Here is a 72,089-nt window from a genome sequence, read left to right on the forward strand (position 1 = left end):
ACTACCGCAGAAGACTGCCAAGTTTCCTGCACTGTACAAACAGACTCCATAGTAGCAGAAGAAGAAACGGCCATTGACCTGGCCATAGCCTGCCTTACCAACAGCGGAACAGACGGCACAATCGTGTCCGATTCAAGCGGCCATTAGGAACTACGCAGAAGGCAGAATACAAATGGAAATGCACCGTATCCTTAAAAAGGCAATCACAAGAAACAACGACAGCCCTGCCATCAAACTCCTCTGGATGCCTGCGCACTCTGAACTCGAAGGGAGCGAGCTCGCCCATGTGCAGGTCTTCAAACCGACGCGCCAGACGAAGCATGGGTCCCCGAACCAATACAGGAATACAGGGCGATAATGGAACACTACAGAAACACCAGATGCACCATTTTTTACCAACACCACTCACTAACGCGACACCTGGCAACCATCCTTAGATCCAGACCAACACTCTACCCAACCCAGTACTCGCAGCAAGATATATCCAGACGTATACAGCCACTTGTGTCATGCCTGCACAGCCTGCGCCACAATCACACACATAATGTGGGAATACCCTCAGACCCATCCCAGCAACTCTATTAAAAACTCACAACAGTGGGAGACTGCAGTCGTCAGTCCCAGCTTAACCGCTTGACTAACCCTGGTGGAGCTCGCCGCCAGGACTGGAGACACGAAAAAATGGCTACAGCCCATGGCACAGAAACACGCCTGAAGTAGCAGCCCTCAACCCAGCACAAAAGGAGAGGCTGCCATCAGCGAAAACAATTTGCTGATCGCCGATGCTGAAAATTTTTCAGGCAAAATAGTCTTTTCTCTCGCTCTCTAACAACGACAGTTTGTGTTTTCATGCCAACAAAGTCTACCACAGCTGTCATATTCTTTACACACCAAAGCAACACCTGGGCTGCAAGGCAGAGGGCTCAGGATTAATTTTGACCTCCTGGGAACATTTAACGCGTGCCAAAATCTCAACACACGGGCATTTCCATCCTCAAACAAGAACAACTGCTTCTAACAGAACCAGCTTTCATTGCTACACCAGCAGAAAACCCACAACATCTACTGTTTTAATTGCTAAGCCCTTGTACAAGAATAGCACACCAATGGAATCTACCACCAAGATCTTCCCGGCTGAATTGTTAACCACTTCTGAAAAAGCAATATTAGATGTAAATTCTTCTGGTTCAAAACATATTTCTGTATCGCACCAGAAGAGCTTACATCTACCGTTTTAAATGCTGTGCGATCTGGCAAAAGAATCACAAGGGCTTTTGTTGTCACGACAGAATCTACCAACAGGAGCGTACGTTTTAATCGCTAACAATTCCATGAAAAAAATCATGCCATATCCACGGAATGAATGATGATAAGTGGGGCGAAGCTCGAGAGGGGGAGATCATCGGTAACCGTAACTCTCCCGTGAAAGTTCGCCCATTACATCATTAAGAAAGACGTACATTGTACAAATCAACTTTTATTTTCGGAGTCAATGCTCCCAGGCCCAGACCTGGTGAAAGACCCCGCGCCATCGAGGACTACCCCGCACCTCCACCACAATTTATCACGTAGGATGGGACACAACGGTAAAGAAAGAACTTTTATTTAGGGCGAACTTGTGCCCGAACAAGACGAGAGGAAACGAGCAACGGTCCTTGCGTCTCGTTCGATCTCCGAGAACGACTGCCTGCGTTCGTGGCGTGATCTCTTGCGTGATCTCCCCCTCGCAGTGCACGTGCGCTCGCGCCTCCGTTGGCGAACACAGACAAACTCGCGCTCCCGGTGCCGAGTTTGCGCTGCCGGTTGCAGCCGGTTCTTGCGCGTGCAACGCGGCCCACTTTGCGACATCTCCGAAAGCATGCGGCGGTCACGTACCACGAGACACAAGGGATGGACAGACCCATGGCTTTAGGAGCTTCGCCCCTAAAATTATTTCATTGTCGCACCAGGAGGACCTCCAACATCAACCGTTTTAATCTCTAAGCACTTGTACAAGAATCGCAAGATTTTCTGCTGGTGCACCAACAGATTCTAACAACAGGGGCGCACATTTTAATCGCTAACCACTCCAACAAGAACAATGAGCGGTTGTCACTTCACGACCCAGGTTGCAGCTTGCGGTTGACCCCGACTGGGGCTTGCGGAAACAGCTTCCTGCATCACACCAGAAGAGCTTACAAAACACCTACCATTCTAAATGCTGGGTGATTCTTGCAAAAGAATCACAAGAGCTTTTGTTGTCACGACAACAGAATCTGCCAACAGGAGTGCACGTCTTAATTGCTAACAATTCCACGAAGAAAGACGACAGCTGCTTCTAATAAAAGCAGCTTTCATTGTCACACCAGGAGGACCTACAACATCAACCGTTTTAATCTCTAAGCACTTTTACAAGAATCGCTAGATTTTTTGCTGTTGCGCCAACAGATTCTACCAACAGGGAAACACATTTTAATCGCTAACCACTCCAACAAGAACGACGACCGGTTGTCACTTCAAGACCCCGACTGCGGCTTGCGGATGACGTGTGCGCAGTCATATTTCCCGCGCACCACCTTGAGCTTGAGCCCCGGCACGTCCTTTGTCCGTGACTTGTACACCAGCACCACACTATGCTCCTGCAGATTGTGCCCTACCCCCGGCACGTAGGCAGCCGCCTCCTTGCCGTTGGAGAGCCGCACCAGCACACACTTGCGATTGGCCGAGTTGGGCTTCTTGGGCTTCTTGATCAGCGTCTTGATGACGACGCCCTTCATGAAGGGACGGCTGTCGAGCGGGTGGCGTCGCTTGTGCCGGGGCGGCGGCATACCGCCGGCGTGGACCTTTTCGAGGATCGGGTCGTAGATGAGGCCGTCGCGCGGCGGCGCGCCTTTGTGCTTGACGAAGAACCTGTGGCGTACGGCCTGGACCGTAGGGGGAGCGCCAGCAGTTCGGTGGAGGACGTTCGCAAGCAGCGTCGCTGTGCCGACCGACGGAAGAGAACTTGTCGGCAGTCTAGAGTGCGGTGAATGTGGACTGGATGCCTGCCATGCTGTGGAGGCACAATAGGAAATGCCTGCGTGAAAAAGAAAATGGGTTACAGTGCGGTCTGTAGCCCAGCTTTGTATGGCATGAGCAGTAGTTGCAGTATGTTGGCAAAAATTTGTGCCATTGATTAGCAAACAGAACAGAGGATGAGAAAATTAAAGCCATTCCACAAAACGTGAAAGCTGTCGGAAGTGCAGAGCAGTGATTCGTCATAATTGGCTGTAGCGCCGTTATATGATTACTGCTACCACCCAAAGCAATTAAAATTTCCCGCCTCCTTGCGCGCCCCCTGGCTGAAACAGTGCCAGCTCGTGCCGGCATTGCACTGGCACTTTTTTTTGCTTACTATCGTAAAAACCAGCCCAACGAGCATTCAGAATTAAATGAACACGGGTGCTGCCGGTTAATTACGTAAATTTTACCTCAAATGTACCTGCAGTTTTCTTTGCGCTTAACAACGGGGAGATTATGACAAGCACCAGCGGTTCACGAGTTTCGAATGGTTATGACTATTTAAACCACTTGGTTTTCGAAGCCTCTGCGGGACACCCTACAACGGGTATGCCAGGCTCTACTTGGGTCCATTATCTTGTTGTGCCACCTGATTCTGGCAGTCGCTTGACATCGACCGTTACAGCGAGCTACAACGACAAGGCGAGCCCCTAAAGTTCTCTGCACTTAAAAGTATGCACAGAGGTGACATCAAGCCAAGCCCCTAGCCAGCAGTATCATTGGATGCAGTGGCGCTGCATTTACTACACCATGAGCTCTTGACAAGCCCCATTACGACTTGTATGCGTTGTAAAAAAAAAAGGCATGCTGCAAATGCAGGGCCAAGTAGGCCGCCAAAGGAAATAGAATGGGACTGACGGCGAGAGAAGACAAACACTGGCGAACAATGAAAGGAGAAACAAGCAGCCAATGCCGCTGCTGAACCAAGCAAACGTGGCCGTTGAGATTATTAGAATGCAAAGCCAAGTTGCTCTGGTGTGCGAGTGGCATGTAAGGAACGTTGCATCATGGGATTCTAAAGCCGGAACAAGGTGTGCACATCGGCCAAGCCTCAAGTTTGCATTTTATATTAAAATTAGTATTCTTGGCCCACTTAACAAAGGTTTTGATCTGTTGGCAACTTCTTATGCTCCTTTCCTTTGCACCTCGCTACGTTTGGCAGGGTTGGCGTCAAATTGAAACCAGCCCAGCAACGAAGAAAAACAGCAACCTGACGGGCTGCGCTTTCTTTTGTGAAGCCTCGACGCGTAGAAAGGAGGGGTAAAACGCAACGGCACCGTACATGAGGTCCACCCGGCTTCGACGCTCCCTGATGGCGTACGAGCCAGCGCAACACCTCTTCTGGTGCTTCGGGGAAGGCAAGCTCCACTAACGAATTGCCATTGCAAAGTGACATTATAGCGCCTAAAGATTTACGACAGTACGCCGAGGAGGCAGTTTGCAAGTTCACCCTCATAAATCCCTCGACTGTACACTAACAAGCTATACAGGCGCACTGAACTGTGCTGCCTGGGAACATTGGCATAAAAAGGCGCCGTTGAAGTGAGGCGAAATTGCGGGATGAGTGCAGTTAAAGAATGCTACGTTGTCTGAAATTGGCTAGGCTCCCGTTCGCGCTAGTTCAGATGCCGTCCGAGCTCATCCGAACAAGTATAAAAAACATTGGTCGGCTTGTTCGGTTTATTCGTCAGAACAAAATATATGGCGTTAAGTGAAGCAGTAAGTGCAGCTTGCGGGGAAGAACTGACTCCGGGCGCTCATGATTCTCTTGTACCGATTAGCCACAACATTGAATGTCTGTGGTGCTTTCCTTGCAGATGTGGAGATTTTCAATTGTTCACACGAAGTGGCACAATCTTGGAAAGTCGTGTAATCTGTCGTATAAGAGAATTTGTAAGGACAGCGCACTGAATGAGCCTTGAACATAGGATGACGGTGGCCGAGTTGGCGAGGATGAGCTCCGAGAGTGCACTTACTTCTCGACGGTTTAGTCGCGTTGAGAGTCATCCGCGCAAACGCATTTCCGAGGCCTCTTAGGCAGTTCATTATAACAAAACTACAGGTTAAACAATGCAAGCGAAACTGAAAACAGCGGTCACGCCGTCCGACATGTGCCCGACGACGAGCCACAAACCAGCGCAGCACCGTGAAAATAGCGATGGGTTGAATACATATTTATTTTGTAGGTGTGAACGTTGATGATGATGATGATAGCAGAGGTCCCCTTGCCGTCAACTCAACGCGGGGAGTGCTGGCTCTCCTTCCTCTTTTTTTTTTTTTTTTTTGGCCGGGGGGGGGGGGGGAGGAGCTGGATTTTCTGAATATACATGCGAATGTTAGTCGGCTGGAAATGCCAATTCACTGTAGTGCCGGCGCTGCTGCAGAACTCCGGGCCCGCACTGCATTTACCAACCTTCGTTCAAGAAATGGTGAGTAAATAAACAAAAAACAAAACTACGTGTCTACAACTGACACAACCTACACGTGCCCACCCATAGAGTTTCATACAAAACTCTATGTGCCCACCCATTCGAACTCGAAAAGATGAGACTGCTGTCGCAGTTACCTTATGTTAGCAAACATACATCTCATTTTCTGACAACGCTCTCCCCACAGCAGTATGGCTTCCATACTGGTCAAAGCTGTGGCGAGCTTTGCTCAGATCATCAGCTCATTAGACTCTATAGACAACTTATACCAGCAAGCTTCAATTCAACCTCAAGCTGGCCTTCAACAAATTCTCCTACACAAGCATAGGAGTGCACAGGTATCCGGTAATCCCCTGGAATAGACAAGATGCTTCTTGGTTAACTGCACACAGCTATTTGCTGGATAAGTTTCAACCTCCGTGCCTACCACGTTGGTTATCCCTCAGGGTACTTACTTGAGCCTCATCTTATTTTTCAGACATTACACGCTGTCTTTGGCCCACAACTCTTACCAAGACTTGACTTCGACAAGAATGGAATGGTGTTAGAGAAAAACAAACTTCTGCAGAACGTTTGGTGCTAGAGAAAGACAAACTTCTGCACAACGTTGCAACGTTGCAAAGTGTGGTGCGATGCACATCACCTTTTTGCCTGTACCGTCTTACTTCACCAGGTCTCTCTGATCACGGCCATATTGTCAGACGATTACTCAAGAGTATCTAGGCCACACTGTGCGGCACATTAGCAGGCACAAGCACAAGCACAAAGATCTTTAGTAACCGCAAATGTCACTAGCAAGCATTTTTTTTCAGCAGTTGACTTGAGGTGCCTGCACTATCTGCAATTGCATACCAATAACTCCTGCACACAAGTGACATCAAACTGCTCCCTCGTTCCCTTGCTCTCTTCCCTTCTTTAAACCTATGCCACGTGAAAAAACAGACAAAAAAAAAACACGCACACATCAAATTCATCTATCGAGACATGGCTCAACACTTAACACACCCCGCACCACTACCACAGGACGTGACATGGCAACGAACGGAATGTATTCACAAAGCATATTTAGTATAAACGGGATAGTAATGGCAGCTAAGGCAGCTGCGATGTCTCAGGAACAGCACACACACAAACATCAACGGCATCATAATCTCCTCCAGCCAATGGGTCGGCATATCACAGAGGCGCGTACCTGTAAAGAGGTGTCGGCCACTGGTTCGATTCATAGTCACAGTAGCAAGGAGCCAAGCGGACGACCACGTGACAATATAAACCAAAGTGTCAGCAGCACACTCTGCAACTCCTTCCCCACGCTCCCAGTTGTCCTTAGTGTGCACATGCACGTTTCTCTAACACATTATCACAGAATTTTCACAGCACCAAGTTTGATAATCGTCCGCCCATTCTTGTGAAATCGCAACATTCTCATATGCTGGCATTACAGATGAACCAAGGTTCACCGAAGACGAGACATGTATGCCTATAGTGTACTTAGTTGGCACAGAATACATGGGACGTTTTAGTAGCCATATCGGCGCAAATTGTGCCCAAGTTGTTGAGAAAAGTGGTGTGTAAAAACAGTTTATTAGAACAGTGTACATGGAGCAAATAAGTGCTCTGCTTTGCAGCGAACAGTGGAATGCCACGTCCCAAGTGACGTACACTCCGTCAGGGGCGTCGGAACAGGGGGTGCAGGGGGGAGCGATGGCTCCCCCTAGAGCACAACCCCTAATCAAGGGGCACCTGAGGACTTCTGATGAGCCCCAGACAGCTCCAGCAAAGTTATGTTTACTTGAAGATGGCAAACTGGCTAAGGATCAGATGATGTTCAGTCGAAATCCCGGTGGCACTGCTCATTAATTAGACGCTACTTCTTGCCCTTACAAGAGCCTTCGAATCTGAAAAAATAGTGATTTCGATGTTGCCTGTTTTCAGCAGATACAGTAGAACACCGTTGATACGCTCTTCGTTCATGCGATTTCCCGTTTAGTACACTCTCAATTGTGAACACTAAAAATTCCTCGTAGTACGCTTCTCCCTTGCGCTTTTTTTTAAACGTATGAATTAGGTTTTACTGTACGTAGTAGAAAGGCCTTCGTATGAAGCGTCTGCCAAGCTAATATCCCCGCTCAAATATTCGGTGCCTGTGGTATAAATCAAGGAATCTATATTATATTGGCTTTGCTTTTGTATCTCACTCATACTAGCATGATAATAGCCAGCTCCACTGGACAGTATGACCAATACCTCTTACGCTAACCAGTTTGAATTACTTAGGAAACCATGTTTCCCCAAGCGGCTAGCCCCAATAGCATAATTACTTGCTCTTTAATAGGCTGTAAGCAGATATCAGCAGCGCGGCTATATATTACAAAATATAAATGCATCCGTATCATACCACTGTAATTTTTCTAATATAATGGCACACCAGACAATCATAAATACTCGTCAGACAATCATAAATACTCGTAACAAAATTAAACCAAATTATCCGTTGCACATGCACATACGCTAATAAAAAGACACATGGTTCAACCTACATGTAAACGTTAACGCATACCAAGATTTTTTTCTTCAACTAATTTGTGTATTTAATTTACTCGCTTTGTCAATATTCATCGTGTAAGCCTTCATTTGGTAGCATTTAATGTGCAGGTCTGGTAGTACGTTCGTGGTTAAGCGGCATGTATGCTCTGTAAGTATGCGTTTCTTTCGCAAAATTTTTAATTTTTTAAATTTATTTAAATGTACAGGTGCTGCCAAAATTAATTGGAACATGGTCTACTAAATTTTCACAAATTTCTTCCTCCGTAAACTGCTTGGCTGCATTGGTGTGTGTTTAAAGGAGTCCTCCCCAATAAAAACAAGCTTCCTGTAAACTGGTAATGGCTGTCATAAAGCCAGTAAGACAAATATTTCACGATATTCACAAATCCTTCTTCTGATTACTTATGCTGGCACCTATACACTGTTATTTTGCATTGATAAATAAAAAGTTACAGAATCGCGGGTTTTCCCGTTGCATTGTGTAGAAAGCACAGTTGCTGTAAAGTCACTAACAGGCCTTTTTACTGTGCTCTCCAGTATCTGTGATGCCCAGTGAATATTTGATTAGGTTTGATTTTGTTTTTTGTGTTTGCGGGTCAGCTGTGATTATTTGTGCATACTAGACATTGTAGCAGCACTTTACAGACCCTGCAGAAGTACTCAAAAAAAAAAAAAAAATCAGATTTATTAAAAAAAACAACCACATTGATGATGATGATAGGGACAAAATAGTTCCGACGCCACTGCACTCTGTGAATATCAAGACTTGACTTGAGTGTTAACAGCAATGAAGCACTACAGTGCTGGAAAGGCTCTTCCCAATAATACAAGGCTATTCTGAAAGGCAGGACATCATCAGTTCTTGGTTGAGTCGGTGAATGTTTGGTCACTGTATGCAATGCAGGTTCTTCAAAGTATTTTCCACAAATGAAAATCCGCACTTTACCCATCATTTTCACCACGACGTGGTCAGCCTCAAGAAAGTTGCACTGGCACTAGCGCCAGCTTCCTCTACAGTAAACGTAAAAATATTTATGGGATGGCATTCCAAACTTTGTTAACTGTATCACCAATTGGAAGTTTACGCACCTGTGCGCACTGTCTCGCAATGTGCCATGGGAGGGAGTGGCCCCACAGAGGAACGGGAAGACTTTTGGCCCATCCCCCATAGCTCTACCGTTTTTTCCAAGCACACAACAATAGCAAGCCTAACCAGTTTTGCTTCCCCCTTCCAGAACACTTTCCCGAGTGCGCCCTGTAAATGCTTAAAGAGATTGTACAAAAAACTGATGTGGTTCAAGCCAGCCGAGTTTTGTGCAGTAACTTCCACAGGTCACAAAATGGAAGACACGACTCAAATTGTTGAAAACATCATGCACTCCCCCACGACAACTGACAAAATGAGTGTGAAAATGCTTGCTAAACAAAAATGAGTTCTGCATGACTAGGAACAAATGCAGCATTTCCTGCGATACAGCTTCCTGTCTCCTCTTCACCCTTCATCCTCTTCGTCATCATCTTCTTCTTCTTCTTCCTGTTCCATGTAGTTTGGAGGCGACACGTCAATCCCCACTGGAAAAAGCAGAAAGAAGAAGACGTTAGCTCTGAGAAGTAATCAGCCCGCTGCGAGCTGTGGATTAAAGTAGCTGAGAGGGACAGGCTTTACACCAGAGAAACTTCTAAAACTTTATCGATCGATTGTAGGGTTTAACTCTCCGACGCTACACAGGCAATGAGACGCGCCATAGTGGAGAGCTCGGGATTAATTTTCACTACCTGAGGATCTTTAATGTGCGCCAAAATCTCGAACACACGGGCGTTTTTGCTTCTTTTCGCCTCCATCAAGAAAGCAGCCGCCGCGACCGGGAATTGAACCCGAATCCTTGTTCTCAGCAGCACAACGCCATAGCCACAGCCACCGCGGTGGGTAAGCTTCTAAAACTTCTAAGCTTGCTTGACCAAGCTGCCGGTGTTGACAGCCTTTTCGTAGAGGTGCGCCAATATTGAAAACTTCAAATACTAACTCTGGAGTACGCTAGCTCAAGGAGAACGCTGGCTGTGCAAAATTTATAAGCCAAAAATATGTTTCCTGTCAATATAACGATATGAGTGAATGATCAACAGTTATAAGTTGTTGGCTTGCACTAACGTCATAAGAGCCACTAGCATGCCGGCAAATGTATACCCTCTGTATTCAAAGTGTATTGAGGAATCCGTATTTTTTCATGCCCATGAACGTACACCAAATTTATTGTTCTGTTGCTCTGTGATCGTGTCTTAACCTATTATTTTTAATTTTTGAACCATTTTTTAAAATCAAGAACAATCTCATGAACACCCGAATGAGTTAGGTCCTGGCTGAATAGGTTTTTTTTTTCCTCTCCCGCTGTTTTAGGAGCCCTACACCTGCTAAAGCAACTATGTTGATGGGTATTCAAAAATATTTTGTTCGATCCCCATTCCCTAATTTTATGTTCACACAGCCCTTCTTTTTTGCATGTGTGCATGCTTGCATGCTTTGATGCATGCAATTTTCCTTTTTCTTCATTTTTAAGTTTGTGACAGCACCATAAACAGAACCTCTGCGGAAAACTACATGGCAAGAAAGTAGACTTGTCAAATTTGACGACACAATGCAGCTGCAAATAAAACTTTGCAGAAACTTAAAGAGATTCAAGGAATTTTAAAAAATTCCAAAACATTGCCGAGTTTTCTGTCCTGATTAGATCTCAAGATAACCAAAAATACCTTTGTATCGCTTGATAACAATAAAATAAAAACACTACTGAGCAGATATTAATATATAGGTAGAACCTAGAAGGACTGCAATGCTGAAAAAAATGTGATTTATCACACCTACTCTGCAGACTTCACAGCCAATCGAAGTTCAGTATTTGTAACAAGACAAATGACACTAAAATAACAAAAATAAAATAAAACTTTAAAGTTCAAATAAGAAAAATACTGCTGCTAACACCAGCTGCACTCTGCCCAAAGCCGAATGCAGTTGTACAATAACGGAGCTGGAGTGCCTCGCCGCTGTGTTTGCGGTTCAGAAGTCCCGCTGCTATCTCTATGGACACCCCTTCACTTTGGCCACTGACCACCCCTTCCTGTGTTGTCTTGTCGGCCTACGCGACCCTTCTGGTCGCCTTGCTCGATTGGCCTTACACTTACAAGAATATGACTATACTGTCTCGTACAAGAATGGGCCATACTGATGCGGACCGCCTGCCCTGGTTGCCTATTCCGGTGACTTCAAACGACGATGACAACACTGACGACTGCTGTGTCTGCGACAGGCCAGTCGTAAAGCGGGAATGGGGGCTGGTCAGCAGTCAGCCGGTAACATGCACGTTCTCGCTTCCTCCTCTTCTTGCCAGTCAACGACACAATTCACTGTTCCCTCGTACGTACACTATACAGGTGATTGGTCAATCACATTGCTTGTAGCTTGTACTGCAACAATACACTTGTAGGGTTGCATGCCTCATACATTTAGGTTTACTTTTTGAGGAAAATTGTAAGCTTTGCAGTTCTAGGTCCAGAGCTAATTGCACAGAGCACATGCAAGCTGGCCAAAAACACTGTTTTGAGAAAATAAGAAAAGTTCAGCAATCTGTAGGGAAAAATAGGTCATTTTGAGAACTTTATAGTACAACACTGAATTAAAAATGGTAAGTATTCATGACATAACTGTAATATTTTGAAAGTGAACTGTTTTATTTTGCAACCATCTTCCTTAAAGCTCACATTATAAACACCGAATTTACTTTTTGGCAATTTTTGTTCAGTTTGAAGGCCAGTGTCCTCCTCAAACAAGAGGACGTCATGCCTTCCTCTCGCTGCACAACTGAGATTAAGCCAGGGTGCGAACGAACAGAACAAGGCAATGCAAATCAATTTTTCTTACGGTGCAAGGCGTCTGGGACTCGCAAGTCGATGTCTTCCATGCTCACAAACTCATCCTCCTGGCTGAAGCCTGCAGGGCCAGACTCCTAAGGGAAAGAAAAGGCAAGCACAGACGTTTGAAAGCTCTTTACAAGTTTCTGGGATAAACGGGATAAGTTAAGAAAAACATTTGCTGGCGAAAGTGCCATAATGACTCATTTCTAAGCACTCCCTTTTTTTCACCATCGCAATGCGCAAAGTGATAGGGTGCTTAGATTTAAAATTACACCACCACCCCCTGCCACTTTTTTTCACAACCGTATTTCGACGAGACGGTCATGCAGAATAATGTTTCATTTGGCGAACATTCAAAAGAAACATAAGTACAGACAGTGAAAACCCACCGCTTACGTATGACACTTAGTCATCCTCACTACCATTCGAGTCCGCTGTGCTGCTTGGACCACCGCTTTCAGTATTCCCCAGCAGGTCATGTTTTGTTCCGTTAAGTGGTTTTGAAGTGAAAACGCCAACTCAGACCCGTTCAACTCAACTCCACCTTGTGATGGTTGCTTAAAAAAGCGGGTGCTTAGATTCGCAAGAAACTTTTTCTTTTTTCCAAAATCCCCCCCCAAAGTAGGGGAGAGCGCTTAGAATAGCAAAAATAGGGTATTACAAATTCACGTTTTTAAGCACCTGAAACATGGGAAGTGCTGGACTTGGGGACTACCAGTCAAGCACTGCTGTTTTCCTTGCCGTTTTCAGTAAGCGTGTCAAGACTCCTCATTTGTGAGCGGGCATGTGCCCCAGCTACTAAATAAAACAAACCATACAAATGGAAAAGTTTGCACCATTGGTGGCAAGCCACGAGTTTTGGCCAATGGTGAGCCTTGATTTGGCACGTGGACATGCCTAGGTGTACGGATTAATTGGATAAAAAATGCAAAGCGTTTCTGGGTTTTACTAACGAAGGAAGTAGATGTGTTTTACGCAGTATCTTTATGTTGAATAATTGGTTTTAATTTTATCTTAAGCTGAGTGTCCAAGTTACTAACGATTAGACAGGGCTCAGGCTGTGTTTGAACTGAATACATGTCGTTTAATTCTTTTTCCACCGCATCTATTGGCATAGTTAGTCAGCTAACGATAGGCTGAAGGGCCAATTTCAAACCTCCCTTGGCACTTTCAGGCATGTTTGTGCCAACCGTTTTGTAGCATCAGCTTAATGATGGTACTTTGATCTTCTGCATAGATCTTGTGAGCAGTTGTAGAAAGAGGTAATTTGCAAACGTAACGATTCAGCTGCATTTGGTTCTGGTTTCTGAGATAACAACGACATGCGCGACTTTGTGGGTGATAGCCAAGCAGACTTAACAGCCTCGAGAGTGACGGTGACACGACCCAGCCCGGAACATCAGCAGCAGCTGACCAGTCAGTTTAGCTTTCATCGTTTGCCTGATTTTGCATGCCTCTGCGGCCGGTTCGGCTGTTTCAGCGATGTCACACCCACTAGCCATCTATGGTATAAATAGCTTAGTTTGGGCACGATGAACTGTTTGCTAAGGGGCGTGTAAAGAGTTTGCATATTCAACAATTGGTTTGAAAATTTTTGACGCATATATGGTATAAAATTATCTTTGCAACTTTCTGTCAAAGTTTGACTATGAATTTGTAGCTGGAAATTGGGATTATGTATCAAATCTGTTAATTCATGCTGAGAATCGCACATTTCCGTGGGATCATTCTGACACCTAACGGTACATTTTTCACTCGATACTACTTGCACAAACATTTTTCTCTGAAGCCCACAAAACAGGGGGTGGGGGGAATAGTTATTCGAGCAAATAACAATGGCAGAATAAATACTTCGGGCAAAGCAGGTGCAGGTAACAGGAGATTTCAATGGTAACTGAAAACTTTTAAGTGTTGGCTTTCTGGCCAAGAATTACAGTTGACTGTATATTCACTAGTCTGCACTTGGATATCCCCCTGCCCTCTTTCAAAGGACCCTGCAACACTTTTTTCAACTTTTTTCTAAATCTTAGATGCTCTCAGAACACAGTCAACGAACATATCCAGTACTTAGAATAGTGGGTCATGAAGTACCTCAGCCAGAAATTTTCGCTCCATGCCTATCAGATAGCTTGGAAACATGCTCAAAATGTTCTTCTCTCTTTCCCAGTCTTGGTGTGTTTCGAGCGCTCGAGTTACGCCATTACAGCGATGTAGGAGTTATTGGTCCACTTCCTTTGAGTTGAAGCAATAAAAGCATTTGACAGCCACTTAAACTGTGGGCTTTCGCACTGAGAATACTTGCACCAGACTACGAACTAAATTACGTACGTCCATTCTCGGAGGCGGGATACGATGCCTCAGTGGAGGACCTTCCAGCATCCACCAAGTATCCATGAATGGGCAATTTTAATTGCGTGCTTTCTCCCACCACCTCTAAGCCACCACCTCTCCCACCACCTTTTAAGCCCCAAATGGTCTTTCTGCCTGGTCCAGTCACATTGCAACCAGCCGCTAATTACTTTGCTGCAAAGTTTCTCCCACAATGACATTTTTTTACTTTGAATTTCTGTAGATTGCAGATTACAGTGCCTGAAGCTAAAAGGCACTGAAAATATGGTAAAGTTTATAAAAATTTTCCCATTACTATAAAAGAGAAAAAATGAAAACCATTTTTACATTAGCCTTATATGTGATTTTATGCGTCTGATTTGTAAAATGACATTTTACGCTAATGCAGTTGAGGTCGATCTTCAGGGACATGTCTCAAACGAGAAGCAAGGTCCTAGTTTATTATCACACGTGCTAGCTTCATTGAATACTTGCCTCCGAATCCGGAACATAACCATGTACCTTAAACCAGCAATTAAAAACTAATTAACAAACTGTAGCTAATTATGCCATTTAACTGATTTTTTGGTGTTCCATGATGGATGATGAGACGCAAGATCATGCAAGAAGAGGGATGTATCTAATTTCTGCCTGTGTTTAGCAAATGACTAGTGCAGTCCAAAAACAAACAATTTGTACACAAAACACTGCAAATGAAAATGCATCCATCCACCTCAACACAAAAATGACTTTTTGTTTTTTTTTCCCTATCATTTGGGACATCGCCACACTAAGCCGCAATTGTAGAATGATGCAAGAATAAGTGCCCTTGCATCATGCTGAGGTTGACTTACCGATTTGTCACCACTCGCTTCGGCAATACCATCCTGCGACTGGGAGAAACGAAAAAAGAGTTCACAATTAAAGACGTAAAAACACATACACTTAAGGAGACACAAAATATCTCTGCAATTTGTCATTTTCAACTGCTCTAGGGCAGCTCCGCATTGTATACTTTAAGGGGGGACTACCTGTTAATGGGACTTACTACTCATAACCCAAGCGCTTAAAAACCATCGTGCAGCAATATGAAAAGCTTTACAAATACATATCAATGCTCAGAACGGACTAGTTTGCTTATTAGGTGCGGAGTACCTTAGGACCGCACAATGACCGTCAGCGTCCGTGCGCTTAGCATTTACAATCGCAAGAAATTACACAGGCACCAGCAGGATTCGAGCCTGTGTCTGGTAGACCAGACAGTTAGTGTCAGCTGTCTTACCCATTGGGCTACGACCGTGAGTCAGTACCCGAGAGTCAAACGGCTTACTCCCTCACCTGTAACGGTCAGAGTACCTTAGGACCCTCCAATGTCCGTCCGCGTCCATCCGTGCGCACACCACCATCAAGCGAAATTCGATTTGAGCCGTGAGTTGCAGTTTCATTTAGGGAATGGTCAAGGTGCAACTCACGGCTCAAATCGGAAGTCACTCGGGGCGCAACTTGGATGTCATTTCGAGTCCCCGTACTCCGCACCCTTGCCATCATCCACGGAGTGGAGATGCTGCCATTTTTTTTTAGAGATATGCCACTTCTATACTGAGCAGTAAAAAGATGTATGTGTTTTTCCAAATGTCTCCATTGCTATTAGGTTATACCTAACCAGTCCTGTAACATACTGTGAGAGTGAGTGCTCCTTTACAAAACTGTCCTAAATTACAAGCTGCTTGCACTCCACTGTCGGTGAGAGGAGGTTGAATTCTTTAGCCACTGTGTCGATCGAAAGAGACCTGCTGAGAGACGTTTCTTATGATACCGAAATATGGGATTTTGAGAGTTTTAAAAGCCAGAAGATGCCGTTCTAAATGCTACATTTGTTCACGTTTTAGCTGAGTGCTAGTTTCTCTTCTCTGCTTGTTTCAGACCAATGTACAGCTGAAGGAAGTTGTTCGTTATTGAGATGCCTAGCTTTCTATGCCACGTGAGCATGGTGACAATGACAAAGTAAAATGGCGATGATGTTGATAAACACGAATGTGTTGGGTCATTTACAGTGTCTGGTCAACACCTGCACTTCTCAGGTACGGGATTCAAGCTTTTGTCACGTGTCAGAGTCATGCGCAGGGTTCATACAGGATTCAGACACAAGACTACAAGGATATTCAACAACTTTCAAGGCCCTGTTAAGGCATTTTCAAGGATGCAGGGGAGAACGTGTACCAACTGTTCTACTACTGTTCCGTTCACACGCAAAACATTTGCTTCTTTACGTTTCAAAAATATGACTTGGAGCAATTGGAGCAACTCCACCCTTTGGAAGTGGTCAAGTTTAGTGCCACCCACAATAAAGAGCTTTACAAAAAACATGCCATTTCGCACTTTTCAATGTTCTTAATACAGTCTCGGATAGTGAAGATTATAAATTAGTGCCTCCTGCCATTCTCTTCCCCTAAATGTCTGCGTTCATCCCCCCTTCACTGACTCTGCCTGCCATCACACGTCAAAATAAAATATTCCAACAAGGCTTAGAAGCTAGATGCATCGTGTTCCCACATTCACATTCTAAATCTTGCTTATCTGTGCTCATTTTTTACATTATTCTGGAGGGGTCAGCACCGTTCATTTTCGAAACGTAGTGGGGCGTAGCTATGGTGGGGCACAACTGATATTCAAAATAAATAGCAGGATGAACCAATGCAAAAAAAAAACAGTATTTAACATGGCAAGGCGACGTACGTTAATTTCCTCCTCATCCGATACGGGGATTTCGTTCCATACGCGCCCTTGCATAAAGCAGCCAGCCTGCACTCCCAAGTTGGCTTGAAACTGTAGAAGAATGTTTTCGATGGGGAGTGTGCAGGGCCACAATGATAAGCCATGAAAAGCAGGTCACATATCCGGGCCTCTTCTTTATTGCCCAAAGAATTCAAGGGTTTTCGTGGAGGAGTAAAAAATTCAAGGCCCTTGGAAACTAAATTCTCAATTTCAAGGGTTTTCAAGGACTTGTACGGACCCTGCAGGTGTTTGGCGACATCCAGCAATCGCTTCTTCACGCGTGAAGAGTCCGGGTGGCACCTTGAATTTGCAGTGTGGGTCAATAGAATATCATCATCATCAGCCTATCTACACCCACTGCAGGGCAAAGGCTTCTCCCATAGATCTCCAATTATCCCGTTCCTGTGCTAACTGCGACCAATGCTAATGGCCACAACCTCCCATGAATACGCCAACTAACCCTCGGCCCTCAGTCTCCAGCGGCTGTGAAGCAATAGAATATAGAGGTGCATAATGATCTGATGCGCGAGCTCAGATTGAACGCTGCATGCTCCATGCTATGCTGGATGCAAGGAGTGAAGCACCTTTCCTGGAGAATGGTCTCTACCTTGGGTGCACGTGGATTATGCGCAATAAATGCCGCATTGCCAGACACATTAAAGATCTCTCTCTCAACTTTTTTGTTCTTATTTTGTCATGAGTGATGAAGTTTGAGCCCAACGTGACTGACTTTTCTTATTGTATTGAATGTAAGCACTGACTTAAAAAAGTGAGATCACTGTATATGATTCGTCCATTTGTTTCAATGTTCAAAGGTGGCAACTGAACATACAGGCATGAACAAATGAAATGTGAACATGAAATCATGAACTAGAACATGCAAAAATAAAGAATATTTTTCGTGGAGGTCCAATAATGGCGCACTGCTGGTATATTTGGAAAGCCACATTTCCTGACTTTAGGCTACGTGCCAGTTTGATTTGCAGAGAAACAAATTGTACTATTTGTGTTTTGGTTCACATTTTCATGATCACACTTATTTTGTGTATGGCTGTACATACATTTTGCTCAATTTGATGTGTTTATAACTTGACGCTTAAATGCTTAAAGGAGCACTGACACCAATTTTCGGCGTTAATATTATTGCACAGTTCGCTTCCCTTACTCAACAGAATACCCTGGCTGAAATATGAGTGGCCTGCGACGCGAAGAACATGGTTCAATTGGATCTCATTTTATCGCGCCAACGGAGCAGCGCGCGGAGCGGCACTCAGCAAATGGACATCAGCGTGACATCACCCCGTGAAGCCAAAAGAAGTGACGCGACAGCACTCATCAAAAACTCGTGATGTCACTTCACGCGCGTGGGCGCAACACCCTCTCAAGCGGGCGCCGGTGACGTCCGCACAAAGCGGTGAGGTCAGGCCGGGATTCTGTCATATGCGCCGTTCGGGATGAAAGCGCGGGAATTTGAAACAAACGATTTTCAGGCCGTTCAATGTAATTAACTATCGCGCGCTGAAGTTTTGAAGTGCTGTTTCAGGTTCGCCAGACCATCAAGCATCGATAAAAGCAATAAAAGTGTAACATAATATTTTCGTGTCAGTGCTCCTTTAATAAAATATTCCTTCTTTTGAATAAAGCTGCCTTCTGTTCTTAGGCCTGTGCTACATGCAGATGTGGCACTGCAATCAATTGCGAAGTTGTGATGCACCGACGAATAAAACAAACCAATGTCTACGTCAAATAACATTGCAAATAAATCCAAGAAATCAGTTCCCCAAGAGCATAAAAGCTATATTTTGTCACTCATCTGAAAGCGCAACTCGTGGGCTTCGAAAAATTAAGCGCCTTAAAGGGACCCTGCAACACTCTTTGAGCAGTGCAAGAAAACCTGCGCAACGTTTAGATTACACTGCCAGGAATACCTGAGCCAAATATTACTCGTGCACGTGAAGTGGTGAGCACGCAAATCGATGTGAAAGACGCGGAAAAACCAACCGCTCTCTCTTCAGTTGTCCTCATTATGCAACCCCTGGCATGGCCTAAGGGACGTCACATAGGCCATGGCTGCCCGATCGGCTGTCACTGGTCAACTTCTCGGCTAGATTCTCCCATTTCCGTCCTCGTCATCGCTGTGTACGAACCTCTTCTATGCCTGAACCTGTAGGCACAGTTTTGCCGTTTCTTTTGTGTTTTGAGTGCGCGCGGAGTTTGAGTGATGAGCTCAATACTTCCCTTTCAACGGGACCACTCGACTACAAACGTTTATTGCTTCAAAAACGCCCTACCAGCCCGAGCGCACACTTGCGAGCAGGCGCCCATGCCTGCTTTTTTGTGGCACCAGACCGGAAATAGGCTCCTCCGCGTTGCGGAGAACATGAGAAAACTACCCGGCATGTGATATATCGAAGGCTGCAGATGAGAACGCCGCGAGCCACCCCCCTCTCCGGGAGAGAGCGCACAGCTTTCGTCGCGTTGTCCGCGGTCGAGTTGAGAGGTAACGATTATGCGCGATTTCTCATCACGCGTAGTTTCGTTAATTGTGAACGGATTTTCATAATTCTTGCGGGAGGAGATTTCTGTAACAATAGACTTTATCCCAAAATACATTACTAGTAGTCGATGGCAAGTGTTGCAGGGTCCCTTTAAGCCTGCAATCATCACCACCCAACTGCCTTTCAGTAGATTGACAAACTCCTTCCAGTTCGAAGGGCGTTTGAAATTTCAGAGGTCATTCGACTGAAATGTACTTTAAAATGTTCGTGTAGCACAGGTATTACTCTTTTTTGTTCATTGTTTAGGCTCATAGTACGAAAAATTAAATAGACAAATAAAAGACGTTATTATGAATAATGTTCTTGTTTGCAACAGCAACACAACCGAATCATGTCTCTTTTTGACATTTTGGACTGTTCAGAGCTACTCCAAGCAGTTCACGATATCGTTGTTTCTCCACAGAATTTCTACTGCGATAGCAGTTTCACGTACCGCTCATGAACTGTTCTGGGCACCTGTCGCTGTGGTGCAAACGCTCCAGCCAACATTACACTACAGACTAGTCGGGCGCTCTTAGCATGCCACAAGATGCTTTTTTTATTGCGATAGTATACCCTATGGGACAAGATACTCCGTGTACAGTTTAAAATAATCACAACTGAACGCCTCTATACAGAGGCTTCGGCGTTAAAAGCCGAATAGTTACTTGCAACAAGCGCGCGAGCAGGGACGGTGTTCTCGTGTTTTGTCCATTCTGTGTCCGTTTCAAAAGTGTCCCTTTTGAGCAAGCCCTGATTGGCTAAAAGCGAAGCGACGCCATGCAACCCATGCAAGCACGGCGGAGCTACTGCGTTGAGCCGCGGCTTCTCGGAGCAGACGATTTTTCGTCGCCTTGTTGTTGGTTCGCTGGCGGTACAATAAACCCAAAATATACAGGTTTAGTCGCTTAAAATGTGTTTGTTAGAAGAGTTTCACAAAAGTCAACCCAAAGCCCGCCTACAACTGGAAGTACGTCACAAGAAAACGGACGCAAAACGGACAAACACGAGAACGCCGCCCCAGCGCAACAACCACGTGTGTTGCTCCACGTTATTTTGACGGTATACGCTCGGCGACGTTTCTGGTTCGTTCGTTTCCAAGCAACTTTAAAAGAGCTCAAAATTGATAGTGTCAGAGTGCTAAAGCAGTAGAAAGACCCCGAATCCGCAGGGAAATGATAAACTTTCGAAGACATTTCCCTAATTTTCTCAAAGACCAACCTAGCAAGCTCGTACCGGAGGACCGGAGTAGCCAACGCGCGCACCGCAGCACTCACCGACGAGCCCTTTTTTCCTTCGGCAATCTGCTGTTCGCGGATGGCCATCTTTATATTCATTTCTTCAACTTTCAGCTTGTTCAGATGCTCGGTAAAAACGTCCAACATAGACAGAATTAACTGTTCCTCTTCCCGGAGGTATTGCATAAACTTTAACTCTGCCATGACGCTCACGAAGCACGAGATTGGATTGGATTGGATCTGTAGCTATCACATGCAATCCCTTGCCACCCCCCCCCCCCGCCTCCCCCTTTCCCGGGAAAATCCGTGTCAGCTGGTTCTGTCTTTTCAAAGGGGCCGTGAAAAGAAAATGAAGTCGGCTTTTTTTATTTTTTATCTTCTCGGCATTCCTCAAAGATACTAAATCCGAAGTAATTCAGGAGAACGCAACTGTTCCTACAATTTACAATAAGGGTTTGAAATTTGCATTTTAGGCGCACCTCCTCTACCGACGATGCGGCACTTTTGGCTGAGAGCGTAAACAACCACTGACGTCACATTAAGAAGAAAACAATCTGCGACTTAGTTGCGCAGTTTAGTTTACATTGAAACAATAAGACACAGTCAATCAAAATAATTTACTATTTATTTATTGGGTAGCACAGTGTGTAAAAGTGTTGACTTGGGTGGTCTGGTTGTTGGCTGCTCTCGCACGCTTTTTTCGCTGGATGTGCTCACGCCCGATCATCAGTGCCTGGCTGGTTTGGCCGAGTCTGCGCTCCTCTCCGTGGAACGGTGGAACTTCACAGCCCACAATGCCGACAACGTGCATCGTGAAAGCGTGTGTCACAAAGTACGGGTCGTCTAGTGACGTTCGCTTCCATAAGCTGCCCACTGACCCGCGCCGTAGGTCTTTGTGGCTCGAGGCAATTGATCGCAGTCGTGCTGACATCGGCGGGTATTTTGGCTATATATGCTCAGAGCACTTCCGCCCGGAGGACTACGAGACAAATCCTCAAGTGCGTAGAAGCCTCGGTTTGGACGTCAAGCGTTTACGTCTCAAAGGCGACGTCGTGCCGACGCAAAATCTTCGGTTCGGTGGCCCACAGAGAAAGCGAAGGGCAGTTGAGGTAAGCGATCGGACGCGCATTGTGTGATGTGCATCCGCTTCAGTTGTACACTATCTCTGTTGTAGAACGAGGTCGAATCTCCGTACGTGGTTGTCGACAACGCTTGGCGCACAGCAGACGGTTGGACGCAGACGACCAATAAAGCGGCCACTGCTTCCTGCCAGACTAATGGTGGCCGCAACGTTAAAACACGCAGTAGGTGTTCTTTCCTTACATGAATGCATTAGTGCATGCATGCGTGTGTGTGCGTGCGTGTGTGTGAGTGCGCGTGCGTGCGTGTGAGTGAGTGACTTTTGCATGCAAGCTCCCGGTTCAAATACCAGTTATTCTGGGCCTCTTATTTTTTTTACAAAGGCTACCTTTTTCTGATTTCTTTCTTTTTTAAAGACCATAAGTCTTTCTTGGGGTACTTGCTATTGAAAGCTGAAATTTTGGTCTGTCTGTATGTTTGTATCTCGATTCAGCCGCCCAGCCAAAGTAAAACTTGTCGAACAAGGCATTTATATACCCCCAACTATTCCTAGATCTGGTGCCAGTATACTTGTCAACATTGTTGAACAAAAACAAAACATATATCTGAGGCACAAAATCAATTGCATAAGTGATGTTTGCACTGTTCCTTTAATAAAAAATACAGATAATACGTTAATAACAAAATACATGAATGCGTGATTTTTGCGATAGCAAATGAAATACTACATCCACTGTGGGAAAAAAATATCACAGCGTCGCCTGCTGTCGCCTGTGCCACTGAAGCTCCTGGCGGCATTCCAAGTTGTGCAGCAGTAATGAAAGATTCCAGTGGATGGTGTGTGGACCGTGTGTGGAGAAGGGCCTCATAGTGAAGCAGTGAAACGTGGTGAACTTGAAGGGATTTACTTGGCAGGGGCACCAGACAGCTATCGTCTTGAAACGATGTATGCAACGAAGTGAGTAGATTTCGTGGGCAATTTTTTTCACAGCGGCCACTTGTTTAATTTGTTACAGTTTGTTATCATGACTTCTCAGCCTTATCATGACTTCTCTTAGCTGGAGTGGAGTAATATGTTTTAGGCGGCTTTTGGCACAGGGTGTCTAAAGCACTGCTCTGTACTTTGGGGACTCCCGTTTTCAAACAATCATGACTTATTGCGCTTATATGCAGTACTTTCAATTGAGAAACTGAGGTTGGGTGGCACCGTTTAAATCGCTGTCGATACAGTGTGCATAAAAACAGTTTACAATTTGGAAAATAAGGGAGTCGTGCATATATCCATGCAGGTAAGATTGCATGACATGCGTGTAGCCTCATTAGCAACAACAACAACAAAAAAAACTGAGTTGGTGGAGATGAAAAATAAAAATGCCGATGTGTCGAGATTGTGGTGCATGTTCGTTATCCTCACGTGGTCTTTATTCATCCGCAGCTCTCCACAACGGCGATCTCATAGCCCAAAATCTATAGCTTCAGTGTGTTAAACCCTTCATTTTTGAAAACTTCGTACCGAGCTACTAGTTAGCAGAGCTCTTTTTTTTTCTTTTTCCAGTATGTATAGGTGGGTTTCGACACGTCTTGTTTTGGTCAGCATTAGTGAATGTGGAGGCTATCTCATAACGGTGCATACATTGTTAGCTTCCCAAAGTGAATAGCCCTGTACCATGTATACTGACGTGATCGTTTAGCTACCCCGTACAGCAAAGCAAATGGACTTACAAAGAACTTTTCAGAGAGCATATACCATCAATGCAGCGGTCAATCAACTGTTTTCCCAAACAAATAATTTTTTTACAAGTAAACACCACGTGATATAGAAACTCGAGTGCATTGATCGTAGTGAATGTGTCAGGGGAATAATTGAAATAAAGTGAAAAAAAAGTGCGTTAACTCTATTATGGCAGGTTTCATTGTCTGCTTATTGGCTTACAGATACACAGGTGAATTTCAACGCCCGTGTCGAAGACGTCCATTCATGTCCGAACCGACCGAGGTCCGTGGTTGACCTCATGGGTCAACCTCATGGTCAAGGTTGACCCAGGTTGATCTCACTGCACCATTATTGCCTCCAACCGGTCATGGTGCCTCACCACTTCTGTTGGCCACATGGGGCACCGGTTGGTCACCATCGCCCATCTCACCTGGCCTCAAGTCTCCGCACTATGCGTCTACACCTGTGGCATCTGATGCCTTGGGCCCTGACGAAGACCCTGACCACTTCCCCGCATTCCACGAGAGCTTTTAGGGTAATATTTGGTGCATAGTGTGCTACCTGGGCAGTAGAATTCTCCCTGTTTGCGAACATCATGATATAAGAGCATGCAGAAAGCACATTGAACAGGAAACCAGTCAAAGAGGTATAGTGGTGGTTGGCACCCTAGCAAAAATTCTGATACAAATTCTAATACACGTATATGCTTATTGCCACTAATAGACCTATCAGTCTGTATTAGTCTATTAGGTCTATCAGTTTGTATCAGCCTATTAGTCCTATCAGTCTGTATTAGTCTATTAGGTCTATTAGTCTGTATTAGTCTATTAGGTCTATCAGTGTGTATTAGTCTGGTAGGTCTATCAGACTGTATTAGTCTGATAGGTCTACCAGAGTGTACTAGTTCTATCAGAACCAGCGCAAGTTCGAACAAAGCAATGAAACATGGCAACACATTTTATTATCAGGGTACACAGGCAAATTCCTCTGGCTGACAGAAATCTGGCTGAATATAATGTTACATCAGTTCGTAACCTGATTAAGAACGAATGAATAAATTGCAATGCGAATCCACAAAATAGCTACAGCATGCAATCAGAAAAGCTCGTCAAACCTGTACGGTCCAGCCGTAGGTACATATCGAGCGCATTAATGGCCGATTGAACACCATTCCCATTTCGATGCAACTTTAAAACGGCATTCACCCTTCCGCAAAACGCGATTCGAATGGAGTCTCTTCTTCGTGAGGCATTGCGTTGAGAATGAACAAAGGAGTCCGAAGCGGCGAGGTGACGGGTCAAAGATGGGTCGGGCGGCGGCCCGGATCACATTTGTCAATGTTCGGCGGGCGCTAGACACATCGCCAACACTTCTGGATGACGTGATGCACACGCTTTCTTCGATGTCAGGCGTTCGATGTCAGCATAGCAGACAGAGCAAAGATGTCCGGAGCCGCGAGGTGACGGGTCCATGATGGATCGCGCTGCGGCCTGGTTCATACTTGCCAAAGTTAAACGGGCGTTAGACACATCTCCAACACTTCTAGATGACGCGATGCACACGCGTCTGATGTGAAATAACGCTAGAAGCCGCTTCCTTCTAACCGTCTTCTTCCCGAACGTACACACACGCCAGCCGCACTTTGATACCGTCGCCATCTTGGCTACCCAACGTGTTCAGTTAGTCATGCCTCCCCAACCGAGTGGTAAAGCCGTGAAGAAGGCGGGCAAGGCACAGAAGAACGTGCGCGCCACGGACAAGAAGAAGAAGAAGCGCCGCAGGGAAGACCATTGGCATGGCTTGGCTTGACTTCGTTGCAGTTTTTTCGGCTTAGTTAGATTTCTTGCTGCTCTTCTTGCAGCCTCGCAGGTACAGTCAGGTTAAAGTCCCATCTGCTTTAAACGCCGATCAAGGGCCTTTAGGTCAGGTTAGCGTCACTAAATAAAGGCGTAGCTTATTTAGTTACGCTAGGTCAGGTAAGGTGGCTTATCGCTGGCGCAGCACTCCCAGCTCCCATCATTAAGTAGCGCATTTTTTAGGAGCGAAAATGAAAAAAAAAGTTGACCTATTTTGCATAAGAATTTGGTTGGGGATTTACGGAGATTTGTTAGTGAACAAAACGCTTCATAATAATATACCAAATAAACATTATTGCTCAAGGGCGATCATTTCAACCTTTTTTGGCTTGTGATTTTCCAGAAAAAATAAAAATTCAGAAAATCGCACTTTGCGGGTCCATTTGTATTAGTTTTTATTAAAACCAATACGTCTCTATTAGTTCGTATTAGACTCAGGTCTATCAGATCTATTAGTATTTGTAAACTAATACAAACTAATAGGTGTATTTGTATTAGACTAATACAACTTGTATATGAAACTTATAAAACTGATACAAGTTTGTATAAGACTAATACATGTCTTATACACCTAATACAAAAATGTATAAGACTAATACAAGTTTCTATCAGAATTTTTGCTAGGGCAAGCAGCTTCTTGGCCAGACCACTAGGTGTGTGCATGTTTAAAGAATTCAAAAGGAAGCAAGCATTCAGTTAAACAGTGTTTCAAGTGGATGCTGAAACGGTTGTGTTGTGATAACGATCATTTATTTATTTGTTTATTTAAGGACATACTGCAGGCCATGGAGGCCCAAGCAGGAGGGGCATAATGTGGTAACAATATCAACCAAACGTTAATACAAACAGTAAACAGCAAAAGGCAGAAACAAGAACTGAAGTATAAAACAGTGAATGCTAGGCTCAATGTTGCAGAACTAAACGTTTGCTTCTAATGAACCAAGAGAGTTTAGACAATTTTCGGGTGTGCTGTTCTAATCATTAATTGTGCGGGGGAAAAAAGAAAATTTAAACAGATTGGTAGAAGCGAACATTGGGGTTAAGGACAGAGAATGGGAATGACAAGTACGGCGAGTAGGTTTCAAGAAAGAACTACAATCCAAAGCAAGTTTGCGGTGATAAAGTAAATACAATTTAAGGCGGGGAAACTGTCTTCTGGACTGCAAGGTTGGAATTCCGTTGTTACGCATGAGCTCGGAAACCGAATCTGTGCGATGAAATTGTGAATAAACAAACCGAATAGCAGCTCTCCTTTGGATCTTTGTGATGTTTAGTGGATGTGGTCTTTCCAGAGGCAGTTTGCCTTGAATCCGTTTTATGTTTGCTATTTGGGACTGGGCTGCGTGGTAGAAGAAACTAAACCCCATGTAGACGGGAAGCTTATAGTTTTCGAAAGCTGCCTGAAAGAGCTTTTCTAGTTGCGTCGGAGGTGCTACGCGGCATGCCAAAGTTTCTGTGCCATTATAGGAACTCTGCTGCAGGTGCAGACAGTATGCGCCAGTAATCACTGCCTTGTTTAGCAAAGCCAGCCATTGGTACGCAGGAAGCCAGCAGGCAATATGCTTATTTCTGCGGCCATCTTGTTTGCAGGAGGAAGTCCAGCAGGAAGTTTGAACACATTAACGTCTGCATGATCCCGGCTCGAACGTTCTTTAATTATCAGTGTGGATACTTGGTACCAGCAACAAACACGGTAAACAAGTATGTAAATATATAAATGTAAATGTGTAACAAAAGGTAAATATGTAAAAAAATGTGTAAACACACCAATAAGTACGGTAAGAAAACAAAATGCCGTTACAGCCGTTTCAGCAAGCAAAGTCCAGAAACAATTGTCGTTTGCTCCAGTGTGCTATTCACTCTTCTATTGCCGTTTAGATGCGACGCATCTCATTCACTCGCCTTGTCCCTGCATCCATCCGGCGTTGTTGTCGGCGTTGTCGGCGTCCACCCCTCCCCCATTCTCCTCGCCGCGCTAGCGCGCTCTTTGCCGCTCGCCCCCTCTCCTCTCCGATAGCGAACACTCTCGCGAGGGGCATTGGATCGGATTCGATTGGATTGGTTTGGATTGGAACTCTGCGATGCTTCGCATCACCTCAGGGTTCCCCTCGGGAAGATGGTGTAATTTTTCCTCAAGTGCGGAGCCAACAAGAAGAGCTATTTGTTGAGCTGCAGGGGCATGATGTCGATTTGGGTGGACGGTGTGATTCACCGGGGTTCTCAGCCAAATACCTGGCGTGCTCTATCTATGTGGCCCAGCTAAACGAAATTGTCCACTTTGAACAAGTGCAGGTTGGGGAGGTAAGTCACACCTTCTTAAATAGGGTGGCCTTCAGCTTTAACAAGTTTTTTTCTTCCCCCAAATAATGAGGAGGTCAGGACGAGTACCGCAATAAAGAAATATGGTTTCGTGAAGTGCCTGGAAGCAGTGAAAGAAAACTCGGTCAACATTGCCCAGTCACCACGGGCTGCCATGTTGTCACAAACTCGAGTGTGCGACGTCTAAACGAACCTTATAAATTTTTCATTTTATTGTACAGCGCCTAATTCTTCTTGCAGTCGTTCGATTCATTCAGTTCGGTTCCATTCGCCCCGAGACAAGACTGGAACTTTCGCGAACGAAGAAGCGGTAACACAACCACTCACAGGCTCGCCGGCAAGAAAATACCAAAATAAAAAGCTTCTCCACTCAACTGACACCGAAGCTTCGAGCACTCTCGAGGAAGCACGGGTGGCCTTGCCCAACGTTTATAAAAGTATCTATAAATGTTGGCCTTGCCAGTGCTAAAGAGCGTCGATGATTCTAGAAGGGAGAAGAGGGAAGTTATTCGCTGACGGCGGCGGGCGCGTTGTGTGTTGTGCTCTCTCTCCGCGCCAGCACGGTTATAAAAAGAGAAGCCGCGCCTAAGCAAACCAGCTACGTTTGGACGTCGTGACTGACAACGGCACCTGTCAGTTTGTACATCACACCATCGTACGTACCATCGGCGACCCGCGACCTGGAGGACTCCAACGTACTCCCGGGCCTCGAATCACCGTGATCGCCTCGGACGGCCTGGCCTACAACGAAGCCACGCTTCCCAGGTAGCCGAATCGCCTCCGACAGCTGTGCATCGTCCGGCCCGGTCGGTGAATATGCTGGCACTCTGTCTCATATAAGCATCGAACTGCTCGTTTTCTTTTTTAGTTAACTGTTCCGCTTCGTAATATTTATTTGTTAACCGTCCTGTTTGTATCACTTTGTCCAATTTTGGACTGTTTCTTGTATTTGAATTCCATCTAAGTTGTCTGTCATTATCGATCCGTTACCTCGTGCTTGTGTTTGTAACTTGCCTGTCTAAATATAAGTCTTTGTGCTGTTTTTTTGTTCAAGGCTCTTGCTCACTCTTGCCGCTCTGGTCGGCGAAAGCCGCACATCAGACGGCCACCCCCTTTGTCACCTGTGCCCTGTGGATTCGGTGGAGTTTGTTGGCTCTCTTGAGTTGACTCCCCATATCTCCTGACAGTGCACCCTAATTTAAGGAAACGGGTGACACATGTGCAGGTGGCAAAGTACATGTGGACACATGGGCAGGTCTGCTTACAACAGATATTCGGATACAACATACAGATTTGCAATGCTCCATTGATCTTCCTATCTGGGCTTCCTTTACTGAACTTCCTTTACTGCAGGTTCTGTTATAACATACTGCCGGATATAACAGACCAGTTTACAAGGTTAGCAAGTTCCTCTTTGCACCTCTACAGTGGACTTTTCAAGTACAAACAACGTTTCGTTTCATTCGCTTGCGGTGTTTGTGTTTCTACTTTGCAGTGATAAAACGAGAACAGTCTGAAACAATTAGAAATAATTGTGAATTGGTAGAACCGAAACTTTTTTTCATCCACTTGCAGTATGCGTAAGTGCCATGTCCTGAGAGTCAAATGATAGGATTTAAAATTTAACAATGTTTTAGTAGAACAGATCAGATGCTTAAATGTGAAACTTACCATAGTTAAAAAAAAATGTTACCCACATGATAGATGAGTAGATCTGCAAGCTTAGCTATGAGACCTTTACTTGCACTTCCTTAAATATATTCATGTGGAGACAATGAAAATGCAAGTTTAAGTTAAAGGAGTGAAAGAGAGTAACAACAGTGCAAGCGAATAAAAAGTTTGAGGGCCCAAACCACAAACAGGAGCCCAGAAAATGTAAGAAGACTCATGCGTGTGCTTTTGTGATGTGCTTCAGTGTCGTAAGAGGATGAAACCACTAAAAAACCCAAGTCATCCTGAAGGTTTGTTCACCTTCGGTACCCACCTATTTCGGTTGTAACTGCATCTTGAGAAATTACCGGCATGCTTTTATTGTTTAATTAGTTTTTAATAGTTGTAAAGTCTGAATTACTTTTATTACAGACTTTATCCATGATTCCATAAAAGTCTGTAGAAACAGTATTAGCATTTTTTTTGCAGCGTTTATTTTGCCACAAGGCATAGTATGAGTTGATGATGAGGAAAGTTTGTTAGATGAACATGATAATGTTCGCTTCACGTATAAAGTCTAGGAGGGAACGATGATGGCATAGAGATAATATACTGTATGATGGGGCCATGTGTTGTGTGCGGATGCATCCCCAGGTGAAAAAGGTTTCCATTTCCAGCTGGATTATGGAACTGGAAATCTCTTCCAGCTTGGAAATATCCCAGCTAGAAATTTGCTTTCCAGCTGGAATGTTTCCCAGCTGGAAGAAATTTCCGGTTCCATAATCCAGCTGGAAACTCCGGCTGGAAATTTCGCATTCCCAGCTGGAATCTTTCCCAGCTGGAAGAGATTTCCGGTTCCATAATCCAGCTGGAAATCTTGAACTTCCAGGCTGCATTTCCAGCTGGAAATATACGATTTCCTGCTGCATTTTCTGCTAGTATTTTTCAGGGCTCGGGTTACGTACCCAGATGGGACGCACAGTACAGTGCAAAAAAGAACATTGTACTAAGGCAAAGTGCAATTGTACTAAGCCGAGTGAAGATAATGAACATGCAAGTACATCCGCATTTAATAAATTAGGCAGAACAAACAGTCTTACCTAAATTACTGCGAAAGAATTTCAACACAACAACGGTCACACAGGCAGCAAGAAAGCCAACACGAGTGGAAAGTACAGGAAAAGATTTTATTATGCATTAGGCAACTTAAAACAGGCAAATGTGGTGTTGGGCTAGTTGGTGAATGGCAACTTACAGAAGATAGAGCTGTACAGGGTGTTGCGACGATAACTGGAACACTTTAAAAATTTTTCATGAGCGATCCGCCGCTCTGTTCGCGCTCAAACTTCACACAAAGGTCGCATTTTGTGGTCTATTTTGTTTGACACCGGGAACAACAACGGTACTTACCTGTTTATTCTGAAAATAAATAAAAACGATTTTCGCCTATGGGAAAATGGCCGCTGATTTGGACGTGCGAGCCAGCGCAAGTTGATGTTGGAACGACGGAACCACCTGCAGAGTGAAACGCATGTTTGGGATTCACGTACGGAGCCAAATGGTGCAGCAGACGATCAGAAAATGCACCTAGAAATGAGCTAACAGACGATCAGAAAACCCGGTTTTCGGGCTCGCACGTCCATATCGCCGCCATTTTTCCATAGGCGAAAATCGTTTTTATTTATTTTCAGAATAAACAGGTAACTACCGTTGTTGTTCCCGGTGTCAAACAAAATAGACCACAAAAAGCGACCTTTGTGTGAAGTTTGAGCGCGAACAGAGCGGCCGATCGCTCAGGAAAAATTTTTAAAGTGTTCCAGTTATCGTCGCAACACACTGTAGGTAGACACAAACAAAAGCACAGTTGCTTATCTACGTGTGTGTGTGTGTGTGCGTGTGTGCGCGCGCAGTTTTAGTGCTTCATTTTGTATATACATGCCCTGATCTGTTCTTACAAGCAATAAAAAGACAGGTAATAAACAAGTCCTACCTTCGCGGTAACGGGAGCAGTAAACGTCGAAACTCGATGCGAGATAAACGCACAGTGAAACCGTTGCGATGACTGCACTTCAATCGTCTTAGAACAACGACGGTGCGGAGCACAAATCGACCTCTTCATTGTCCACCACGGCTGTGACAAGCAAGGCCTGCACGCCTTCCCGGTAAATAGGAGCCCTGGAGACCTCCATCCACATTACTGGGCTACACAATGTGCGCACTCTGCCAAGTAAAAAGCCGCCTAGCACACTTTCTTATGATGTAATTAACCTTGTTGACTCGTTTCTTAGCGCGCGTGATGCTTACAGCCAACGTTTTTAGATTAGGTCATCTAAAAACGTTGCTTACAGCTTGCTAACTCGACCGCCATTTTACACTAACTTTGATTGGCTTGACGTGTCTTGACTTGGCTTTAAAAAATGGGAGCGGTTTTTCGCACTTGATCTCACCCCCACTGCTCTCTGCGCATGCGCCGCGTTGCTATGGCAACGGAGGCGCGTCGCCTGCGTCGTCTGCTTCTCCGCCGCGGCTGCGCGCCGCGGCGCCGAAGTCAAACGGGAGCGCGCGGCAGGGTGTAGCCCGAAACAACCCATTCCCGTTTGAATCCGCCCCGCTTGAACCCATTCCCGAAACGCCCTTCCCGTTTGGCCCGTCCCGTGTACGCCCGTTACCAAAACGCCCTTCCCGTTTGGCCGCTTTCTGTTTCAACCCGTTCCCAAAACACCCTTCCCGTTTCAACCCGCTCCCAAAACGCCCGCTTCGAATAGCTCAGATAAGTTTCTGAGCTCACAGTTAACTTCCCAGTGAACGCAAGCACGTCTTGTAGAATTCTCAAACTTATCTTGTGTAGCTGTCCAAGACATCTTGATCTGCACATTAAGACAGCTACCACACTTCTATACGACATCTGGGCAAGACCTCCAAGATGTCTACGCAACACCTGAAGATTTTTATAGACATTGCCAAGACTGGAGATAGCCATCCTGTAGCTCGGCTAACGCGACGCTATGCCTGAGCTACAAGTCTTGCAAGATATTCTTGATGATATCTCAGAGACTGCTAAAAATTCCAACAAGACGTTTACAGGACGAATACTAAACACCTCATAGCTATCTGGATTGAAAGCAACAAAACGTTTATTCTCCGTTTTGACGACATTCTCAAAAATTTTGAATAGCAATCTACGAGAAGACTTCTAAGCATGCCAGATAGAGACATACTGTCTTGTGAAGATGTTTTCTAGTAATTGTGGAGACATAAAAGAAAACCTCTCACAGCAGTTTACGCCAGCGGCATTGTAGCCATCTTGCTATCATCTTATTAAGATGTCATCAAGACGACTCTTATAGCTCTCTTCCTGTTTTACGCCCAGGGGTATATAGAAATGTGGTTATCAGAATAAGAGTGCACATATATAACTTATTTCATCTAAAACAACTTTGATATTGTATAGATGGGACAGCATAACCACATTTTACTGCATTTCGTGTGGCCTGACAAATCTGACTGAGCTAAAGCGTCTAGACACACCTTAAATGCAGCAATAAGCACACTGAGCAACTTTTGCAAGACTAGCAATTTTATTATTCAAAATACACATGACAAGTCAAAATAGAATAAAAGGTGGCCAAAAGATGTGGGAGTAAAAAAAAAACTTGATATGCATAAAAGGCAAAAATTAGAAACAACCCGTTCTATTTGGCTGCCATAGCAATTAAAACATGCTTATAAAAAATGACTAGATACTGAATGCCTTTCAGCCTTTCAATGTTATAGCAAAAAAAAAGTCAACTGCAAGAACTAAAAAGAATGATCATAAAAAATAAGTTAGGGATCACCGAAAATATATCAAAACATGTGCATTACAGTGAAAACCTATTCAAAGTGGCCGAGTCTTGATGATGTTTGAAGTGCTGGAAATCCAGGTAGGCTGATCCAATGACGGAGAGTTAACCTTCCTGTGATGAGGTAAACACACTAATCTGAGTATACACAGACACGCACCCAAATGAAACACCCGATGGACACATTTTTGTGTAAGGAGATTTTTTTAGACCACAAGGCAGGGCAAAGGTAAATGCTTAAGGTAGCTACTATTTTACAGGTAAACAGTGAACTCTTGCTAAAAAATTTTTAATGAACCATTCTTTTGATACGTGGAAGGCCATGGGTAGGGGAAGTCAACAGCGACTGATGATAGGGGAAGGGGGCTAGTGGGTATACATTTAAGAGGCTTCAGAGTGCCACTTATGCAAGATGCCAATAATATGCCCAATATGATAACGTCAGGTTAATGATCCAAATTAGTTGCAGGAAATAGTAAAACGTTGCTTGACAACTATTTTAGGCAATATAAAGCAGCATAAAATCATTTCATCAATTTCCACAATATTAAAGCAAATTTAGAAGAGGGGCAACACAAACACAGGGGGTGTGGAATATTGGCTGCATTCTCTTCCAGGCTACTACCCACAATGGAACATTTTTTTTTGTGGTGGACACCTGACCATTTGGCAAAATTGTGCATCTTGCAATGACAAAATATTAGGCTTGTGCGAATAATGTTATTTTAGTTCGAAGCGAATTCGAAGCAAATAGTCGTGGGGTCGAATATTTTCGAAGCGAATTCGAATAGTCGCGTAGAAAACCGGGCTAGTTGGTACAGATTCATCTTCGCAGCGCACAAATGACAGGACAAAGGGGAGGAAAGGCAGGATTCATCTTCAGCGCTTGTCCAGTGTTTTCCTCCTCTTTATCCTGTCATTTGTGCGCTGCGAAGATGAATTCGAATAGTTGTCAGGTGTCCGAAGAACAAAACAACAGTTGAAGTTGTTCTATGCAAAAGTTTTTATTTGTGAGGTTAGAACATACAAAGGCATCACAGAGAATCCTGTGATAACATGATAAAAAAGATTTCTATATACAGACAAGTCGTAGAAGGAGCATGCTTCCTTCTACACAGGTAAACAACCTACAACACATACATGCATAAAACATCACAGAAAATCATTTGATAACGTATTTCAAGTAAAATAATAATGGCTTAAAGGAGCCATGAAGACAAAATACAAGTTGGGTTTATTAGAAATACTGCTTAGTCCCAATAACAATGATACCAATATCATCGCAATCTTCGAACAAATAACGGAGATATTAAAAAAGTGTGAAGCAGTCGCGACCCCCTATCCAATTTCCCGCAACTTTTCTATGACGTCACGGAACCTTGTTTGTGCGATTGGCGGCCGCCTAACTGACCTGTCGCGACGACACATGACTGGACGTCTGTAATGGGGCCTCTAGTTCCATTTGACCGCATAACTTGAATGCTAACGTGCAGTTAACGCACTGAAAATTATGTTTTATTGTTGGCCCGTATGACGTCATTCTTGCTCATAACACGTCACCGTGGCGCAAAATTTGAAAGTTTTTAAATACTACTTGCTTTTTTCGTTAAAAAAAACACCTTTTGTGGCTGTAATGGAGCTGAGTGAGATACTGAATCCTAGTTCTTTCAAATTAAACGAAGTTGTATTTTCTGTTCATGGCTCCTTTAAAGACTAGCAGCTCCACACGCAGTGAAGAAGACGTTCCCTGTGACTAGTTTCAAGGTTACAACACAGAACAAAAAAAAAAATCTGAAAATTTGGCTACATATTTTAAGCAAAAAAAACAAAAACATTGGCATATAGACTAGCAGCTCCACATGCACCCGCCGCGGTTGCACAGTGGCTAAGGCGTTGTGCTGCTAAGCTCGCGGGTTTCATTCCCGGCCGCGACAGCCGCTTTTCTGATGGAGGCGAAAAGCAAAAACGCCCGTGCCCGAGATTTCGGTGTACGTCAAAGACCCCTAGGTGGTCAAAATTAATCCAGAGCCCTCCACTATGGAGCACCTCATCGCCTGCGTTGCGTCGGCGAGTTAAGCCCTACCATCAATCAGCTCCACATGCAGTGAAGAAGGCACTCATATCTACTAGTTAAAAGTTTACACCACACACAGAAAAAAAAAAACAGGAACTTGTTTGATGACGTTTCAATAAAAATATATCACAGATCTACATGAAGTAAAAGGTACAGTTAATAAAACAACATTCATAAATTCTCATGGAGAAAAACTAGTTCTTCCACATGCTGGGGAAGGAGGTGCTCCCTTCTGCAGGTTACAATGGCACCCGCTGTCGAAAACAGCGTTTCACTTGTTGTTTGGGTTGCTGGCACTGAAAGGCAGGCGCGTAGCCAGGATTTTTGTTCGGGGGGAGGGGGGGGGGGGGCTAAGGTTGTTTTCCACCTCCTCCCCCCACCCCCCCCCCTAAAGAAAAAAAAAAGCGCGGTAGTTTGCAAGCTCCCTTAAAGGCTATGAAGATAAAATTCATGTTTGGTTCATTAAAAAGTCTGCCTTGTCCCGACAACTAGGATACAAGTTTTATCGCAAACTTCAAAGGAATATTCGATATATAAGTTAAACGTTTGAAGCAATGGCGAATCCCCGCCCCCTTTCCGGCGGCGATTTCACTATGACAGTTCAGGATCTTGTTTGTACGATTGACGCCCAGTAACATGATTGCGCGATTGTATCCTCCATTGATCTTATCATTTGAATTCTAACGTGCAGTTAAAGGGACACTGAAGTGATATGTAAACATTGCGGGATTACTAGCGCAAATTGTAGTCCGGAGTCCCCAGGCCATGTTTCGACCACTCTAGGCGCGTTTACGCGATTTTATTTAGTAGAAAAACTAATTCGAAAATGCTGTCCTCCTCTCTTTACGCTCGCCCATTTTCTGTGGCGTTTTCGTGTGACGTCAGGAGGGGATGAGCTGGCAATTGGCTGCGTTACTGCACGGCTCCCCGGCCTTCAGACAGAGTCAGTCGGCCCAGCGTTTCGTCCGCCGGCCGACGTACGGGTCGTCGCAATTCGTTCGCTCAGTTTAAACGAAGCCAGGACACGTTTGTGAATGGAGGAATGTGCCTTTCTTTACTTGGTTAGTTTGTACACTGTATCTAGCTCCCAGTCAAGGTCGCTTCACACAAGCGCACATGCGACGCTTCGCTGACTGGTACGCCAGTAGAAAAATATAAGGCCTCTTGAAGGCGGGAGAAGAGTCAGCGAAGTCAATATAGGTACTAAGGAAATAAAATCAACTGATATTTTTACCGTACAGCGTAAAGCTAGGGCGCGGGAAGCACTTTTTTGCGCTGGGCGAACAAGCACAGCGGTCAGGAGCACGACTACGCATCTGCGAACGCTTTTCCGTCTACGAAATGCAATTGCTAGACGTGAGCTACTGTGGAAACTCTTTTGAGCTGCGGGTAGGTTACGGAGCATTGTCCATGTGACCCCGTCTTTACCTGGGGCACTTTGGATCCGCACCTGTTCTAGGGCCGTGTAAAGTTCGGCGAGGGAGAAAACCAGCTTAAAGAAACTATGTCTGGCACCTTCCTTCGCTACTTTAAAGGAGTTCTGACACGAAATTTCAAAGCTGAGATAACTATGTAAAACGCTTCCTTTTTATCAGGAGATATCTCCCAGCAAGTTTCAACAGCAACCGTTCAGCGAAACATATTTAAAATCCATTTTAATCTTCGCCCGCACGAGAAAGCCCAGAGCGGGCTGACGTGACATCATCTGCTACGTGCCCCAAACTGCCGACGTCGGGGCTCCCGTGACGAAGCCGACGCGCTGGCTGTGGTTGGCGCGCGCTGCTCGGGCGTGTGTACACGTCATGGTTTTGGGACTGACGTCATGCTGCCCGGGCCTGTGGGGACGGCGAAGACCTCGGCCGGTCTGGGCGCGCGCGTGCGCTCGCTCGCGCGCGCTTCCAGAGAGGCAGCGATGCGGCAAGAATGGTGACGTCATGTCATACATGCTGTCATGGCGGCCGCTCGGCGTTTTTTTGTCGAAACCGAAACTGGCACGAATAAACGACGCCGTAAATGAATGTTTACGCTGCGCTCGACCGTCTAATCTGTCACTCTATGATTAGTGGGCTGGTAGGCACGCATAGCAGCGAAAAAAACGTAACATAAAAATTTCGTGTCAGTACTCCTTTAAGCCAAGCGTCGCGGTGGAACGCAGGAGTGTAGAGGCGTCGGGAGCGTCTCAAAAACAGCTCGACGACCCGAGGACCAAACGCGTCGCTTAGCGACGCGCTGGATGTGAGCGGTGAATATTATGCCCCCGGTTTCCATTTCTTCACGGGGAAATGTCTTCTCTGAACCTAGCTACCCTAAACGTCCGTGGTCTTTCGAGTAAAAGACGGCAGAGTCAGGTGCACCGCCTGCTAACAGATCTAGACGTAGACGTCTTAGCGGTTCAGGAGACAAAGGTAGAGGGGGAGGAGGAGACCGGGGGCATGGTGCAACGTTTCACGGCGCGGTATTATGTGTGCGTCAGCCACGCAGTTGGTTTTTCTGCTGGCTGCATGTTATTGGTGAAAAAGTTGCCGGGGCTTGGAGTGCGAGAGGTGTGCTCTGGCTTGTCAGGGCGACTCGTTGTATGCGATGTAGTATTGAGTGGTGAAGAGTGGCGAATAGTGTGCTTGTATGCGCCGAATGAAGTTAGAGAAAGGGCTGAATTTTATAATAACATTAGGCCGCATCTGTTGACAGACAAGCGTCTTGTCGTACTAGGGGATTTTAATTGTGTCTTATCCACGCGAGATAAGATAAGTAATCGGCCATTTCGTGACGAGAGCACGGCTGTGCTGCAGGAAATAATAAATACTATTGGGTTAGTGGATGTGGGCGAATGTCTAGAGGGAGGACGGGAGGTGCAATTTACACATTTTCAAGGAGTCAGTCACGCTAGACTGGATAGAGTGTATGTATCGTGTGATTTAATTGAAAAATGTGAAGGGTACGAAGTAAAACCTGTATCATTTTCAGATCACTGCCTGGTGGTGTGTAATCTAGGATACAGGAAACGGACCAATACTTTCACGTGGGAGCTATGGAAATTGAATGATAAGTTACTTACGGATGAAATCTTTTTTGAAAAAGTGAGTGGTTTGATTCGGAAAATAGAAGGGGATAAAATCGGTGAACAGTGGGAGTGGTGTAAACAGGAGGTAAAAATGAGGGCCATTGAGAGGTCCACTGTCGTACGATACGAACAGAAAATTATAGAAAAGACACTAAGGTCAAACCTAGAAAAACTTATCCGTGAGGAGTGCAATGCGCCTGGGGTGTTTAGTGAGGATATCAGAAAAATGAAACAGAAACTTGAGGCGCTTGACGATGAACGCTACCGGGGAGCCCTCGTGAGAGCGAGAGTGGACCGATTAGCCGGTGGAGAGGCCCCTACCAAGCGTGCGTTGGGTATAGAACGGGCGAACGCTCGACGTAATCATATAAGGGAGATAGAGTGGGAAGGACGGGTGACGGGTGATCAGCAAGAGATTGAACGGGCTTTTCATCACTACTACAAAGATTTGTTTGCCTTCCGCAGGGCTGAGGTGGAGGCCTTTAAAACCGAGTTTATCAGTGCTTTCCCAAGGATTGATGAAGACTACAAAGAAAGTTTAAGCCAGCCTATTGCAGTTGCTGAAGTTGAATGTGCGATCGATAGTTTGAACAACGGAAAGTCACCGGGTCCAGACGGATTAACTGCAGCCTTTTACAAGGTCTTCAAAAACGACTTATCGCCACTTTTGGCAGCACTATTTAATGAGGCCTTCGAACTAAAGGCATTGCCACCCTCTTACGGAGAAGCGCACACGATACTCATACCTAAAACAGAGGACACGGACAAACTTAAACATGTTACAGCATATCGCCCTATATCCTTGACAAATGTCGATTACAAAATTTTTATGAAGGTGCTTGCACAAAGAATTCAAACAGTCATCAAGCAGATTGTTGGGCCTCACCAGACGTGTGGCATAAAATGACGCACTATTTTTTCAAACACACACAAGGCGAGATGTGTGCTGGAATGCTGCGACGCTGCCCGAGCTCGCGTGGCTGTTCTCCAGCTTGATTTGGAGAAGGCGTTTGACTGTGTGTCCCATGAATTATTGTTGCTGATTTTAGATCATGTGAACGTTGGAGCAGTCATCAAGGAGGGGGTGGCTCTGGCGTACCGAAAGTGCACCACGAGATTAATTGTAAACAAGACGCTGGGGGCCCCCATCAGCCTGGAACGGTCGGTACGCCAGGGCTGTCCTCTGAGCCCACTTCTTTTCTGCCTGTATATCGAAACGCTCTGCTTAAATATAATTGAAAGTGAACACATTCGCGGGTTTAAGCTATGCGAGGCAGAGGTAAAACTTCTGGCCTACGCAGACGACATTGCTCTTTTCTGTACGACCAAAGATAGTGTTACAAAAGCGGTGGACATTGTTAAACGTTTTGGGTCAATCACAGGTAGTGGGGTAAACTGGGGGAAATGTTTGGGATTCTGGCATGGGGACTGGTCTTTGACACCGGATTTTTTTGCCAACGTGAGCTGGGAAACGAGTCCCGTTAAGTATCTAGGGACGCCACTGGAGTGTTACCAGGACAGCGAACCGTATTGGCGTGCCCGAACGCAGGACATACGCGACAGGGCAGAAAAGTGGAAAGGTGTTTTTCTTTCAATGTTTGCTAAAGCGACTGTTTGTAATTTATTTTTGATTGCCAAAGTGTGGTACGTTATGCAAGTGTTGCACTGCTCGCGTTTGAATGTACAGAAAATGCATCGTGCATTTGCTGTGTTTATCTGGTCATCTACATGGGAAAGGTGCAGTAGAGATAACCTTTTTCCACGCGTCAAGGAGGGCGGGCTTGGGTTGTCGCACCTGTTTGTCCGCCAGTTGGTGAATAGGTTCCTTTTTCTTCGCGATACAAGCGATCCTTTTTTGCGAACAGTTTGCCAGGTGCGGCTGTATCAAGCACTGCCGGAATTTGTCGTATCCAGTTTGCACATACAGGGAAGGATTTCAGGATATTTTAAAGAAGTTGTCATGTCACTCAGGTTTCTGTCAACTCGTTTTTCGATGGAATATTTGAGTACAGTGTCACGTAGAAAATTATATAAAGATGTTTGCGACAGTCTGTTCCCGATACCACGATATAGAGAACTGTACAAAGAAGGCCCAGGGCAGGATGTACTGAAAAGAGTTAAGCGTATGGCTGTAAAACCGGGGGTGAAGTCATTTTTTTTCAAACTTCATTCGGGGACACTTACTGTGCAAACATGGTTAAAAGAAAAGGGGTTAGATACACCGTGGGGTACTGACTGTACAATTTGTAAACAACCGGATAACATAGACCACGTTTTTATACACTGCTGGATGGCGGTTCACTTTTGGGATGTTATGCAGCGAACTTTACACAAAGACTTCCCACTTACCCCGCATGGTATACGGTATTTACCCACACAGAATAACGAAGGAGTCCCCTACGATTTAATAATGCTCCTGGGCCTTCACAGCATATGGAGGGCGCGCATGGCGTGGCTCCATGGTGACGTGGATGCCCGACCGGCCCGGCAGTTTCTGCGGGAGAGTGTCACGCAGTTCGTTGAGGGGCTGAGAGTCCAGCAGCCAGTACCAGATTGGTTGGATTTTTTAGAGCCGTTAATTTCTATAAAGTGATGATTAAATAACAAAGCCTAGCCGGAAGCACGGCTGGTATGTTAGTGTCGGTGTTTGTTGTACCAAATGCAGTGTGGTTATTTTTGTGTTGTAAGTGTGTGTTGATGACTGGTAATAAAGAAAAAAAAAAGTGGCTCAGTGGTCTGGTGTGCTAGGTTCGTCACCGCAAGTGTTTTGCGAGTCGCGAGTTCGAATCCCCGCGGGTACGTGCTTTTTTTTTTTTTTGTAACTCAACTTTTTTGTTTTGCGCCGATGTTTTCTATATTGAGTTCACCTTTTTTTGGGCCGCAACGTTCATGGCTACACGAACTGGTTCACAAAACGCGCGCAGGCTGGCACTGGCGCGCTAGCGAGTTCTCGTTGGCGTGCTGTTGCCATAAGCACCGACTGCTTGCAGGCAGTGGGCGCAGGCCAGAATGAACACACCCTTGGCCTGGTGCGAACACGCTTTTTACGATACAGGCATGAGGGAGGCAAGCTCCAAATATGGGGGAAAAGCGCATGACATTTGGGCGTCTGCGGGTACGCGGAGGGCGTTCATGCACTGCGTAGGTATCGGCTAGTGAATGCTACGACTACAAGCCGTCCTGGGAGGCTTATCTTGTGCATTTTACAGCCGACAACATGGCAGAAGCGCGGTACGATGATTACTGAGATATTGAGAATGCCCATCCAACAACGCCATTGGTTATGTTTTACAGAACCGAAACCGAAACCGAAACTTGTTTGATTGCTAACCTTGGGCATCGTCCAATCACGGCGCCGCTCCTCCTAACGTCACAGCCTTAGTTGGTGCGGCCGCCGCAAACCACGCATGGTAGTTTTTCTTCTTTCGCGCTTTGTAAAATAATTACCGATTTGTCAACCGGATAAACGATGAAAAGTGTGCTAATTTGAGCCAGTCTACGCAGTGCAAGCAAAAACGGGAGCTTGACAAATTCACTTCAGTGTCCCTTTAACACACTCATAACTACGTTTTAGTGCCAGCCTATATATATACCACTCCTGCCGATATCACTTCACTGCAGCGCTAAATTTGAAGATTTCTGACATTTGTAGCATTGCTTCGGTTGAAAAAACGCCTGTGATTGGAATGGAGCTGTGCGAGTTATACCAAAGGCTAGTTGCTATTCAATTGAACAAGGTTGTATTTTGTCTTTAAAAGACCCTTTAAGGTTCTCTCATAATATTGGTGTTGATTATGATTGTATTTGTGCCAGGTTAAGTTGTAAACTGGGCGAAAATACGCAGACCGGGTGGTACAAATCTATGCCCGTGATATGGGACGTACATTGCACGCACGGGAACCTTGCGCAGGCATTGCATTAAACGGTCATAGTTTCATGCAATTACTTGTTTTATTTCAACGTGTGTAGTATGATGAGTGTGACATCAGCAATAAAATGACGTAGGCCGTAAGAATTAGATTTTTTATTTAGTTATTCTTGCCCACAATGCAAAGTAAAATGTTTTTGCATTCAGCGTCCGTACATTAGCTGCCAGTGTAAAGCCAATGGAGCTCATTCTGTGCAGTATACATCGAATCTTAGCACTTGAGTTATGTGTAGCGCAGGTCTTATCTCCAAAAAACGAGTGGCTATGCAAGAAGCGTTACATCACCAGCAATATTTCAACAAATATCAACCCTAAACAGACAGACACCACGCGCAAGAACAGCGCTGTTAAGGGCGAAAATTACACGAACCTGGCAGTATTAGTCCACACGCAAAGAGGAATAATTCAGCCATCGGCATTTGTTAAGTCATGCCAGTTTAAATTTGCGCTTCTGTTTTGAGTCTCAACGTGGTCCATTTCGTATACTATAGCTTCTACCAGGACTCGGGACGCACATGAGAAGCTTGTGCTTTGTAACATAATGAATCTGGTTGACATTTCCGCACAGCTCAAATGTAGAGTCTGCTGTAATGAGCTTGGTGTTCTCAAATAGTTGCATTACTACCGGTCAAGTTTCCAATGCTTCGTGCATAAATGCCCTATTATCTGCCTGAATGCGTGTACTGTCAAGTTATACCTTTTCTGGAGCAGCCACCCCCTTTAGTTACCACTCCCAGATGAGTCACTGCAAAGTTCGCAATTCAATGCTGTATCGAACTTTATATTTAGCAAGAAAAAATAATAACGCATATACGGCGATGTCTGACCATACTGTTGCGGTTAGGCATGTTCTGTGCAAGCTGAGCAAAATATTGCTGCGTTTTGAATTTGGTCGTGAGATCTGAGGAAAGAGTTACAGTCAAACCCGTTTATAGCGAACTGCGATATGCACCGTGATTTGTTCGATATATCCAATAGTTCGATATAGCCGAACCCGCCTATACTAGCTTATTGTTACGAGTTCGCATTGCGCGGTAGCCCCCTCCCCTCTCCCCTCCTCAACTCCACCATCCCCGCATGCAGAAACAAACACAGTAAGGTAGCTATTAACCATACCCAAAATAATCCATTTATTGCAATTAATACAGCTTCTTTCCGCCTTAACTGCCTATTAAAAAAAAAAGCGGTGATTTTTGTTTTCACTTTCGTTTGGGCGGCTACAATTAGCATAGCATTCTCTACACGAAACATATTTGCAGCAGTACGAGTCTGCGTTCTCCAAAATCGAAGAAGCATTGGCGGAGCACATCAACTGCCGAAAGCGCTTCACTATAAGCATCGGACGTCTTTCACTCGCGACACCATCGTCAACGTTGGCGAGCTCTTCCCACAGTTCACGGATGCTGCTGTCTTGGTCCGGATTCGCTGACAGGGCGGGTTCCATCGTAAGTCCCACGCGTCGGAAAGAGTTACGGAAAGTGTCGGCCGTCACGGCGCTCCGTGCAAGGCGCAATGTCCCAGTCGCGGCTCTTGCTCCGTGGTCGCAGCCAATCCACATCTCAATCGCCGCTCCGAGACCATGCATTTCGGCGGCCATTCTAGGCGCGCGGAGTTCGATATATCGGATGTGAACTTCGTTATAAGGAATATGTTTCCCATGTGTTTCCGTAACTGAAGTATTTTTGTTCGATATATACAGTAAAACCCGTCTATAGCGAACTGCAATATGCACCGCGATTAGTTCGGTATATCCAATAGTTCGATATAGCCGAACCCGCCTATAACGAGCTTATTGTTACGAGTTCGCAATCCGCAGGAGCCCCCCGCCCCCATCCCCAACTCCGCCATCCGCGTATGCAGAAACGAACACAGTACAGTAGCCATTACCATACCAAAATAATCCATTTATTGCAAGTAATAAAGCTACTTTCCGCCTTAACTGCCCACGTTGCAAAAAAACGGTGATTTTTGTTTTCACTTTCGTTTTGGCGGCTTCAACTAGCACAGCATTCTCGACACAAAACATGGTTTGCACCAGTTCGATTCCGCGTCCTCAAAAATCTAAGAAGCATTGGCGGAGCACATCGACTGCCGAAAGCGCTTCAATATAAGCGTCGGACGGATTTCACTCGCGACATCATCGGGAACGTTGGCGAGCTCTTCCCACCGTTCACCAATGCTGCTGTCTGGTCCGGACTCGCTGACCGGGCGGGTTCCCGGTCGCGAGTCCAGCGCATTGGAAACAGTTACGGAAAGTACTGGTCGTCACGTCGCTCCGTGCGAGGCGCAATGTCTCAGTCGCGGCTCTTGCTCCGTGGTCGCGGCCAATCCACATCTCAATCGCCGCTCGAAATCATGCATTTCGGTGGCCATTCTAGGCGCCCAGAGTTCAATATGTCGGATGTGAACTTCGTTATAGGGAATATGTTTCCCATGTATTTCCGTAACTGAATTATTTTTGTTCGATATATAGCATAATTCGCTCTATCCGGGTTCGTTATAGCCGGGTTTGACTGTAGCATAATTCGCTCTATCCGGGTTCGTTATAGCCGGGTTTGACTGTATAATGCGGTCCTACCATTTTGGTTTCAAACTTTAATGAAAGGACATAGTTTTTTAGCTGACGCGTGCATTGCCATTTTTCAGCCGAGAACACACTGCCGGTTTTAAAGCTAAACGATAAAAAAGTATTTGCAGTTCATGAGCATGGGCGGCTCTGGAATGTATAGGGCGCACAGAAGTTTTGTACATTTCGTTGCAGAAGCGGGAAATGGAAATTATGTTTGAAATCTCCTTGGTCCACTACAAAACGGAGGATTGGGCAGCTGTGCAGAGCCAGCATGACCTTCGGGCATGGTGCGATGCCCGAAACAAGTCAGCATTTTGTTTCCCGGAGTGCACCAAAAAACATGCGTATTGGCATGGCACCGCATACAGAAAGACCAAAGACTACCATGCTTTAGCATGAAGTAGACAGTAATGACACAGTTACACTATTTCCTTGGTTGACAGCGACCATGATGTTCAAACTAAAGCATGGTTTCAGGCTACGACAGGATAAATGGGATAAAAATTGCAAAGTTGTTTACCGTGGTAATTCTCGGTTGTTTCGGTTACTTAAGAAATGCTGACGATTGCTCAAAATGTCCTTCATGCAACATTTTAGAATGTATACGTAGCAGTTGTGGATCCAGGAAGAATCACATCAGCGCGCACCCGTATGTGTGTGTGTGTGGGGGGGGGGGGGGGGGGCGTAGAGGGGAGGAGGCGGGTGGAGGTGTGCTGGTGCTCTTGAGATGGCCTGTTGTATGCGGCCCGTTTATTTAATTAGAAAATTCTGTTGTCATGCACGACCGATTGAGCCTTGAAAGAACGATACTCCTGCGCCCACAGAACTTCAAAGAAGGCCAGGAAGAGTTAAAGGAAAATTCTATCAGAAAGGCACGCTCGTTTCTTCGCCACCAGTACGAAGGTCCTTCACTTGCGCTGCGCACGCTGCTTTGGTTTTAAAATTGGGTGTAGCAGTAGATGCACGCGTCGATATGAAACGCGGTAACAAAGTCCCAATAACGGGCACACCATGCGACAGCGGCTATCTCACATGGAGTTTCGTCCCAGTAAAAGCAAACTATTAAAACTGCAGCCAGAACAAATATATTTTTCACTCTTCATGTACTGATACTAACGCTGTCCCGATACACTCTGAGTAATCCTCTCCAACTTCGTGCATAATAAAATATTTGGGCGTTTACAGGAGTTGAATTTACGTTTTCCCTCATTAAAAGTCGCCTATCCGCTCCACCGTCGGCGCTTTCAATTACCAATTCAACCGCAAATACTGCATTCGAAATAAAACGAGATAGGCATTTTTTATCTCGGAGACACAAGGTACTGTGGTATCGTGTAAATATTAGGAAGTGAATATTTAAATATCAAAGAATGCATAATTGATCTGCGCCGCACAACTTAACGTACAATGCAACCTCCATCGTCAAAAGACATCAGTGATCATGTAAGGATATTATTCACTGGAAGAAAATCACTTACAATTCGATATCGCCGTTGTGACTCCGGCCCGAATATACACTGCTCTGGGCAGCCGCCGTCCAGGGAAAAAGCGGTCGTGGACGCAACGGAGGGGCTTTAGTTGTGATCGAGGTAGAGTATGGCCATCTGATGGTTGTTACTGTCGCGACGCCGTCTGCTTGTGGCAGGACTGGCGACCGTCGTGTCTTCATATTTAGGATAAAGTCTGGGACCAGCTCAAGGAGCCGCAGCGCGCCTTTTTTGTCGACCCGCTGTTCTCCAGTTTCCTAGGTTAGGGGAGAATACCGCCCAACAAAGCTGCCTTATTGCAGGGGTGAAATTGATTGTCGCAACATCGCCGTCGGAAGGGGACAACACTCAGTGCGCGCAATCTGAGTCTACTCCAACAAAACCCTCCCGGGCTCGACAGAAACGTGAAAAAGGAAGAATGAAGGGCTGACGCGAGGAAGAGGGGCGTACCGTGCTGTGTGTCTCATTCGCAAAGGCCATCTGCCCGCGCACGGCATTCATCCAGCTAAACTGCACGTTTCAACCATAACGTAGCCCCGTCGCATTCTTAAAGTTACCTTGAAGGAGTATTGAATGTGTGCCCATGGCCGCTTGATCTCTCGCTTTCTAAGAGATGGAGCGGCCGTGGTCAGCCACCCCCGTTTAAGATCGTCTGTTTCCTATCGGACCTGCATTGTACCAGTCTTCAACCATCAATGACCGGCGGTCCCTCTTTTTTTCCGCCGCGAGTTAGTGCGGTCCACTCCTTGCTTCCCCTGCAGAGCCAATCTCCTCTGCTGAGAACGACTCAGCCGGCCAATTATTCTCTGTATTGCTGCATGTCTCGCACAAGGGGTACAACGCATGCCTTTGGCGTACCGTGCGCTGAGCTTACCCGAAGGCACCGTTGCTTTTGGGGCTGCACCCCTCCGAAATCATCCCTCAGCGGTTCGCACCCCTCGGGCGCTTCGTTTTGTCACGGTCGGACTCGACTCCCTTTCCGCAGCGCGGAAAAAGAGTCGAGTCCGGCCGTGCTTTTGTGTAAACACCCATGGGAAGGGCAGAGATGCACTTTCGTGGCATTTTCGTAGCATTTCGTGGAAAGTGCCGTTGGTAGCACTTTCGAAGCATATGCAGCTTTGTTCACAGGCGACGTACCAGGCATACTGGCAGCACGGCGACGGCCGGAAATTTTTTTTTTTTTTTTGGGGGGGGGGCTGAAGCCTGGTCAGCCCCCCCCCTCGCTACGCCACTGGTGGCGTCATCCCAATTGATGGAATGACCATGATTATTGGCGTGCTCGGCCAGCGTGTTCGGCACTTTCCTGTTCTTGCCTGCGTCCCTTTGATGTTCCTTTATCTCCTGATGAAGTTGCCAGTTTCGTCGATGTAACTGCAGCTGCAGTCTGCACATGGTATCTTGTAGACAACACCGGGGTATCTCTTGCTGTCCAAGCAATCTGTCACGTTCACAAGCTGATTCCTCAGCTTGTATGACGGCATGTGCGCAACGCGAAGGTCATACCTTGCAAAGATACGGCTTAGCTTCGCTTTATTTAGCCTAAAGGCGCACAATCAGAATACTATTGGAAAGGAGGCAGTTACGTCGCCACCAACTAAGAAATGCGAACACGGCGTTATGAAAGGGGACATGCTCCTCGAAACAACTTTTTTTTTTAATAATGAAGTTAAGAGGCTGAAATTTTCACATCTTGTAGAGATTGAGCTCCTCTGGTCATATATGCAATCAGATTTAGAATAGCTGCTCCGGATAAAATGTTATGCAGCATGACTTGCAGAAAAATGGCTTTTTTGTGCACACTTTCTTTTATAGTAAAAATTTTTCCTGAAACTTTTAAAATAGCCTAGGTGGTTCCTTAGGATCTGCAGAGTGCACAAAACTACCTGAAAAAGCCTCATATTCATTTTCCTCACCACGAAAAAAAAATGACTGGTAGTGTGCCTTTTCTTGTTCTGTATATTTTTGTTTTATGACCGTCAGAAATACCTAAGGACACAAATTGCATACTGAACAAGATTTGTGCACTCTACATGTTATAATGAACATCTGTGCAAAATTTCATCGTGATACAACAACCTTAAGTGGGAAAATAAGTGTGCACAAACTCAGAAAACGGACAAAAACATCAAACTGAGAAAAACGCAATTGAAAGTTTATTTCTTTGGCAGATTCAGAAATTCTTGCTCAAACAACATGAAACTTGGTGGGGATATAGTCTGAAATGTCCACATTGAGGTACTAAAACTAGAACGCTCCTGCTGCATAAGTTGCACCCTCACGGTTCTTGCGGGTGGAGTCCTCGGTACAGGCCCGTTTCACCAGGCTGTGGCGATGGGACCTAGCCGCAGCAGTCAGCCTGGCAAACATCTGCCTGATCCTCCGCTGGTCACTTGCACTGCTTAGTCTAACCAGTTCTTCTGAAGGGAAGATTCCCAGTTCTTGGAGAACTTGCTCAAAGCTAGTGTGGCCCCTGTTAAACCACAACACCGTGAGAGCAGTGGCAGTCTCCACTACAGTGAACTGCAGGTTGTACGATACCGTCCTGTGCCAGATGCGCAGTGCTGCTTCTGTCTCCATGGGTGAGTAGTCGACATTTTTTTCACGCACAGGGGCATGAAAGGCTTGCCACACTTCCTCCTCTTGCTAATCAAGCTTTTGGGGGTGGTTGCAATCTTGACAGTAGTTTGACAGCACCTCAAAATCCAGGCAGAGACCAGTGTCGAGAGAAATGGCAGTGCCAACACAGTTCTGGCTTTTGTGTCCTCGTCAGTCTGACCAGTTTGCAACACAGTTACTTGCCTTGCTTCAGCATGGTTGTCAGAGACGACTTCTGTGGCCGCGGCATGAACTTTACTTTCTTGGCAATGTTGTGGAACGTGTTTTGGTGCAGTGGTTTTGGTAGACCATGAATAGCACAAAACCTGCACAGCTGATCGTGTCCGATGCCAAGCGCGCGTGCAGCGAGTACCGCTTTCACATTGATGGCGAAACTAACACGGGGATTTCCCCTGCAGAGTTCCGGGTTGCGGCCTCCGCGGCCGATGGCGGCAGTGCGCTGCGACGAGTAGATAGAAGAAACCACTCCTGCAGGGCACTCCACGTTTTTGCAATTGAGTTCCAGTACCAATGCGAGGCCCTTCCTGCGACCTCAACTACGACGAGTTCGTACTTCCCACACATCGCGCACACGGCGCCGCTCACAAGGTCACTCAGACCGTCGACTTCGGAGATAACTGCGCTAGCACCACTCCCGTTGCCGACTGTCTCCCCGCCTTGGAAGGCTGAAACTTCTCCGATGCGCTTACAAAGCTGATAGTGTCACTGATAAAACCAGCCTCGCCTGGTTGAGCCGCGCTCGCAGCGCTTGAAGGCGGGTCGCCGTTAGGCCTCGCCGTGCCGGTCGTGCCGGCGTTGGCCGTAATCGTCGCAAGGCCGCGCCGCTTCCGCTTTCCCTTGTACGGGCGTGAAGTCCAGGACTTGCGGCGATGAAAGTCATGCTTCTTCTCACCGTTCATGATTAACAACACACGATAGAAAAGATAGCGCGAAGTAGCGAACGGAACGCCACGGGCGATGGCGGCTCACAAGCGGCGAGAGCCAATGGCGGTCCCGATTTCGCGTCACGTGATTTAAATACCCAGTGGAAGCTCCCAAAACAAGCGGGAAGAAATGTTATTTTTTTTTTACGCGGAGATACGAAGCTGGCGAGCGGTTCGATTGAGAGAAGAAGGCTTTGTCTACCTCATGGAGGAAAGAAAAGGTTAGGAGAGGCCCTGACGTCACATTTGTGAAGCCGAGTCCCGCCATGACTTGAGCCCACGGAGCCCAGAACTCTATCCCATCATCCTTTGCTATCTCCGGTTTGATTTGACTAACATGGCGTCGCCCTGCCCTCCCGCTTCGAAGCGAAAACAGCTTCGTCGCTAATTCCTTGGTGCGATGTCATGTTCTAAGCTGTTGATTTCGCCTTCAATTTGCCCATTCTAACCCTCAACCAAAGTTTCAAATGAAAAACGGCCTTCGCTTTTGAGATAGAAGGACGATTTTTCAGCTCTTAAGCCTGGCAAAGTAGCGTTTGTCGTCGCCATAGCGACAGGCTCGCGGGATGGCGAACGCAGACGACGGGAGCATTGTTTGGGGTGGTACATCACTGCGGACTTTGCGCGCTACGTCTCAGCAGCGATAAATTTCACTTCACTTCACAACGAAGAAACACAGTGAGCAAAGAACGAACTGTGGCTCTCGCCAACGCTGAGCGAAGGGAATTTTCCCGGCACGTCGCCGGCGGCGGCAGCGGCTCGCTCCGCCGATCTCGACGCGACGTAAGCGCCGCTGCGGGGTATGAGTTAAAGGAGCCATGAAGAGAAAACAAAAGTTTGTTTTATTCGAAAGATTAGGTGTTTCATAGTACCCCAAGCGCTTTCCCGGAAGCAAATGATGCTTTATTCACTGAGAAATAAGGCAATTTATGCCAAAATTTTAAATCTCCCGCTAAAATTGAACATTCCGTGACGTGTACAATGGCGTCATAGAGCCGGTCCATGAAACAGATACTTAGTATGTCGACTCCATATAGCACCCACACGCGGGAGTCGATCGAGACGGCGGCCATTTTAAAAATACTAGTAAAACCTAGTGCACCCGCAGCCCTAGTCATGGAATCGCCTGATCCGGATAACAAAACTCTCGCCGAGGAGCTCGGGCTTGCATTTAACAACCTCACACCACAAAAACGCTCAATGCTTCTAAGTGCACGAGCGGCAAGAGTTGTGGGATACGCAGTGGACGGGAAAGCGACCATTCCGCGATAGCCACAACAGACGAACGCCCAGCCGTCGGCACCGCTGCCTCGTCAGCCCCGTCGCGACGGACGAATATAGACTTTTACGTATGTGCCGTATTTTGATTACGGTTAATAATAGTTCAATTTCAGTAGCAGTATCACTTATGCCAGTTGGCCGGTGTCGTGTATGGAAAGCCGTTCGCGCGAGCTCTCTGCTTCGACCAGAAAGATACGAGTGTCAATGCGCGGTGTTTACGGCATTGTTTTCCCCAAGGTCAGAGCGATTTGACGAAGTCGGCGACGAGCGCCAGCATGTCCCAGGAGTGAGCTAACGTAAGGGTCCCTGCCGTAACTGAACAAACTGAAGTTTTCAGTGGTTGTAAACTGGAAACGAGCTCGTAACGACAGCAGCAAGCAAACACCATTCGAAACTTACGCGACGACTGGCACTATCTCGTCGCTTCTTGCTGTTCCTTACTCCCCTCGTTTCTATTTTTACCTTTGCTGGTTGGCGATATGACGGCCAACCTCCTGTGAAGGGATTACGATACGAAGCAAGGTCGCGGCTGTGCGTGCTTGAACGGTTCGTTGGCCCCGAAGAGCCTCGAACCCGAAAATTCGTCTGCGCGACGGCGAGATGTCGAGCTCGGCCGGCGCTAGTTTCGTACGCATTGGCGCACACGCTTGCGAGTTCGTTCGGACCTTCAACCGTTTACTCCACCGTTCTTTGTCATAAAAAGAATGTGCAGTATGTTTCACGGGCATTTAGCTCGCTATGCAAGCTGTAAGCCCTGCCTAACATGCGTTTGCTTTTGCCGGCCTCCGCCAATCGCAGAGCATTCCCAAGTGACATCACAGGTTCTGTTGCGGAAAATGAGCTGGTGGGTCGCATGGTCATTTCCTTTTTTCCTAATTATGTAGCTTATTTGAGCGAAGTTTGCGTTATAAGTGGTGTCGTTATGGTTCTAACGAGGCAATCTTTCGAATGAACCAAACTTGTGTTTTCTCTTCATGGCTCCTTTAAGGCCGCCTCCGACCGCGGAGTTTTCAAACTGGCCTAGTCTAAAAACGTTGTCGTAGCGACTGCGCTAGTTTGCAAGCGTAGCGAGGCAGCCACATACCAAGCGCCTTAAAAATTTGTCGGTCTTATTCGCCCAAACTTGGCCGCCACAGTTGTAAACAAGTAAGCAACATTGTCCATGGGCTCAAGAAAAATGACATCACTTCCTCCATACTTTTCGCAATGCATTGGGATGCTAGGGGTCTCTCCTGAGTATTGTTTCCTCCATGGTCTACCTCTCTCAAGTGACTGAAATGGCGGCCAGCGGCGCTGCCGTGCAGCAAAAACTCTCCAAGACGACCGAAATTCGACTTGATTGCGAGATTTCTAGGCTCACCGCGAGTCATTCAGACACGATTTTCACTAAGTTCTCGTTCGTATTTCGTTTTCATTTTTTTACCATGAAAGAGGGATAGTCAAAGATGATAAGGCAAGTGAAAACAAAAAAACAACATATTTCGAAAAAATGGCGATTTTTCGACCCGCGTGTCCCCTTTTTCTGGTGCACGCTGAATCAAACTTAAGTGCTTAATAAAGGAGCCATGACGAGAAAACACATCTTGCATCTTGGGGAACAGCGCGAACTAACAGGGACACAAAAAGAAAGAAGTGGACAGGACTAGCGCTAACGTTCAACTCGATTTATTGGAAAAAACGTAACTACTTATACATACACAGAATCCTCCTCCCCCACCACGCCGCGTGCCCACACCAGCCAATGACATACTATCAAGACCAAAACACTCCACTGTTGACAACGCACCTTTCTTAACAAGGAACACCTTATCGCGACGACCGCTCCAAATAACCAAATTCTTTTTCGTGCAGGACAACTGATGTTTCACTGATACAATCTCTCCCCCACTTTCTGATGTAGTATGATTCCATCAACTCTCTAGTACGCCTGTCTTTATGCTTAAACAGGATATCAGTCTCGCGGAAAAGCGGATAGCATCGGTGCTTACACGTGTGGCAATGTTCGGCCAGACGTGCGTAACCATCTTTTTTAAGCTTGTTGCGATGCTCCAATAATCGAACGTTTAAAGGAGCCATGAAGACAAAATACAAGTTGGGTTTATTAGAAAGACTGCTTAGTCCCGATAACAATGATGCCAATATCATCGCACTCTTCGAACAAATAACGGAGATGTGAAAGAAAACGTGTGAAGCAGTCGCGACCCCCTAGCAAATTTCCCGCAACTTTTCTGTGACGTCACGGAACCTTGTTTGTGCGGTTGGCGGCCGCCTAACTGACCTGTCGCGACGACGCATGACTGGACGTCTGTAATGGGGAATCTAGTTCCATTCGACCGCATCACTAGAATGCTAACGTGCAGTTAACGCGCTGAAAATAATGTTTTATTGTTGACCCGCATGACGTCATTCTTGCTCATAACACGTCACTGTGGCGCATAATTTGAAAGTTTTTAAAACCTTCTTGCTTTTTTTTCTTTAAAAACCATCTTTTGTGGCTGTAATGGAGCTAAGTGAAATACTCAATCCTAGTTCTTTCAAACTAAACGAAGTTGTATTTTCTCTTCATGGCTCCTTTAAGCAGCGACCTGTTTGACCAACTTACACTTTTCCGCAAGATAAAGGAATCTTGTAAACAACTGCCACAGAGCACGCACGGTACAAAAGGTGATACATGATTTACTACACACGCACTTTTCTTCTTTCCCGGCTCATATTCAGCACGCCGCTGGACGGCCGGACAAACGCTATTTAATTTAATTTAACGCCACCCTGCTAGAGAAAACACGAGTTTGGTTCACTAAAAAGATTGCCTCGTTAGAATCATACCGACACCACTTTTATCGTAAACTTCGCTCAAATAAGCTACATAATTAGGAAAAAACTCCCACCTCCCCTCGCGGGAACCCCTGTGTAGATGCGACGCATAGGGCCTTCACAGCACGTTTCCATTGAAGGCAGCGAAGGGACAGCGGAGGAACGGCGCTGGAACGATGGCGCGGAGCGACGCAGGCATCGCGTTTTATAGCGCGCATAACGTTGAGGGGACGCGCCGGTGCCAGTGCGTCTGCCGCGGCTAAGACGCAACACAATCCAACACAATCCACTTTAATCCAATCCAAATCCAAATCCAATCCAATCGAATCCAATCCAATGCCCCTCGCGAGAGAGTGTTCGCTATCGGAGAGGAGAGAGGGTGAGCGGCGGAGAGAGAGAGAGAGAGAGAAATGAACTTTATTGAAAATGTCCTGCGGAGGTGGTTGGGGGACCACGCAGGGTCGCCCGCCACCCGACTTTGTTTATGGCGTCTTCGTGATGTTGCCTCCCCAGCCTACGCTGGACCAGCCCGCAGATGGCCGTTGGGGACGTGTCCTCGACCACCCGCAGGCTCAGTCTCTCGCGCTTGCCGGGAGAGAGCCACCTCGAGCCGCTGGACTGCCAGTAGCTGACTTGCTAGTTCGTGTGAATGCACTGCTCTTTGTATGTCTTCTGGCAGCCGTCCAGGGAATGCTGCCGCTTCTGTGGGGTGTAGTTCACAGTCCCACAAGATGTGGGTCAGGGTCGCCTTAGAGTTGTTGCACACACTGCACACGTCGCTGCGGAACACTTCCGGGCACACGTGGCGCGCGAGTGCCGGAGTCAGCACTGATCGCGTCTGTATCTGCCTATAAACCACTGCTTGTTCTCGCGTGAGTTTAAGGTGGGGTGGGGGCATGGTCCGACGACCGTACCTGTACCACCCCAGCACTTCTGCATACTCTCGTATGGGATCGTTTTCTTCGTCGTCTCGGTCGCCTGTGTCGGCGTTCACTGCACCACACCTTTCACAGTCTTCGCAGTCCACCCCAGCCGTTGAGACGAGGGAGGTGGTGGTCGTCGCGCATCTGGTGAGAGTTCGCGCGGCGGCGTCCGCCGTCTCGTTACGGTTGGGGTTGCTGCTGCTGCACCCGTTGCTGTCTGTGGTAGTGTGTGCCGGGAACCACCTTAGATGGGTGGTGGGCACTGCGTCACGCACTGGTTTACGCACTTCTGGCGCGGCGAGGAGAATGGGGCAGGGGTGGACGCCGACAACGACGACGGCGCCGGATGCAGGGACGAGGCGGGTGAATGAGATGCCTTCGCATCTAAAAAGGGAATGGCCATGCGACCCACTAGCTCATTTCCCGCAACAGAACCTATGATGTCACATGAGACAGCTCTGCGATTGGCGGAGGGCGGCAAAAGCAAACGCAAATTAGGCAGAGTTTACAAGCTTGCTGAACGAGCATTTGCGCTTAAATTTAGGGCACATAAGAAAGGTGGGACAAACAGCGTAAGTTACGAAAGCACATGTGAACATAGAAGTAGCGATGCGTACTGCTGTTGGTACTGCGGGCACTATGCTTGTTTAGCTGCAGAGAACTGCGCAGCTTTGGTGTCGTCTCAGACGATACTGGCCGATTGATTGACGCTACGTTGTCTTACGTGACCGTATTTGTCGAGCGAGCACTATGTTTCAGGCAACGATTTTCTCCCAGAACAAGAACAAGTCAGGTTAAAGAAGGTCAAAAACAAACCAAAGACACAAAACGGCATGCCACGGTATGGTGACGCCATCTAGGTTTAACGTAAACAAACGCGTGAGCACCTCGATGGCAACGCTGCCGTACAGGGTGGAGACACCCTTTGAACGGTCCCGTGCCGCTTTGCAAAATGGCCAAATCGTTGGCGGAAAAGCAGCAAGCCACCCTGGCAACACTGGGCACCCGCTGCGCCGCCATTAGAAAGGAAGCGAAAAGTCTGCGAGCACACAGTTTCTATGGAGTAACTACCGTCCACCGTCCACGTAATTGCATACGCGTCGTGGGGCAACAGACTCGTGAAGCCGTGGGCGAAAACGTGCAACCGCAACGGCGTTGCTACGACCTGCTTCCTTTCTAATGGCGTCGTCGCGTTCACCACCAGTGTTAGCACCGCTGAATTCTCAGTGTCGTCCGCCTTTTTGCAAAGGGACCGTGCTCAATGAGTCGTTCTTTTCGCTTCCCACGCGACCCAGCAACGCGAAACAGATAAGGTTATTCAAACTTCGCCAGTTAACCGCGTTGCGGCGATAATTGTAGCGCGGTTTTGATACAATGGCTTGCTTCGGCGGCGAGCGAGCAACCCAAAATGGCGGCGCCAGCGTATAGCCAGTATTCAATAGCGTGGTATGCATAACCGTGCGAGTGCGCCGCCATATCTGTGGCCAAGCGTCTGTTGCCAAGGCGACGTTGTGCGCCCGGCCCCCAGATCAGGCACCCTTCTTCTCCCCCATGCTACAGTGTACTAGAAGGACAAGGTGTGTCGTTTTAGGGGCCGGGGAGGGGGGTCCCTTTTGCGATGAAAATTCCTGCTGAGGAACTCCTGTTGTAAGCAGCGCCCCTGGCGGCAGCGGCGGCCGCCGCGGTCGCTGCTTCCCGTGTGTTGCTCGCTGCTCGCTGTGCGAGCTCTGATCGAGCGTTCTGGTGGGTGCAGTTAAAATGCAGTGCCGTGCTTTCTAAACTATTTTCTTTGCATTTCACGAACTATGCACTTATCTTGAGCGATTTGCGTGGAAGATTGCTTTGACTAAGTTTTAATGTAGGGATAACCGCCCCGCGGCCCGACTACGGGCGTTGCGATTACGCGAGCCCGGCAATAAAGTGAGACGTCGTGAAATTGCCGTACTCGATCGCCAACGCGCGCCGACAGCGTACGCGTCGACCGGGAGGAGTGTTTGATTAACGCAGGTTGTGCCGGAGGAAAAGTAGGCAATAGATGAGGACGCAGGAGTAGAAGTGAAAGTGGAACGGGGAGAGAAAATAATATGCAAAGGCAGTAAGCGGTGGCGGGATGAAACTTAGAACCGCGAGGGGTGTGCGAGAGTTCGGGCTGCGAGACGGGGCGCGCACCGGAGAGCGAGTACGGCAATTTCCGCGCGCCTTATTTTTGTTGCCGCGTTTCAAGAGTATGGCTAGCGTCACTAAATAGTGACGCTAAGTATGGCAGGGATATCACGACGGCGGCAGTCGGATATTCACATGTGCAGTAGCTGTGGCGCATTGCATGGTTGGTCGCCAGTCTTGGGTAGGGGGGCGGGGGAGGAGGGGTAATTTCACGACACCTGCAAGGCGCCAGCCATGGCAAGGCTCGAAAAATCGCTAAAGTCGAAAACTTTTTCTCACCGCTCAATTATATATGGCTGCTATAGGCGATATGTATTTGTCCCCCTTTGTCTCTAAACGTTTTTTCGGGAGGCCACGAATATTTTGAAATGTAGAGTACACAAGGAAAAGTCCGTTACAGACAGCTTATAATGTCTCCGTTTGAACCCTTAGCTCCCAGTATGCGCGGAACGTTCAAATTTACGCTGAATGGTGAATTTACGCGGGGTACACGCTGTAATATGGTGTCCCACGCCGACATCGTTGAGATAGCTGTGCACAAATGAGCTGATCATGCGGACGACGAGGAGCCCTCGGATGTTCCTGCAACGGCAAAAAGAACCAACGTGCTGCGCAAGCTTTGCTACGAAGTTGAATGTAGCGACGGCGACCAACATGCGATGCATTCAGCAGCTCGAGAACGCTTTTCTGGGAATAGTTGCGAACGAAAAGTAGACCGAGCACCACGCGGTTCTTTCTTCCTTAATAGCAAAAATGGTTTTTCCTGCGAATTATTTTGTCTGTATACGAAAGCTCCCCTATGCAGTAGAGCTTCTGTTACCGCAACTACAAATTTTTAGCGTTTCAATTAAATCGAAACTCCGCTTGTATCAAAATTTTCAGCGGATTTTACAACATAGTGTTAACGAGGGATTACTGATCACCTTCACATCGAGAGAATTCGCTCATTTACCTAAAGAACTTCTCAGCATCAGTGCGGTACGCTTCCGCGCGTGTCATGAATTTTTCATGTTTCACGAGAGAAACCAAAGAGATGTGCTAAATGATACAACATGCGTGCATGCCTAAAAGTGAAATAAACAGCAGACAACATGTTTTCATTTGTGAACTTGGTATATTTTGTATACATACAAGGGTTCTTATCAGTGGAGACAAAGAGACAAATTTATGAGATAATAAAAGTAAATCGTATTTACAAACTAGTGTGAGGCTCATTTGAGAACTGTAACAATAGGCTCAAATCACCTGAAATAATTGACATCGTCACACGGGACCTAGTTCAAATCAAGTCATGGGAGTCTCTCTACTGTGCTCTTCCTTAACGGTACGCATTTACATGCATAAAATGCTTACACAAATAATAGCGGGAAAGACCAGCCCTTCCAAACATGCGACCTAGTTACACCTCCTCAGCTTCAGGCGCTTCAGCTGTTCTCTTTTAGACGCTGTCTCCCGGTTCAAAGACTTGGCATAGAATCGGTCTCAAACGCAGCAGACGACGTGCGCTGGTGTTTATTTTTTCTTCTTCTTCGAGATGCGGGCGCAAAGAGCATGCGCTGGCACGGTGGCCACCGACATGGCGGTTTTCAGTGTTGCCAGGCGGAGAAATCGCCCGCTAAACTTTTCATTGAATACCGCCTATACGTGTCGCCACCCTGTACGGCGGACGCGTGAATCAAGGGACCCTAGGCTGCAGGGCGGTCTGTGATGTCATTGCGGACCACAAAAACACACGATTTAGAGGGGAAATCAAACTTTTAACTTAAATTGATTAATTTCCCGGTGAACAAAGCGTCGTTTGCATTCGGACAAGCGCTGGGGGCACTATAAAACACGAAATCTTTCGAATAACACAAGCCTCACACTGGAAGCTGCTGGAAGTTCATAGTCTGGCAGGGAAAGTTTTTTAAGCGTACACTCACCTGAAGTGTGTCCCAGAAGAATTACAACAAAACATTTTCCCGAAGCCGCGTGTGTCCAAGCTGGGAGCCATAAGTTGCACACCTCTTTCTTGAGACGACGCCACTTCTGCCACCTCGACTAAATTCTGAAGGCGTCATTTCACCAATACACTGTTCACACTAAAATCGCTACAGTGAACGAGAAGCCACCGCTGAGAGCGCAACGAACTTTCCAGTTTTCTTTCACACACACTACCAGCGTTATCGCTGCTGACAGTAAACCTTGTAGTCGCTGGCACAGCTAACGACAGACGTCGACACGGAAGGACGGTTTCAGCTAAATGTAATACCACAAAAGAGGAAACGGTTTGAAACACAGCTAGAGCGCATTCCCGGTGCAACACGGCTTCCTGGCATGGAGGCTTCCCGGCATTCACTGCCCCCCCAGATTTGAAAATGTGAAAATAATCAGTAAGTTGCATCTCAATTTCTTCCACATTTAAATTTTAAAAAGATTTGCAAACTAATTGCAGAAATCATAATAATTTTGTACGGCTTTATTAGCAAAACCTACTTTTCTTTTTGTGTGCGGTCCTAAAAAACACCGCCTTCACGATATTCCCTTCCCCACGCATAAGCTTCGCAAATCTGCCACAGCTTCGCACTTGTTTTGTTGTGTAAAGCAGCCGCTTGTGGCGCTCGTATCTTACCCCCTTTTTGGCGCGGTTGTTTGAATGTGGAATAACGAGCTGCAATGATTGATAGCGGTTCTAATCAGGAAACACTGTTGAGACTGGATTTTGCCCTACCTGATAAGCATCCGTGTAAGTGTGACGCCGGCATTCAACGAAAGATTTATGCCGGTGTGCAGTCAGTTCGTTAGCAGCATCGTGCGAGTATATCAGTGCTTTGCTATAAAACAAAAAAAAACTCTGCTATAAAATGTGTCAACATTATACCAACGCTGCCTATTTGAAGATGAAACAAGGGTACATATAGACGTTCAGTTTGTTTTAAGGAATAAAGAGTTTTCGCGCCTGAAAGTGGATCAGCTTGAGAAAGCAGCTTGTCTCGATTAAAACGAACAGCGACTGCTTTCGTACGGGTGCGCCGTTGCAGCGCAGCGCGTAAGGTGAAATATACTTTGCAAAATGTTTGTGTGGGCGTGTGTGTAGAGAAGGGGAAGCACTCTGCACTACCTCTGCACCAGGCCAGAATTCTTACGCAATATGCATACGTGTCGAACAATTTCAGAGCTTGCCTATTGGCCACTATTGCAAAACGCATCTAACATGCTCAAAATAGGGCAAAATTATTTTATAGAGCACCGCCCAGGCCTAAGCGACGCGCAGGCGGAGATTTGGAAGAATAATTGTGCGAGAAGTCGGCAAGCTTTACGCCAATTCACTCCGTACGCGTGCGAGCGAGTACATGTGATAGCAATCACTTACCCCCTACCTACATGCAGAGCGCCGATATCGATTATAAGCTACTGTTTCGCGATTCCAGTGCTTTGGGGACGTAATGATTTGGAGTAGATGCACCTAGCACTGAAGGTATCAGCCAAAAGATTGCGTGCAAATGCCTCCTACGTGCAAATCACCGAGATTCTAACTGCGCCAGCGCTGCGCTCCTCTCACGACAAAAGCAAACGTGCAGCGAACTTTCGCAAAGGCGTAGCGACGGCTTGAGCAATACGTAGCGGTGCGCGTAGTTTGTCAAAGCACGCATCCTGGGATCCAAAGCAAGCGCAATGCCTGAGAGCCTGAGACGCCACAGCAGGACTGCTTTCAAATGGGCGCCGCCATTTTGGCTACAGCTTCAGTGGAAGTGACGTCGGTGACATCACGATGCTGGGGCGCTATTTAGGGGGGGGGGGGGGGTCGGCCTGGTCCCTTACGGGATATGGTTTGGGAATACGCTGCCGGGCGCTTACGGAAGGGGGTGTGGTTTGACCTCTAGCGCGCAAGGGCAAAACTGGTCACCCCGCGAATACTGCTCGAGGTAGCGTAGAGTAAAAACCAAAACCAAAACGCTTAGACGAGCCACGGCATGAGGGAATAAGCGCTTTGTACGACAGATAGTGTCGCCTTGTCGCTGAAACTGACCAAGATCAAGCAGCCGCAACCTTCACTCCCACATGTTCAGCCACACAAGCGTAGATGGCGTCTGTTATTTGTGTGTCAGGGCAATTTAAAACCATCTTGGCTAACCTTCGGTAACTGGAAAGCAGAAATTGTAAACGCAGCAACTCCCTTCTAAAACGCTCATTCGGCGTCAAAGTAACGCTATCGCGTCCAACATGTCACTGCAACTTTTTCGGATGCAAAAATAACTGTCGGACGGTCTTCTTCATCCTGATCGATAGCAACGTGGTGTTGGAATTGCGCCCAACTTCATTAGCTTGGGCAGACGTTAGTGGGACTTCTTCTGCGGAAATAACAATGGGACACGCGGCGTTATCACGCGCATTTGGAGGCTCCTGTGAGCGGCCTCTGATTCTGATGCGCATGCTTCCGTTCCATCACCTATGTGACGCCCGGCCGCCGGTAATGGCCGCGTTTTTCAGTTTAGGTTCCCAAAACACCAATCTTCACGAGCTGTTTGCGTCGCGCGCATTCACGATTTGCATGTCGCACTCTTTTTATTGGCCCTGTTGGATGGCTTTATTTTTACGCCGTCGAAAATTTGAGTGCAGTTGGCCTTTAAAGAAAAGCTTCAGTATAACAAGCATGCTTTGTTAGGCAAGCGGATGTTGGATTAGCAGCAACGATGTTGTTTTAGCCCACTCCCTCCTCTGCTTCGTTTTAAGTGGATTGTCTTCGTCGTACGCAATCCCAGTAGGCTACTTCTTCACTAAACGTCCAACGGGTAGTCAGCTTCCCGAGCTAGTACTCTTTGTGATGAAAAAAGGAAAAAAACCTGTGGTTGCCGCATAGTGCAACTTGTCACCGACCACCACCGAGTCAAAATGAAGATGCTGGACCAGGGCACTCTGGCGTTTGAAGTAGAACCCCCGTGCGACTGTAACAAACCTGTACTCCTAAGTTTCGACTCCTGCGATGTGCTGAAGAATGAAGAACGCACGCTCATGACGTAGGACCTAAGGGGAAAATTTAGGTATCTTACCTAAAGTATGTGTATGACCTGCAGGAGAACCTGACGGTAAAACCGGTCCGTTATCTACACCGAAAGCCCGTTCATACGAATAATATCGAAAAGATGAACGTGAGAAGGACCATTCAAGTTCTGCCTCCGGCTGTGACCGCTGCCTTGTAACACCTAAAAGAACAAGCCAGGCACACATGCAGCCCATTGTTCGCAACTGCAGGCCACAGCATCACATTCATGAGGAACTTCTATTAGGGGTTCATACTTCTGGACATGAGCAATACAACCCGGCACCTGCGCCAAAAGTTCCCCGATGTCCGGCACTACGGCGATGCTGACTATGACAGGCTTGAGTGGCTGGAGGTTACCATGCCTATGTACTTGGAAGATGTTAAAAGAAGTTGCGGCGATCCAAGCGAGTTCCTCACGAAGGAGACGTATGAGGAATTTTCTATCACCACCTACTCTAGTGTTTCCTGCATAAGGTACCTTCTGAAAACCGATAGCTTCCTGTTCGTGCATATACCGAATAGAGAAACAGAGCGAGAGCTCGTTGTATTACCAATTGAGCTACGAGCACACGCAGATACAGGGGAGACAGACGGTGTATTCACCGAGCACAGCTGTGGGTTTACCCCCTGCGTTCTCGCTGAATGCCACGTGATAGCGTCACGCGACCTCTCGCGCCTCTGTGCGCTCCGTCCACGGAACGTGTGGCGGCCGTGTGCACCAGTGGTTTGTCCAGGTAGACCTCGAAAAGTTTGGACTCGTGTGCAATACCGATACCAAACAACCGACTACCATACCTGGAATGTGCTTTGAGTTAACTTTCACGAATAATATAACTGCGCTGAAAACGCAAAGTCTGCGTGCGTATCACACCGGTCATCAGTCCGTTCTGAACATTGTGCTGAAGTGAAATAATAAATAACGTGTTGCAGGTACAGTGTAACGTGTGAATAACGCAACCGGGCCGTAGGCACCCGTGGTAGGTGGTGTATAAAGCGTCGCTTTCGAAACGCCCTCCACAGGGTGAATTGGCCCGCACTTTTTTGGAACGCAGTGCATAACGCAGAAAAGTCTTGCGAAAAGAAATATGCTCGGTTGTGGAATGCAGGCACAGAATTGTTTACAAAATCCCGCAGTCTTGTCAGGACGTTGCATTGACGATCGCCTGCGTGACTACGAGAACTTTCTCAAAGGGTCATGCTGGCAGTCAGCTTGCTGTGCATTGGAAAAAAAAAAAGAAGAAAGGGCACGCGTGACCCACGAGGCTTTCTGTATCGCACAATGCTGCGACGAGTGTATTCGTATGCCCAGTGTCTCGCGTGAACGGAAAAGGGATCGCATATCTTTCGAATTGATACGGGTTTCCTACCATCATTGTGTGCTTTAAGAATTCGTACAGCACCGTCGCCTTCTTCTATTTGTTATTTATTGTTGCGTAGATTTGACTCTTTCGTACAAAGGTTGCGCCCTAATGCAATAAAAAAGATGTGGTTGATAGTCAGTGCACATGTTTGTCTCCTCCTTTCTCGTGTCCTGTCTTCGGGCTGTTGTAATCGCTTAGTTCGTTTTTTTTTATTTTGCCACCCTCTGATTGGCTAGGTAGCGCACAAAATAGGCGTCGCTGAAGGAACGACGGGCATTGTGTTGCTGGAACTACGTGCGTCGCCTCCCTTCTTGGGCAAGCCGGTGGTCGTCCAGGCAGCTGGTGGCAGCGGTGGCGACGGAAGGGAGCGTATACGTTGGCGTTGGTCTTGGCGTCGGATTTGGTGAGAGCACGGTTTTATTATTATTATTATTAGAGTACCCTCAGGGCCTTTACGGCGTTACAGAGGGGGTGGGTACAGTGCATGAAAACAGGTAACAGTGTAGAAGTACAGGCAGTATGTAAACACAAGCATATTTCCGGAAACCAGGTTACTGCATTACATGTACAGAAAGTGCATTCTTGAATGATGCCGGATCTTCAATGGACACAATGTGGTGGGGAAGGTGGTTCCATTCCTCAGACATTTTGGGGAGAAATGAATCTGAGAATGCGTTGGTGCGGCCAGATGGAACGTTGTTGCCTTGAACGGATGGTCGATGCGGGATGATATGTACGTGGGCCGTGAGAAAAGGTCGCGTCTTATAGATGGGTTATGGAAATAGATTTTGTGAAACAGAGAGAGAGGCGTGAAATTTTTCTGCGATGGTGCAAGCTTGGTAGAACCAGGTTATTTTTCATTAGTGAAACACTGGAGGTACGGGAGTAGTCGGAAAGTATAAATCGAGCTGAGCGGTTTTGTACAGATTCCAGAAGAGAAATTAGGTTTTGTTGTGCAGGGTCCCAGATTGCCGAGGCATACTCTAGTTTAAGGCGAATTAGTGTCCCATAAAGTGTTAACCTGAGGGGGGATGGATCATGAGAGAAATTACGGCGAATATATCCTAAGGAACGGTTTGCGCTGCTGCAGATATAATTAATGTGTGTGTGCCATGTTAAGTCATTGCTGATATGAACACCAAGATACTTGTAGGATGTAACGTATTCGAGAGTGGCTCCGGTAATTTTGTAATTAAAGGGCTGCTGGGAATAACGTTTGCGCGTAATGGTCATGCTTTTGCATTTGTTTGTGTTAAGTATCATGTGCCATTTGCTGCACCATTTAGAGACAGTGTCGAGGTCGGCGTGTAAATTAAAGTTGTCCGTTCGGTCACAAATTTCGCGAAATTACGCAATCATCAGCGAAGAATTTTATGGAGGAATTTATACCATTAGGAAGGTCGTTAATAAATATTAAAAATAGCAGAGGACCTAACTCCGAACCCTGTGGTACACCGGATTTAACATCAGTAGGGAGAGAATTGCATTCGTTAGCAGTCACGAATTAGGTGCGATTGGTCAAAAAGCATTCTATCCACTTAAACACATTAGGGTCAATGTTTAGGGTACTGAGCTTAAGAAGTAATAATTGATGACACTTTGCCAAGCGCTTTTTGAAAATCTACAAAGATGCAGTCTACAGATGAACCGCGATCCAGAGCTGATGCAACGTCGTGTGTGAATGTTAGAAGCTGAGTTTCGCATGAGTAATTTTTCCGAAAGCCATGTTGAAATGGGCTGAAAAAGGAGTTGGATTCCAGGAATTATAGAAGGTTAGAATAAATGACGTGCTCTAAAAGTTAACAGGAAATAGACGTTAACGATATTAGGCAGTTTTAGCATATCGTTACCGTGTTTGCGTTACCGTTCACCGTGTTGCCGGAAGCGCTGGCGACGGTGAAGCCTGTGCCGGTAAGTTGCCGTTCGCGGCAACTCTCGCGCAGCGCAGTCTTCTCCCGCAAACACGGTAACGATATGCTAAAACTGCCTATTGGCCGGTAATTTAAAGGAGAGCTTTGGATACCGGATTTGAAAACAGGGACGACCTTCCCCACCTTCCAATCAATTGGCACAGCACATCACTGAAGGGATTGAAAAAAGATGTGTGGCAGGATTATTGACGAATAAACTTCGGTGTTTTTTAAGAGCTTGGGATTAATTTCGTCTACGCCACAACTGGAAGGTTTAAGGTCATGAATCAGCTTCATAATTCCAACAGGATCTACTACAATAGGATCCATAGGAAAAAAGTTGTAATCGCATAATTGCGGCACAACATCCGCAGGACAATTCGAAAACGACTTGGCGAATACTTGATTCAGAACGCGACAACATTCGTCACTGCGCATGACCTGGTTGTCAGCATATCTAAGAGATATAAGTTCTTTTTTATTAGGTCTAATTGTGTTCCAAAACATTTTTGGGTTACTTTGGAGAAGCGAGGGGAGAGTGTTTGTAAAAAAGACGTCCTTTGCTTTTTTTATGGCTGCACGATAAGCGTCGAAAATATTTTTGTAAGCAAACCAGCGGGATGTCTCATTTTTGCGTTTGGCTACACGAAATGAGCGTTTCTTTAGGTTTTGCAGTCGTTTTAGATCAGATGTGAACCAAGGTGAGCGTTGCTTGCCAGAAATAACAACTAAAGGAATATATTTGTTTGTCAAAAACGTAACTTTTTTTTTAAACAAGTGCCAACTGTGTTCAACCGTGCGATCAAAAAAGCCTAGTATTAATTGAAGCGTAGTCTCCTTTGGCGTAATTTCTTATTGCTTTGCTGTGTGTTAGCCGGCGCGAAACCTCAGCTTCTAAGGTAAAATGAATGAAACAATGAGCGCTTAAACCAGGAAGGAAAATTAGGAGTCGCACAAGATCTGGAACATTTCTCAGGACCAGATCTAGTATGTTAGTGGACATCGGACCCACTCTGGTTGGTTTGTCAACTAGCTGAGTCAAATTAAAGTCGAGACACATGTTAAAAAATGTAGTACTATCTCCTGATAGATTACTGTAAGCAGAGCAGGGCACTGACCAGTTTATTTTGGGGAAGTTAAAGTCCCCGAGCAAGAACAACGGCGCATGTGGAAATTTCAAGACCAGGTTGTTAAGAACGTCATGTATTTTGTCACAAAAGTCAGATGTAGCATTGGGCGGACGATAACAGGCGCAAAACAGGGCGTTTTGATTATTTAAGTGTATCGAAACACAGATAATTTCCAAGACTGAATTTGTTATCACCATACTGGAAGTGAGACAATCGGCTGCAGCGATCAATACACCGCCACCAGGTTGATTACAACGATCAGCTCGGTATACAAAGTAATTTTTATCGCAACAAAACAATTCCGAGTTTGCCGTTTCATTTGACAACCAAGTTTCCGTTAGGACTACTATGTCTGCAGCGCAGTCATCAAAAAGGGAAAACAAGGCATCGCGCTTGTTAGTGACGCTGCGCACATTTGAAAATAAGACTGACAGGTTCTTGTCGTTATTTTTTGGGCGCGGGTCAGATGTTAGGATGAATTGGTATCTGAACCCCCGGACGTATCATCGATCTGCCTTGGCTTGTTCGTTTCCAGTTCGCATATGCTATCGGTAGCAGGAGAGTAGACATATCACTTTTTGTTCAGGTAAAGCTTGTTATAGCGAATGGTAAACTGCTGGCCGCTATCCTTTCCGTACTCGTACAACTTTTTTCTCATGCTCCTCGTTGCCCTGCAAAAATCTTCGTTCACGACCACGTCAGACTTTTTCAGCTTTTTTTTGGAATTCAAGATGCTGTTTCTTCATTTGGATGAGGAGAACTTTACAATAATTGGCCGACATTTACCAGGAATGAACTTGCCTAACCTGTGGGCGCGAGATATTCGGTCGTCGCTAATAGTCAAGTTTAAGTTCAATACGGAATTCAGAATTGCACAAACCTTTTCTTGTGGTTGTGCCCACGTCTCGGAAGAGCTGTCTGCAAGGCAATGAAATATTAAATTCTCCCTTCGTGAACGATCTTCAAAGTCATCTAGCCGTTGGTTCAGCGCCATTACTTGTGGTTGATAATTTTGCGTAAGCAGCCCTTCGGGGCAGCTGACATGTTTTTCAACTTCCGAAAGCCTATTATCGAGATCCGTAATCTGTTGCTCAAGGATGATTGCGCCTCTTTCACTTCATTAATAGACTCCATCATTTCATCTTCCTTTACATATATCTTGTTATGCAATGACTTAATAAGGGAAAGCAGCTCGTTGTAGTGTTTGTCAGGAACATCCTTTGGGGGGGCGGGGTTTGATTCAATATCGCCAGACATGATCAGCAGTTTTACAACATGAACACATTCGCTTGTCACAGCAATCGTTACACAAGGGCATGGAAGCAGCAGCAAGCAAACATTGTTTGATCTTTTGCTATAAAGGGAAGGAGCAGAACCCACCTGCACAAGAAAAGCGAAAGGGTTGCTGTAGACTCGCATTGTTGCTGCACTTCCATGCCCACTGAAGGCGATCCTCGGGTCCCAGCTGTTTAAGTAGAGCTGCGGTGATGCGTCGGTCACTTTGGATGACGGCGGTGCGCAGAGGGCCGGGGAGTCGTTCCACAAAAACGGTTGCTGCGCTTGGCAGTCCGGAGTGTTTACTGCAGAATGCAACGCCTGGAAGCCTTGGCCGCCGAGTTGCGCAGTTGGCTGCAGTTTCTTAGCCGGGAGCGGAAGAATTTTCCACGAGGCAAGGAAGGTCAAAATCTGCACAACAAAAGTGAAAGGGTCGCTGTAGATGCGCATCGTTGCTGCACTTCCATGCCCACTGATATCGGCTTGTTTGACTTCATGTGAGCACTAACGCAATTTGCTTGGTAGTCGAGGATTTTTGACTTTTCTAGATATAAGCAGTACATCTAAGAGCGGAACTTTTGTTATCTGCAGTCATGATGGAGACGTCGGTAACAAAACCCAACCTAATGTTGCTCACCGAAGGGCTAGGTATCACACGGAGAGAGCCCACGCGGGAGACAGACGGTGCACTCACCGAGCACATCTGCGGGTTTACCCCCTGCGTTCTCGCTGAATGCCATGTGATAGCGTCACGCTACCTTTCGCGCCGCTGTGCGCTCCGCTCACGGCACGTGTGGCGGCCGTGTGCGCTCCTTGTGAATGCGCTAGGATGCGGTTATATAAACATAAAAGGAATCTCACAACAACGCATGGCATCGCACTTCTCTTTCGTCTCTGCCACCGATCCCGTCGCCTCTGTCGGAAGCGACGGAAACAGAAGTGAGATCGTCTAACACCGGGTTTGAGTTTCCTTCATTTTGCAAAAAAAGTGTCCACTCATGTGCTACACCGATACAACTCAACCAACCACCGTTCATGAATCCTGCATTCATTTAACCTTAACAAAGAACATGCAAGAAAGGGTATGGTTAAGTGCATTTCACTTGTCTCTGGTTTCATCTTTTGTAGAGCCACGTGTGTGAATTCAAGTTACGTTGCATGGGTAATCACTGTGGGTGTCGTTTACAGCTTAGTTTTCAAACCACCTTCATAGGGTGGATTGGCGGGCATTTTTTGCCCACAGGGATCGTTTTTGCTCACGTCGATGAAACCGTTGGGGGGGGGGGGGTAGAGGTATACAGCTTTGCTGTAAAAAATGCCTGCAGTATGTGTTGTATTCCACTCCATGCCCATGATTCCACTCCATAGAGCCAGTAATGCGCAACGGCTCCTGGCCTCCCTGGAGGTGGTACCTACATTTATTAATTGGTCCTTTGCAGTGATGTTTTTGTAACTATAATAGTATATCACGGCTGTGATAGTATTGTTTCGCGTGCAGAGTATGTTATCCCAACTACAAATTCAGGCCGACCGATTACAAGCCACTTCTGAATAGAGTAGTTCCATATGACAAGTCTCAAGCTATGAAAGCTTTGAATATGGTCCGTTTGATTATCCTTGCTCCTGATTTGTTCGTATGCGTGCCAGCACGAATCGCTGCGTAGTTTATGTAACTTTTGCTGTGCTCATTCATACCTGAATTACAGAAGCAATAGGTGCATGCGTCCTCAATTATGGCGCGGCCTTGATAGTTTCCGCGCCACAATACGTTTCCCCATTACATTTAGCACGCGCCTTCTTACAAGTGCAACTCATGGTGCATTAAAGTGAGGCGTCTTAAAGGGACACTGAAGTGATATGTAAACACTGCGGGATTACTAGCGCAAATTGTAGCCCGGAGTCCCCAGGCCATGTTTCGACCACTCTGGGCGCGTATACGCGATTTTATTTAGTAGAAAAATTAATTCGAAAATGCTGTCCTCCTCTCTTTACGCTCGCCCATTTTCTGTGGCGTTTTCGTGTGACGTCAGGAGGTGCCGAGCTCGCAATTGGCTGCGCTACTGCACGGCTCCCCGGCCTTCAGACAGAGTCAGTCGGCCCAGCGTTTCGTCCGCCGGCCGCCGACGGGTCGTCGCAATTCGTTCGCTCAGTTGAAACGAAGCCAGGACACGTTTGTGAATGGAAGAATGTGCCTTTCTTTACTTGGTTAGTTTGTACACTGTATCTAGCTCTAAGTCAAGGTCGCTTCACACAAGCGCTGCACAAGCGCACATGCGACGCTTCGCTGACTGGTACGCCAGTAGGAAAATATAAGGCCTCTTGAAGGCGGGATGAGAGTCAGCAAAGTCAATATAGGTTCTAAGGAAATAAAATCAACTGATATTTTTACCGTACAGCGTAAAACTAGGGTGCGGGAAGCACTTTTTTGCGCTGGGCGAACAACCACAGCGGTCAGCAGCACGACTACGCATCTGCGAACGCTTTTCCTTCTACGAAATGCAATTGCTAGACATCAGCTATTGTGGAAACTCGGGGTACGCTTACTGCACGAGCGCAATACAACAAATAGTCACCTAAGCTGCTTGAAATGCCAAAACTAAATAAAAGTGTAAACGTGTTGTACAATATATACCTTATATTACCAAGGTCGGCTGAGCCGGTCTCATGGCCTAGTTGTCTGGGGCGCTAGTTGTGTTGTCGCAAGTGTTTTGCAAGTCACGAGTTCGAGTCCCCGCGGGTACGTGCTTATTTTTTTTGTAAGTTAACTTTTTTGTTTTCTGCCGATGTTTTCTACATTGAGTTCACCTTTTTTTGGGCCGCAACGTTCATGGCTCCACGAACTAGTTCACAGAACGCGCGCAGGCTGGCACTGGCGCGCTAGCGAGTTCTCGTTGGCGTGCTGTTGCCATAAGCACCGACTGCTTGCGGGCAGTGGGCACAGGCCAGAATGAACAGACCCTTGGCCTGGTGCGAACACGCTTTTTACGGTACAGGCATGAGTGAGGCAAGCTCCAAATATGGGGGAAAAGCGCATGACATTTGGGCGTCTGCGGGTACGCGGAGGGCATCCATGCACTGCGTAGGACTAGGCTAGTGAATGCTACGATTCCAAGCCGTCCTGGGAGGCTTATCTTTAGCATTTTCACAGCTGACAACATGGGAGAAGCGCGGTACGATGATTACTGAGTTATTGAGAATTCCCATCCAACAAGGCCACCGGTTGTGTTTTACAGAACCGAAACCGAAACCGAAACTTGTTTGGTTGCTCACCTTGGGCATCATCCAATCACGGTGCCCGCTCCTCCTAACGTCACAGCTTTAGTTAGTGCGGCCGCCGCAAACCGCGCATGGTAGTTTTTCTTCTTTCGCGCTTTGTAAAATAATTACCGATTTGTCAACCGGATAAACGATGAAAAGTGTGCTAATTTGAGCCAGTCTACGCAGTCCAAGCAAAAACGGGAGCTTGACAAATTCACTTCAGTGTCCCTTTAAAGGGACAGACAACCGATTTTTGTCGAGTATATATTCTCTATCCCAAATGAAAGGGCATCACTTAAAGCACCTTGACGAGAAACGGTTTTGCTGATAACGCCCTAGAACTTTTTAAATCGGAATTTTTAGATCTGAGAATTTTGAAAATGTTTAGAAATACATATATAATTTAACATTGTACAAATACTTGTGTTGAAAGGTTTTCAATACGTACATAAACGTTTCAGCAGTTGCAGTAGCTGCTAGGTTTGCAGGTCGGCTACCGAGTCGGCTTTCTAAGTAGAAAGCCACAACGCATTCACAAGGCCCACCTTCACCTGGAACCATAAAACACACTGGAGACGGGGATGCGTACTGGGATCGCATTTTAGGCGTGTGTATTATTCCCATCCAATCCCGAATTTTAATTAAAAAAAAATCTGAGAGCTGACACTAGCTGATTAGCGATCGCAGTGACATAGTTTGTCTCGGGTATCTGCTAGTTTCTGCATAGTGTGTCTACTAGTTTTTACCTTTAATTTTATGCGTGGTGAATAAAACTTCGTGTAAAGTTTATTTCAATAGACAACACGCCCCTTCACCAATTGTGTAATCATTTCCTTAGCCGGTGCAGTATTGCATGCTGGGTCAATTTTCCTGCTTGGAACTTCTGATTATGCTAGGTGGCAAGTTGAAGGTGAACTTGAGTGAGTTTGTGTTGTGGGTGCCCAAGAGTTTTTGTGAGGGTGTAAAGGTGGGCTGTCGAAGGGCCGTTTTGTAGGCTTTCCATTTAAGGAAACACTGGTTCCAGAAACATCTT

The 72,089-nt window shown here is 46.4% G+C and overlaps 3 protein-coding genes across 3 annotated transcripts in view; 1 reads left to right on the plus strand and 2 right to left on the minus strand.

The window, feature by feature from the left end:
• Positions 1-2,355: 2,355 nt before the first annotated feature.
• Positions 2,356-5,198, minus strand: Tko (30S ribosomal protein S12 technical knockout). Its single transcript, XM_077679768.1, has 2 exons — positions 5,016-5,198; positions 2,356-3,055 (listed from the first exon to the last, which is right to left on the minus strand). Exons 1-2 carry the CDS (start codon positions 5,083-5,085, stop codon positions 2,496-2,498), a joined length of 630 nt encoding a protein of 209 aa, XP_077535894.1. The 5' UTR covers positions 5,086-5,198; the 3' UTR covers positions 2,356-2,495.
• Positions 5,199-9,364: 4,166 nt separating this feature from the next.
• Positions 9,365-21,044, minus strand: LOC144150133 (uncharacterized). The gene is made up of 4 exons (XM_077681964.1): positions 20,839-21,044; positions 15,104-15,142; positions 11,929-12,013; positions 9,365-9,587 (listed from the first exon to the last, which is right to left on the minus strand). Exons 1-4 carry the CDS (start codon positions 21,001-21,003, stop codon positions 9,508-9,510), a joined length of 369 nt encoding a protein of 122 aa, XP_077538090.1. The 5' UTR covers positions 21,004-21,044; the 3' UTR covers positions 9,365-9,507.
• Positions 21,045-63,735: 42,691 nt separating this feature from the next.
• LOC144149048 (calcium-activated chloride channel regulator 2-like) overlaps positions 63,736-72,089 on the plus strand; it is a 62,931-nt gene continuing 54,577 nt past the window's right edge. Inside the window, exon 1 of the mRNA XM_077680596.1 lies at positions 63,736-63,886. The gene's annotated coding sequence lies outside the window, so the exon portion shown is untranslated. The remainder of the gene's footprint in view (positions 63,887-72,089) is intronic.

This window comes from Haemaphysalis longicornis, unplaced genomic scaffold, assembly GCF_048455015.1.
Source record: "Haemaphysalis longicornis isolate Haplotype H1 unplaced genomic scaffold, Haemaphysalis longicornis Haplotype H1 scaffold_8, whole genome shotgun sequence".
Classification (NCBI taxonomy): Eukaryota; Metazoa; Arthropoda; class Arachnida; order Ixodida; family Ixodidae; genus Haemaphysalis; species Haemaphysalis longicornis.

Coding starts and splice junctions, on each gene's coding strand:
- Tko (XM_077679768.1), bottom strand. CDS start 5,085: ATGAACTGCCTAAGAGGCCTCGGAAATGCGTTTGCGCGGATGACTCTC. Junction 3,056..5,015: donor CGCGACTAAACCGTCGAGAA/GTAAGTGCACTC, acceptor TTTTTCACGCAG/GCATTTCCTATTGTGCCTCC.
- LOC144150133 (XM_077681964.1), bottom strand. CDS start 21,003: ATGGCAGAGTTAAAGTTTATGCAATACCTCCGGGAAGAGGAACAGTTA. Junction 15,143..20,838: donor AAGGAAAAAAGGGCTCGTCG/GTGAGTGCTGCG, acceptor CGTTTCTCCCAG/TCGCAGGATGGTATTGCCGA. Junction 12,014..15,103: donor AAGCGAGTGGTGACAAATCG/GTAAGTCAACCT, acceptor TCTTTCCCTTAG/GAGTCTGGCCCTGCAGGCTT.